This window comes from Cydia splendana, unplaced genomic scaffold (genome assembly GCF_910591565.1).
Source record: "Cydia splendana unplaced genomic scaffold, ilCydSple1.2 scaffold_71_ctg1, whole genome shotgun sequence".
In the NCBI taxonomy this organism is placed as follows: Eukaryota; Metazoa; Arthropoda; class Insecta; order Lepidoptera; family Tortricidae; genus Cydia; species Cydia splendana.
Genome location: NW_026946901.1, coordinates 591,942 through 664,030, shown reverse-complemented (window position 1 = coordinate 664,030; position 72,089 = coordinate 591,942). Strand labels below are relative to the sequence as shown.

The following is a 72,089-nucleotide window of genomic DNA, read 5'->3' as shown; positions in this document are numbered from 1 at the left end:
TTTAGAAAAGGCTTTTTGTCATTATTGGTTCCCTAATATGAACAAGTACGTAAGAAAATTTGTGGACAATTGCATAACGTGTAGGGTATCTAAATCACATTCCGGGAAAGTTCAAGCTGAACTCCATCCAATTCCTAAAGTAACCATTCCTTGGCATACTATTCACATGGACGCAACCGGGAAGTTGAGTGGTAAGAGAGACACAAAAGAGTATGTCTTCGTAACAATAGACGCATTTACAAAATATGTACTCTTGCACCATTCACTAAATATTGACGCTAAAAGCGCTATTAAAGCTTTGCAGGCAGGCCTTTCTTTGTTCGGTGCCCCCACACGCATTATAGCAGATCAAGGTAGATGTTTCGCTGGAAAGGAGTTTAAAGATTTTTGTACGACGCATAACGTAAACCTACACCTCATAGCAACGGGCAGCAGTCGTGCTAACGGGCAAGTAGAACGAGTGATGTCAACTTTAAAGAACATGCTTACAGCTGTTGAAACCGGAAACCATAAGTCGTGGCAAGCAGCATTGCCAGAAATACAACTAGCCATAAATTGCACATTTCATCGCACTACTAGGGCTAGTCCTCTCGAACTGCTGATAGGAAAGGTTGCCAGACCTTTGCAATTAATGACTTTAGATACGGATGACACTGAAATTGACTTGGACACTATTAGAGAGCAAGCGACCCGGGCCATAAACACGAATGCCTCCATAGAGAAAGATAGGTTTGATAAAGGGAAAGCTAAGGTAAAGAATTTTGAAGTAGGTGACTTTGTTTTGATCGAAAATCACGAACGTAATAAAACTAAGTTGGAACCTAAATTCAAGGGTCCGTTTCGAGTGGCTGAGTTGCTTGATGGTGATAGATATCTGCTAAAGGCATTGAACTCTAATCGGACGTATAAATACGCGCATGATCGTCTACGACGAATGCCCGATTGCTATGTTCCATTGGAGTTGAATACCGCGTTGGAAACAACCGAAAGTAGCTTAGCGTCAGGATGCCCTAACGGCGCTGGTGAGTAAATAAGTGGTGTTGCTATTTTTGTGTTGGTTTGTGTGTGTGTTATGGTAAAAGACTTGAGCAGTATGGTAGTCTTGGTGAAATTAGCAGCTTAGATGCCATAATTTTGCCTTAGTGGCATTTGTTGATCTCAGTGGCGTTATTTACCTTGGATATTAGTTGGCCTTGGTGGCAATAATTGGCCTTGGTGGCATTAGTAGGCCTTGGTGGCATTAGTTGGCCTTGGTGGCATTAGTTGGCCTTGGTGGCATTAGTTGGCCTTGGTGGCATTAGTTGGCCTTGGTGGCATTAGTTAGCCTTGGTGGCATTAATTGGCCTTGGTGGCATTAGTTTAGCCTTGGTGGCATTAGTCTGGCCTTAGTGGCGTTGCTTAGCATAGGTTGTATAAGTTGGTTTTGGTGGTACATACTACCTTTGCCAGTTGTTAAGCTGGAAATAAGAGATTTGAATTAGTATGTTCATTAGTTCATGTTGATAGCGGTCAGAATGACCGAGCAGGTTGCTGTGTGTATATTGGTGGATTTATTGTTCACAGGTGAGCCTGAGAGCAGAGACGATACACACGAGGACGTGTGATGATGCAGGACGGCCGTAACGGCGCGCGATTTATTTAGTTCGATTTGATGCGATCCGATTCTTTTAAATTGTTAAATTTATCGGGTAGTTGTGATTATGTTTGACATTGACAAGTTGATTTATTTTAAGAGCGGGTAATCCCGAATGGAGTTGTAAGTGTCATAGCGGCGCGGGACGTCATTCGTTGACAGCGCCCCGCACGGAATGGTCGCTTACAAACCCATTGGCTCTTAATCGTAATTTATTGTTCTAATCCGTTAATATTTTTGTTGTTGAACAATTCAAATAAGAAATACAGTGTTTTGATTGTACCGTGAGATTATTATTTCGTAAAATCCTGCACGTGCACGCCCACACGACATCAATATGTCGAACACGCCTTCAGACACGCCTGTTCGGCCTCCCGATATCCCGACATATATAATATAATAAATATAATAATTTCAGCCTATATACGTCACACTGCTGGGCACAGGCCTCCTCTCATGCGCGAGAGGGCTTGGGCTATAGTTCCCACGCTAGCCCAATGCGGATTGGGGACTTCACATACACCTTTGAATTTTTTCGCAGATGTATGCAGGTTTCCTCACGATGTTTTCCTTCATCGAAAAGTTAGTGGTAAATATCAAATGATATTTCGTACATAAGTTCCGAAAAACTCATTGGTACGAGCCAGGATTTGAACCCGCGACCTCCGGATCGAAAGTCGGACGTCATATCCACTCGGCCACCACCGCTTTGTTGATAAATAATATTGGGAGAATGTGACATTTGGCCTCATCAAAATTATTGAGCTTTTGTAATATCCGCGACGACCTAGCGGTAAATAGGTACAGAGGACCTACCGCAAACACCGAAGCTTGCAAATTGCGGGCATCTTTCTCTTTTACTCCCATTAAGGCGTAATTATATTGACAGAGAAATTCGGATTTCGGAAAAACGAAATAAACCATTAAAACAATAAACATACCTACATTCAAAATAAATTTAAGCTTTAACTAGTAGGCACCCATGCCGTAAGCATAAGCATGGAGGTTGTGGGTTAGAGGACTTTGATCTCAAAACCCAGCTCGAACCAATGGGTTTCTCAAAATGTTAGAGGAAGTTCATAAGGTAATATGTAGTATGCCTTTACCTATTAGGTGTGTTCAATTTGCTGTGAAACCTTAATCTAAACCAATATTATAATATATTATCTATATATTACATATGGTGCAAGTATTAAAATGTTTCATTCCTCTTACCCGTCAACAACTCTAAATTTTGTAAACATTGTCGTTTTTGAACTTGAATCCCCTAGTGCTGATTTTTTACTAGTGTAAAATTATTCGTCATGCGGAAAAGTAATTCCCGCACGCCGATTTTGTAAGGTTTCACCATGTTTTTCTCGTTCATCACAAAACACAATGAATATTTAAACGATTTTGACAAACACATACCATAGAGAATGACGTTTACTGATTGCTAAAAAACATTTGCAAATTCACTGTCAAATAATTGCGCTGCAAAGTTTCTGTGGTCGGACTCTAGTATGGATGTCGATAGAATAGTCGATATTTAATTAACCACTAGGAAAAATGCATTTTTTCTCCCGTCAATCCAGGCTTTGATCATCTTAATTAACTTTGCAATGACAAAGTGTCACTATGTCATCATTAATGTCACTTTTCTATGAAAATATGACGTTTATCTCACTCTTACACTCTAATACTTACACTTTCACTTTGTTAGCTTAGACGAACTCTACTACATTTTTAGCAGTTTTATATAATATGTATTTAAGTCTATGTATAGGAATGGAACTAGAAACAAAATCAAATCAAAATAATACTTCTAAAATGCTTCTAAAGGATGATGTTCCGCTCCCATACAAGTTTGGCCCAACACTCGCTAAACATGGGTGGTATATTATTAGGCTCCAAACATGAAATAAAAGTCCCGATATTTATTAGAAATTCGCGGACACTTCATAGAACATTATAAAAGCGGAATTTCTCTACGATTTTGAGGTTAGGAATTCTGCCTTGTATCAGGCCATGTTAAATATTATTATGCCTTATTACAAGGAAATAAGGTGCCGTAAATAATGTAAACATATCGATTATATTGGGCGTTTAAAGGCTGTCAAGGAACAAACATCGAATGAGTTGGTATTAGGTTATACATTTTTTTTTAAATATGATAATATATTTAATACGACTTCCATAAATTAATAAGACACAGCATGCGAACCAGAATAGACTATAACAGCTAGAGCTGTTTTATAGTAAAAATTGCGTCAAATGTAAAGACACAATCACTTAAGTAAACATATCGACGATGGAAAGGAGAAACCCCTTAAGCGACATTTTGCTAACTTTACAGGAGAGCGTTTAAAAGTATACATTTTCAAAAAAAATCGTAACTTTTTTTCTAGTTGTTTTAAAGACTTCAGTTCTATGAACGTATTTTATTAAATTGTAATACCTAATCATTAGTAGTAACGTTACTGAAAAAATCATAGAATCTTCTGATATAAATGTCGTTTAATTTAAAATGACCTTAAGATAAAACCAGAGAAACCCTTTAAGCGCCATTACAACTTTTAGGCAGTACTTGAAAAAAAAACAATGAAACGACCTTTTATATCATACGTATTACTGGAATATTACTTTAAGCAACTATAGTGAGGACAACGTTTTCTCATTATTATTAAAGAGATTTTGTGGTCCAGAGCTGTGTTATCTATGCAACTAATATAATTAATTATTATGTATATTTTAAATCCAATATAAACACAATTATTGATAATTATGTCATCTTAAACGGGTACCTTGTAACCTAAAACCGGAAAAAACAGGAATGTACAGGGTAAACATGAATAAGTAAAAAAAACAAAAAAAAACGATAGCTATTGTTTATTTAAATTGTAATCATAAAAAAAATATTTGTATTAGGTTTTAATATTTTTAGCAAACTTCAACAAATTCAAAACCAATTCCTACTTACGGTAATATAAATTGATAAGTCGACCGCATTAGGTTTTTGTAATAATAATTTAATGGGCCACTCATTCGTCAAAAAAGATTAAATTACACAATAAATCAGACTTGTTGTGAAGTGATTAAACTGATACTACTTAAGCCTACAAGTTATTCAATGTTTACGTACGATCAGGGCCGTGTTGCATAATATACTACAACGAATATTACAAGCGGAACTCCTTTTCTAATAAGTGAAGTTAGAAAAGGAGTTCCGCTTGTAATATTAGTTGTAGTTTATTATGCAACACGGCCCAGGTCCGACAATATTTAAGTTGTAATGTGTGATTATTACACATCTTAATGAATACCTACTACCTACACAAATGGGTATGTTACTTCTTAAATACATCATATTAACCCTTATCTTGGCATTGTAACACCCGTGATACACGGAACTTTAAAAAATCTAGCAGGTTCACATTATTACCTAACAAAATAATTCTGCCATCAATATGTCGATCTACCCTCCTTTGTTATAGAAAAAAATAATGGACACAAGTTTCATTGTAAATTAATTAGTAATAATCAACATGGTGCCACGGAAACAACAGATTTCGGTTCGCACTGGAAGGTTTGCATTTATTTCTTAGATTAGTAATTAGTATATATTTTTTCATAATGTACATTTTGATGCATTTACTATCTGTTAGTGCATACATATTTACAATGCGTTCGAATTTAAAAACATTTAATACACAGAATCTTACATGAAACTGTTATGTATTGTATTTGATACATTGCCAAGAACTCAGAAATGTACATATCGAAAGGATTGTATTACATTTAATACATTGCCAAGTTGTCGTCAAAATAGTTTTACCGGTTTATTTTTTATTTTTTTATATTTGTGGGGTCACAAAACATGTTTCAAGTATTTAATATTAGTTGTCATATTATTTAGTTACTGAACTTTGATTTTTTTTAAGTACTACATGTTATTTAATTGTATATTCGTACGCTGTAGCATTATTGCTACGCCGTAGCCCGTAGCACGGAAAAATATGTGTATGGCAAAAAATGCCCCCAAAGTAAAAATAAAATATATGTTTTATGACTTTTAATTATTTGTTTACGACATATTTTACTCAACGTTTTGTTGACGACTTTTTTGAAATTTTACGGGATCAAATTTTCAGCCCATGTGATCAGGTATTCGTAGATATAATTTATTTTTACAGGTGTAATAGTCATCTGATGCTTTAGATTGCGTTTAATTAACAATAAATGATAATTTTTGTTGCATTACATGTTTTATTTTTATTAAAATCCACTTTTTTCTTCTAAAAAGTAGGTAACTATTTTGTCGAGGGATTGGCATTGTACCAAATATGATACATATGATTTTCAGAAACTGGAAAATTCTGGATTTTTTTCCTTATTTTTTAATAGTCTAGTATGCTCAATAGGTGGCGAAAAACTAAAAAAATGTTTATATTTATGATATTTTGAGCCTTGCCAAGATAAGGGTTAATTATAATAAATAAACACTTATAAATTAAGAAAAAACTCACAAAATATAGTACCTACCTACTCTCTATAGTATATACCTAGCTCTCTGTGACGGCAAACAGCGAGACAACCGCCTCCCCGCGATGTTCGCTGCCGACTGAAGTGACCGACTGGTTAATTCGTGTTCATACAACCGCCATTTACAGGTAGGTATATTACACTAAAATTGGTACACTGATGCGACGATTGACAGGTAAAACCGATAATTTAAGCTCCAGGATACCTTTTAGACCTTTCACTTAAACGACTAAAGCAAGTTTTAACAAATACATTAAGCGACATAAATGCTAAAATTCAACGTGTCGCTTAAAGGAGCAAATTCTGTCATAAATTTTGTGACAACCAATTAACCGACCGCATTTGTTGTTCATAATACCAAAACACAGGATTAAGCGCCTAACTTTATATATTCAGTATTTGTAATAAACACTTTAATGCCATCACTACAAATTCAAGCAATATTTAAAATCACTTTAATCGATCAAGTATAAATTTGTGTGTTGTTTAAGTGACGTAGTTCAAATTTAAATCAAATTATGTGTCGCATAAAGGGGGGGTTTTTAAATGTGTCCACTATTAATAACCTAACTTAACCGACATCAAAGTCATCAGATCGCTACGTAACCCGGCTTAAAAGACGCAGAAAAAAAAGCTGATTCCAACGGTATATATAACTCAACTACATTCAAAATGTCGCTTAAGGGGTTTCTCCTTTCCACCGTCGAATTATTATTTACTTCAATTCCAGAGAGATAAGGAATACAGTAACAATCACAGGATTGTTAGGTATAATAAATTCGATAACTCATTCCAAAAAAGAATATTTCACAAACAAATGATTGCCTAAAAGGCAGTTAATAATAAACTTCAAATAATAAACTTAATTTATTTTAAAGAATTAGGATTCTTAAGTTGTAGGTTTATCATAGATAATTTATAAAAAAAAAGTTAGTTTCCCTTTACTTAAGATTTATTTCATATTTAATTTTAATGTATTTTCAAGTATACATAGCTTAAATATTTGTGTTTTAGTTTAGTTTCTTTAAAACCTATTTTTGTGTCATTCATACCCTGATATCAAATAAGGTTTTATTAAAATAGTTAATCAATTTTAAAGGAGAAAAAAAACGACTTCAGTGGGGAAAACTGGTTAAAGCTAATTGTAAATTGGTGCTCTTTCTAGATTTCATATATACAATACTATCAAATAATTATGTAATCTGCATTAGTATGAAAACACAATCCATAGTGACTCTATTCTTTCCATATTCGTTCGCTATTCACTTTTGAAGTAAGTCATTTGCGTATGTTACAATTAAAGTCATTGGATTAAAAGGTTTTTACTGTATCACAGTTCTTATTGCAATTTGGATACTTAGTGCTTAAAACGGTATGTTGTTAGTGGTATGAATGTTTTTCTTTGAAGTGAGCGTTATTAGCATCAAACAAACAAACAAAATTTACTTTATTCATGTAGGCCTAGCAACAAGCTCTTATGAATCGTAATTAATCTTAATCTAATTATCAGAGCAATTTATTGATGTTAGTATTATTCCATAATAAAATTGGATTATTATACATATCAAATTTAACACTAAAAATTTCACAATAGGATCGTCAAACATTAAAAAGATTGTATAAAAAATACTAGTCTAGAATTTCTAGAATAAAATCTAAATGTCAAAAAAAAAAAGCATAAGTAACAAAAGAAGTAGATAGTATTACATCGGAATATCCATTTCCTCATCAATAATCAAATATACTTACCTAATAAATAAATAATCATTTCGAATAACAATTAATCCCACGTTGTAATATCATTCATGTAGTCTTGTGTGGTATAATAAGCTTTAGAAATAAGTTTACGCTTTACATAATTCTTAAATTTATTAATAGATAATTCAGTAATATGGTTTGGAAGTTTATTATAAAATCTTACACAATTACCCATGAATGATTTTTTAATTTTATGGAGCCGAGTGAAGGGCACTGCGAGCTTATGTTTATTTCTAGTATTAATATTATGAATTTCACAATTTTTCCTAAAATTTACAATATTTTTATGTACATACAGAATATTCTCATAAATGTATTGACAGTGCACTATCATTATGTCAATTTCCTTAAATTTATCTCTAAGTGAGTCTCTATGGTTCATTTTGTATATTGCTCGAATAGCCCTCTTCTGCAGAACAAAAATGGTATTTATCTCTGAAGCACCGCCCCACAGTAAAATACCATCAACAGAAACATCGTAGAAAAGTATTTTGCTGCCATACTTTTTTGGTTGGCTCTAGACGTCCATTTATAAAATGTCATTGATTTTAAGATGTAATGGCGTGGGATGTGTTGATTTGGTTTAATTACTCTTTAACTTATTTTCGTTACTAAGAAGTGTCCGTTGGCATCTAATATATGTAAAATATGTATGAGATTGTAAGAAATATAATTAAATTTATCGTATATATAGCATGCTTATCGAATCGTAGGCCAAATTCGGCATGATCCTTTAATTCTAATTGAATCAGTATCGAATACCGAGCTATAATGGTGAACTGTAAAATAGGTACTAAGGACCTATCGAGTCTTTGAGCGCTCGGACGTAACCTATTATAATTGCTATAAATGATCTCCTAGATTGTTGTCGGATAACTACAATGGCTCGCTTTTCGTATATTACACTTGTGAATGATTATATCGACGATGAATGTGTCACTGAGTTTCATAGGATACTTTCACAATACACAAATTGTCAACTCACATTTATAGACGAGTCTAACGCGAATTATGAATGTGAGTTAATATGTGTTCAAAACGCGAAAGTTTAAAATATTATACACAAATTGTCGTTCCCGCGATGTATAGGCAAGTTTGATACAGGCTATGCATCTAATCAAGCCCGTTCCCGCCGAAGAAGATCACCTCTCTGACGACACCCCACAGCCCCACACCATAGGGTTGACGTTAAAAAAAACCATGCACACTTTACGAGTACATTTAATTTTATTTGTTTGTCGGATTGGTTGAATTATATATATCCATGCCAAAATTGCACCTTTCTAGCATTAACGAACGCAAAGCTACGCCTCGGATAGACCGACAGATGGACATGGCGAAACTATAAGGGTTCCTAGTTGACTACGGAACCCTAAAAACGGGCAAACAATCTCTGTAAAATATAAAGATTCGTGCTGGACACTAAATGCCACGAGCTATGACTAGGGCTTGGCCAATTTTTTTTATAAATGTAGGTATCATGAATATTTACTGTTTATTTATTGCAGTTTACTTATCGTTTATTATTTTCTTTTCATTCACGTCACATCCTCAGGCTTTGGCAGAATAAATAGCGTTGCAATTTTGCCTCGCTTGCAAATTGCGACAATAAGCCTTTTCCTTACTGCACACATTGCTGGACTCAGGTGTAATTTATTTTTCTGTCTGCGTGTATATAATTTCTGTCTGCTGTCTTTGCATTGTTGTTGTTATCCTTTTCTTTTTCTTTGTTTTTCATCGTTTTGCCCTGTGTTTGTGTGCTTTATTGAATAAATGACGTTCTATATTTAGTTACACGAACAGAGAGTGCGGACTGACACTGCGGGGTTGCGAACTGCATCGCATCCATAATGTGATTTTCTAGTGTTTAGTTTTAAAATATATTCTTATAATATGTATGCTAGTTTTTAAGGTAGGTATTTATGTATGGGCCACTAGTTGTCTGAAATAAAGATTTTCATTCATTTTCATTCATTAATTCATTAATAGACATAACGATACATCTTAAGTATACCTACTGAAGCAAGTGACAATTTTATTCATCTATTATTGGAATACCAGTGTCATAACAGGTCAGGGACTTTTTAAGAATAGTAGATTGTACAACAAGGGCATAAAGTGACCCATTTTTACCCGAGGCAATTTTTTGGTCTGAGCGAAGCGAAAACGAAAATAGTAGACGAGGGTAAAAATGGACATTTATGCCCTAGTTGTACACTCTGCTTTTCACTTCGATTGCGAGGAAAATAAAATTATATTTTTCACGGCAATTTACACCACGAAATTGTCGTAAAGCGAAAGAACATAATACATAACCAATTCCCGCCAACTAACTTTTTAATTATTTTTTTTTAATTTTCAACATGTGATCAGAGTTTCAGACGCTTGGTTTTCTGCCAAGTCAAACATTTCGGAGCATTTTTGAACGATAATCGACTCCTATTTTATGTGATTTACTAAACTTAATGACAGAAAATACGGATTTCTATTAAATTGTAGCAAAAATAAAATAATATAACAAGTTTTGTCATATATATACACAATTTTATTGCTCAGTAAAATTGTGCAATATGTTTTAACTGTTTGGCCGTTGAGACCGATTACCTTAGTCTTAGAAGAAAATTTTACTTTTATGCTCTAGAGCATAAAATGCGATTTTATGTCGTCTACGCACGACATAAAGGTGCACTTTTTGAGCATGAGAAGTGAAAACATCTTTTTATAACAGGTGTCACAGACAGTCCCCTATGCCGTGGATGCATGGAGAAAGAAGAAACAGCCTCTCACGTGGTGTTGGAATGCAGCGGAGTGGCCCCATACAGGGCAAAACATCTCGGATCTCCGAGAGACCTCCCCGAGGTCCTACTCAACATCAAAGATTTGATAGGATTCCTCGAGGAGCTGGGCTGGCAGGACTAGCCCATTGCACCCCCTATCACGCAAAATAGGCGCAAGTCGTCGTGTTGCGGAAAATCGCCCGAACTACAATACAATATAATATTGGAATACCAATTATATACCTTCCACTAAAATTTAATGCTGAAATTTATTTTAGGTTTGGAAATAAAGTGACGTATATGGTGGTAACTAGCTACATTTTATATACCTACTCGAACATCGTATACGTTCTGAAATTCTGAGGCAAGTACTTGTTTTTATCTAATTTTCATGGAATTTTGAAATATTGATTTAATATATACAATGTTATGTGATAATTCACAGAAAAGTAAAATAAAGGCAATATTACTTTCAGGGTACCTACACATATTCATGAAATTATGAAGGATATTTCAGTTTTAAAAATCGATCCGGCCACGGGAATTTTTCTGGCACGGAAATTAGTTTTCTAAGAATTATTTCTATGTTTTAACTATGTTTTATTATTAATCAAAAGTAAAATAAAAACTTATAGGATTATTAAAGACTTATTTCACATTTGAGTTCTATTGCAAGTTTTTAAAGCTACATACAAAATAAAATTGGTGATTCAAAAACCTAGCTATTAAAGTTAAGGATCTTTCTGAATCAAATAAAAATATTTTTTATTTGTTTGATTATTATTTGCGATTAATAGCCATCATTTGACTGTAAGAAACATCATCGTAGTAGTTTTTAATTTTAAGTACCTATATAATGGAATATCGTATGAACATTTTGGACAGCCTTTATGTAAGTTTGTTTGAAAGTGGTCTATTACTAATATTTATGAATAATATATATTGTTTTGGTTTGTTATTGAGTCTGAGTATAAGAATCGTGAGCTTTAAGAATATAATTTTGTTAGCATTCGTGGTTTCACAGCAAACTAATAAGAAAGTGATATTTACTATGTATTCATTAAAATTCATATAATTTATGACCCAGCTGTAATTGTTCTACGACCTATGACCTAAATAACGATGAAAGACATATAACGCCCGTATTAATAGCGTTTAATCAATAAAATAATTATGATTTCTAATTCGCATGCCTAGAAAACGAGGCATGGAAATTGGATTTCATAAGAAATAAAATCATCTAAAATCGAATCCGCATTTTACAAAAATTCTACTTTATCCACAATATAAAGAAAAGAGCCATATGAAACGAGTATTTGTTAACGAAAAAATATTGAAAATCAATAAATTATTGTGCCTATCTAAATTAGATAAAAACTGTCGCCCTACCGGTTTTTGGTTGTCTATTGTTTGTCCGAAAATTATAAAAAAGAATACTTGCCCGAATTTTATTTGCCCGAATCGTTTGTTTACCATAAAAATGATGTGACATACTCTTTGTTTACCCGATTATTAGATTCCAGAACGTATGAGTGCCATACGTGTTGTTGTCCACATTATTAATTGTAATAATACTATTTAATAGAATATTTAACCTCACCTAACCCACATTTCCAGTAGTATTTCTTTTCTGTAAGGGTCGCAGTTCAAACCTAACCTAACCCATTTTTCTAGTAGCATTTGGTTTCTGTAAGGGTCGCAATTCAAACCTAACCTAACCCACTTTTCTGATAGCATTTCTTTTCTGTAAGGGTCGCAGTTCAAACCTAATCTAACCTACTTTTCTAGTAGAATTTATTTTCTGTATGGGTCGCAGTTCAAACCTAACCTAACCCACTTTTCCAGTAGCATTTCTTTTCTGTAAGGGTCACAGTTCAAACCTAACCTAACCCACTTTTCCAGTAGCATTACTTTTCTGTAAGCGTCGCAGTTCAAACCTAACCTAACCCATTTTTCTAGTAGCATTTGGTTTCTGTAAAAAAAATATATTATGGGTAGTGATAATTATGGCTTACAATGATGATGACAAATGATATTATTGAAATTGATTTTATGGGAAACAAAGTTTCTGGCACGTGACTAATATAGTAAACAATGGCAGAAATATTTTTGACATATTTTTGAATTGCATAATGTTACTTGGCAGAAATGTCGTTTGGCAGAATTACCTTTCCCATATATCATTTAGCATACAATCATTTCGCAGAGTTTTAAAATCCAGAACCATATTTTGGCATACTGTTGATGACCATAATAGTCGTTTAAACGAGTATTAATTTCGCAGATAAATGTATTGCATAATATTTAGGTAGCAGAAAGTTATCAAGAGAACCTTGAGAAATTGTTTTTATGTAATTTGAGGACTTTCAATTTATTCTCTTTAGCGAAGTGGTAACAAACCAACGGACAGAGTTATGATGGAATTGCTGTTTACTAGTTTTAAAAGTGTTTATTGTGTATGTGTATATGGTAAAATAATCAGTATAAAGTCTGTCGGGTAACAAAATAATATTATAAAAAAATTGCTCCATTTATTTATAATAGCCAGTACGTATATCAATATTATGCTCTAACCTAATCAATTCTTCTGGCAGTTGTTCGTTTTTGTAGGAGGTCACAGCTCTAACCTAACCTAACCCACTTTTCTGGTGGCCGTTCGTTTTGTATGAGGTCGCAGTTATAACCTAACCTAACCCACTTTTCTGGTGGCCCTTCGTTTTGTATGAGGTCGCAGTTCTAACCTAACCTAATCCACTTTTCTGGTGGCCCTTCGTTTTGTATGAGGTCGCAGTTCTAACCTAACCTAATCCACTTTTCTGGGAGCCGTTCGTTTTATACAGGAGGCCGCAGTTACAACCTAACATAATCTTCTTATCTGGCACAAGTTCAATTTTGTTTGGGGGTCACACATATATACACATATATAGGAATTTAAAATGAACTGAAAAACCCATTTATATTCATTTATAAAACTAGTTTTATTTTATCATAGCATAACTTGTTAAAGTACATTTTCTATCACTAAAACATCTAAACACCGCAAAAAAATTACAAATTTAAAAGTGGAGTAAGTACTAAATTTTCTATATTTACTTTCTAAACAGTGCATTATTTACGCGGCGCTTTAAAATTTTAAATAAAATGTATATATATATTTACAGTAAAGCCGCATGCGCAATGAAATTGATCTTTTGTAAACATCAAATCAATATATGGGTAATGTCCTCCTTATTTTGTATTCACTTCAGAAACTACACTTTGTCACGAGTTCACAAATTAAAATGGAAGACAAATCATACACAAATAGCTGAATATATTTTCTGTAACAATGCACTTTTGAACCAAAAGCTTCATAACGTGTGACTAACTGAGTCATTCTATACAAAGCTGGATAACTTTGGTTTAAAAGCGGTATAGAAGCTTTTGACAGCCTCTATACAAGTGTTATTCAGCGATCCAATTTGTGGGCACACACTTATATAGCTATTACATTACTGTTATGCAGTAATAAGCGGCGTGAGCATGCCCACTTTGCGCCCAAACCTTCTGTATAACGTCTGTATTAGCGCTTATACAGAAGATATACAGCTACCTTATTCAGCATTCAGTACGGCATGCTCTATTATTCAAACAATATTCAGCTACTTTTGTGTTACTTGGGCAGTTACTAAATGCTCCAAGTAGGGAGATGATCAATTTACATAGGTAATTATGTATCACTGTTATTAACTTTAATTAATAATGTCAGCTGATATTTGGTATCAAGCTTGAGCATTTTGGCATAAGAGGAAAGCTTCTACAATGGATAGAATCGTTTCTAAGAGACAGAAAATTACCGACTTGCAAACCACCATTGAATCCAATTTCAGCTTTTTTGCAGATGACTCCAAGCTGTTTGTAAACCCTATGATAGACCATAGCAAACTACAGTCAGATCTGAACCGAATTAGGGACTGGAATCAAAATGCACAGTCCTCCACATGCACAAGAAAAACCCCAAGTTGCCCTACACTTTAAACAACGTACAATTTGCAGGAACCACGACCCAACAAGACCTAGGAGTCATTATGTCTGACGATCTCAAGTGGGAACCCCATATTTCACAAATGGTAAAAAAAGCTAACTCCATAATCTACATAATCAGAAGAGCTTTTCGTATTCTCACCACCGAAACAATGCTAAAGATATACAAGACCTACATAAGACCAATTCTGGAATATGGCTTTCAGATATGGAGTCCATACTTCAAAAAAAAGGGGATCCCTTTGTTTCCCATAAAGTTTTAAGTCATAATGTATTGTTTGTCATATTATCGTTAGTCATAAAACTGAAACCGTTAAGTTTTCAGGATTTTCGTAAGGTTATTCTATAGATAGGTTAGATTAGGTTAGGTTTGTTTTATGGCAATCCTGAAAAGTTACGCGTTTCTGAGAAAAAACAATTATGACTAACGCGAATTCGGACAAACAATACATTATGACTTAAAACTATTTGGGAAGCAATAGAGACCCTCAAAAAAGATATTGACATGATCGAGCGAGTACAGCGTAGATTTACTAAAATTCCCGCACAGCTAAAGTCACTTTCGTACGAGAAAAGATTAGTCAAGCTGGGCTTGACAACACTGCAAAAAAGGCGGGAACGTGGCGACTTGATCGAGACGTTCAAAATCATGCATGGATATTACGACTGTCCAGAGCTAAGCGACCTGTTCACTCGAAACCCAAACACGCGCACAAGAGGACACTACCTTAAACTAGTAACAACAAAGCATAAAACAAATATCGGGAAAAACTTTATTGCAAATCGTATAGTAAATGCTTGGAACAAATTACCCTCTGAACTCTACAAGTGTGAATCAATTTAAAAATAGACTCGACAAACTATCAAAACAGTGAAATCGTGCTAAGTGAACTATGATTTACATACTCACATCGGAATATTTATCCATAGCTGGTAATGTGTAAAACTTATACGTGTAAAATCACCCGCGTCCCTGAAAATCAGCACATAGTACACGTGGGTGCACAACTGCACAGTGCAATTGGCCGGCCAATACTGGCTTGAGTACAATGCAACCTATGTATTAACCCTGAAATCTAAAAGGGAAAACATCACAAACTGTGTTGTATCATTTTTATGGAGTTATTATATGGTTGTTTATAATGTTTATTGCACTCGTAGAAAAATCATGAAAAACATACCTATATTTATAATAGTTTAAAAAATACCGTTTTCAAAGTAAGGGTTCGCTGAAAAACTCAAAAATAAATGTAGGTAAAAAATAAATGAACTCAAAAACTATTTAGTAATAACACACTATTACATATTTGTCATATTCACGATGGACTGAATGGGGAAATAAAATAAATCCGCAACAACTAAAAGCTTTAAGACTAGTAATAATAATAAAAAACCGGACAAGTGCGAGTCGCACTCGCCCACCGAGGGTTCCGTCCTTTTCAGTATATTTTTTTTTATATACCACATCGGTGGCAAACAAGCATACGCCCCGCCTGATGGTAAGCAGTCACCGTAGCCTATGGACGCCTGCAACTCCAGAGTTTGTTGTTATAGCGGCAACAGAAATACATAATCTGTGAAAATTTCAACTGCCTAGCTATCACGGTTCATGAGATACAGCCTGGTGACAGACGGACGGAGGGACGGACAGCGGAGTCTTAGTAATAGGGTCCCGTTTTTACCCTTTGGGTACGGAACCCTAAAAAACGGCCAAGTACGTAATGTTTCAATCTAATTTGAATCTTAGTAATACGAAATACAGTAGCGTTTCTTTTGTTTCGTTGTTGTTGACGAAAGGGATAATGCAAAAAAAGCTTAAATTAAAAATAGGGAAATTTTGTATGGTGGGCCTTACGAGGCTATCACGGTTCAGACAAACGAACGGACGGACAGATTGACAGCGGAATCTTAGTAGTAGGGTCCCGTTTTTACCTTTTGGGTACGGAACCCTAAAAATAACATGTAGCCATATTTATTAATGTGGATCGATTAATTCAATGTTTATTCATTTAAAGACATGACAAGAGTGACATGTAGAAAAGTAATAAAAGAAATCATGTGGCCTAATTTACACTTCAGTCTTTTATTAAACGTTATAGGTTATTTTAATCCAATAATGCCACAGATTAATGCCATTCTCGGCTTAGAAACTGGTTTCGTCAGTATGTCCGCACATTGGTATTCAGTTGGAACATACTTTATATTTAGTTCATTCGAAGCAACTAGCTCTCTGACATAAAAATGTCTTATGACAATATGCTTCGTTCTTCTATGAAGTTCAGGATTCTGAGCCAGTTTTATTGCAGCGTCATTATCTACCTGCAATGTAGGAATTGCACTTAAAGTGGTGATTTCCTGGAATAGTCGTTGTAGCCAGACTATTTCTCGGGCTGCTTAACTTGCCGCGACTATTTCTGCTTCAGTGCTTGAGATCGCGACTGATGTCTGTCTGCGACTTGCTACGATATAGCGCCTCCTGCGTATAGGCAAAGTATGCCTGAAGTGGAGCGTCCAGAAGTGAAATCTCTTCTGTGATCAGAGTCACTGTAACATTCCAACACTCCGGGTTTGTGTCCTTTCTTATAGACAGTAACTGAATCCATAGTTCCTTTAAGTTAACGAAAAATGCGTTTTACTTTCAGGACATCTTCATGAGATGGATTCGCTAATGTTCTGGAAACAACACTTATGGCATATGATATGTCTGGTCTGGTTCCTGTCATTAGGTATGCCAGTGCACCGACTAGGGTTTGCACGACGGATCCGAAATGTATGGGAAGATCGGTCGGTTTTTGCAAACCCGGATTGCAAAAACCGACGACTTCTCTATAAGGGAATTTGACATCATTGTCTTTTTCCGTATCTGACTGTACTTCCTTTATGATTGGAGTGCTGACAGCCTTGCAATCACTCATGCCAAACTTTTCTAAAGGTTTGTTTACGTAGTGTTTCTGAGAAATCTTTATAAAACCATCCTTTTCATTTATGATCTCTAATCCAAGAAAGTAAGAAGCTGGTTTTGTTGTAATCTTGAATTTTCTCTTCAGTTCATTTAGAAACTTTTCAGATTCCTTCTGGTTAGTAGAGGCGATCAAGCCATCATCAACATAGAGTCCCATTATTATTTTGTTTCCGTTTCTGTTCCGAATAAACAAACATGGGTCCATGTCACACTGCTTAAATCCGATTGATTTCAAGTAGCCAACAATGCATTTGTTCCAGCATCTTGGTGCCTGTTTGAGACCGTATAAACTTTTCTTCAATTTACAAACTCGATTTGTGCCATCATTATAGCCTTCTGGTTGGTGCATGTAGATATCTTCACTTAAGGCGACGGTAGCGGTGGGTAAAATATCAGATTCTGTCAATTTACCCCATTTCACACACAAGCGCACTTCACGCACACTACCTCACTTCACTGGGACAGGTCAGTGACCCATCATGTTTTTTTAAGATTGGACTTTTAGTTTAGTATTGACCACTAGCCTCCTTTGAGGGTAAAAGCATTCCATTTAAAGATGAAAGAGAAACAATGCATTTAATCTTGCTTTCCTTGTCTGTTCATGTCACACGTGACGTACCTATTTAATTCATTTGATTGTTGACTGTTTTACTACCTACTATTGCTTTGTCGAGATACGCGTTTTGTACAATTAAAGCGAATAAAACAAGATGTCATTAAGTCAGATGTAAAATGTTATTTACTACTCTATACGGTTTTTCATAAGGTGCAAAATCCATTCAATAGGAATTTAAATAAATAAAGTTTCAGCAGGGTGGCAATTCCATTTTGGCGGATAAAGCGAAACAGAATAGTTCTATCGAACCTGCTTACAAATTTTCACGAGAATCAGTTGAGAAATGTGATCTGCAAAGGAGAACATACAAAAGCATTTTTGCCCAAGCTGAAACGGAGACCTTTGCTAACGCTCGGCCAATGATGGTTTAGGTACACCTATAAAAAATGATTGTCCCTGCTGTAATTTTAATATCTTTATATTTCAACCGGTATAGTTTTACCTTCAAAAATAATCGGTATCGCTAAACAATAGCGGTACCTTACTTATACGTTCACGAAATCGGTATCTGCATAACTTGATTGTTAGTAAACTAACCTGGAAAATAATCTCAAAATCACCGAAACATTTATGTACAGTCACCTGCAATAATATGTTACGTCATTAGCGCCAACTTTGCCTCCAGGGAAACTTTGCCCAAAACGACAATTTTAAACAAATTCGTTAATGTAGAAAAATTGATAATAGTTATGGCCACCCTGCTGTTTTTAGTAGAAAATTGGTTATATTTCTGACAAAGTATATGCCAAACTTGTGCATAACTTGACTTGGGAATTTTGAGTTTGAGCGAGTTGTCTAATATAGGGTATATTTCGTCGGGCAAAAAATTGATAAATAATGAATGCAAGTAGAAAAAATTGAGAACCCTTTGACAAATATTTCCGGGTTTCAGTTTTAACACATTAAGCATAGATTATGTCTATTGAGATTTAAACTAATAAGGCCTAAATACACAAAAGTTTTAGCGGTGGGCAAAGTAATCCGGTAATTTGGCATCCATACCAACAGTGCCCACCACCAAAAACGGATTAGGGTTGTCACTTTCATCTAATTTACCCAACTTCGCAAGTAAAAGAAGGTTATGTTTGTACACTAAAATAAGTTTATAAATATATACTGTATTTAATTTGTCTTATTATCCTTTATTTAGATGTTTTATCCCGTTAATGAATGAAAACACAACAAAAATCATATTTTTGGTCATTAAACTATTGTAACAGATTTTCTCAAAAGTGACAACCCTAGCCTTTGTAAAATGCTTAGGCGAGCCTTATTTGGAAATGGGCAAAAACGGGTAGGCAACATTGCCCAGCAAATTTATTTAAAAGTTTTTACACTTATCGCTAAGTTATTAACAGGGAATGGTAGGATTGCCCAAAACCTTTAAGTGATCCTTAGACATCATCATCATATATACGAGCTGTATTTGAATACCAAATTGACGTGGGCAATGTTGGCGAAATCCCCGGATATTTTTTTATTTGCCCGCCCTCTAAAACGCAAAAAAATGGGTAAAAACACGATAAAAAAATTTTTTCTTCACATAAACTGATGCGTTTGATCACAATGGACGTGCTGAGCAAAAAAAATCATATGATGTGATATTTTTTGAGAAATTCGTGTTTAAAAAAAAAAGCGGGCAAAGTTGATGATAATGAGTAATGACGGTACCTACTCTTCGAAGGTCGCAAAAATATGTGACATGCTCTTATGGTTCTACAAATAAGATCGTGTCAGATATTTTTGCGGCCTTCGTTGTGTAACATAAATTGCAGGTGACTGTACATTTGGAATAATTATTTTATTTAGTTTCAACGAAAGTTTCAAGTTTAGTACGAAAATACTTCAGATATGCAATATGCACAAAATGTAGACCTAATCGAAATAAAACATTGCTTTTTATAGTAAATTTATAAAACATTCGATACATAGGTATACATAACAATAACCAGGCCACAACGCTATTGGCCTGTAAGCTTCATCTCGGTCTCCAAAGCCGCAACAACTTGCTAGTACTTAGTGCTGGTCTAGCCTTTATTTTTTCTTGAAGATTTTCAGAGAACAGCACGTACACGCATTATTATAGACGGAACGAACGGCATAATCATAATAATTTATTCGTCGCAATCCATGGTATTACATATCTAGTTACAAGACTGTTAATAGGCAATATTTTAATATAAAAGTTCTATAATATAATACAAGATTACAGTTGTCATCAAAATTCATTGACATACAGAAGTCAAATACGTTTTTAAAATGACGCAAAATGATACCAGCATTAGCGCCGAGTATTTAGCTTTTTTAAGGGACGCCGCGTGCTCAGCAGCCGCTCCTGCCGACCGTATTGTGCGGCTAAGATGCGAGGCGGCGAAAGTACTGACGCACGTGGCGTCCCATAATAAGCACTTACCTCTTTCCCACGGCACCAGGGTCAAGCCGTCAGGCCTTTTGCCGTCCGATCGGCTGAGACCTGGCGGCTCAAGCATGCATGGGACATTAGCTAACACTAAGGCTCTTCTAATAATGTCATTAAGAGCATGGTGCCGTGGGAACCTCCCAGCGCAACGGCAGCAGCTCAAGGCATGGTGACCGTTGCTCTCCACAGTGGAACCGCAGATGCATTGGTGTGGTTGGCATACGTCACAACCTAAGCGGAGAGCAACGGCCACACGCATCGAGTCGCTGTCTAGTAAGGTGCCTAAGTTTGGGGAGGGAAGAGCGTGTAGCCAGGCTCCAGATTCAGGCCTGGAGGCAGCGATTAGCCTGGCTCTATCAGAACCAGCAGCGGTATGAATAAGACTGTCGAGTAGTCTCTTTACCACGACGTCATCCCATAAACGCTGGCGGTAAGGTTTGTCTGGTACTGGCGCATCAGAGTTCAGAGTCTTCCAAGCCGACAAAGCCTCGGCGGCATAGGGTATTGTGGCCTTGGCACCATCTAAAGGTAAAATTTTAGTGACAAGGTCCACAACCCCGGCCGCCGACGCAAGGAAGGCCGGAAGGCTTACATCTCGTGAGCGTCGTATACCCAGTCCGCCATTGCGAATAGGTAAAGAGGCCTGGTCCCACTGGTCATGGTTGAGGGATACATTTAAAAGACACTCAGCAGATTCTTTTAGTGCCAGGTCGAATGAGTCCATGTGTGTGGGGTGTAGCCAAGTAGGCACTGTGCGTAGGAAGTAGGTGATTCTGGGGACGGCGAAGCAGGATCTTAGCAAAGTCAGAGCTACATGTGCCGAGAGCTTTCTAAGCCTTTCTCTTGCTAATAAGAGAAGTTGTTCTCTTGTCTTAAAAGCTCCAGGAACAGCATCGGGAAATATAGGGGAACCCAAGAGGTGAAAGTTTTGACTGGACAGCTCTTTGAGACCAGGTAGTAGGGTGCTAAACGAAGGTAATGAAGAATGTGAATTGGCGCTGCAGGGGAAGAATTCACATTTGTTGGTGTTGACTTCGAGGCCCAGATTATGGAGGAAGTGGGAGGAGTGTGACCAAGTCTTGGTATACTTCTTCAGGCTTACCACCAAGAGTGCCATCATCTAAATACCAAACGTTTAGTGGAGATTGAGGACCGGATATTGCTTTTTGGATGGCGAGGCTAAAGATCAGGGGGCCAAGCGGATCCCCCTGCTGAGCCCCCACCTGAGACTGGATGAGGGACTCATTGAAAAAAAGTTTAGACGGAGATGAGTAAACTTGGTGAAGAAAGGGGTACAGTATTGGTATTTTCTCCCTAACTTCAGATAAGAGTACGTCCCGCTCTACGGAATTAAACGCATTTTTTAAATCTATCTTAATGATAACGGAGTCTGCGTTTTTAGGGTCAAGAACGAAGGCTCGAGTGGCGTGAATAGCAGCTTCACAGCCAAGTTTCGTGCCGAAACCTAATTGGTAAGGCTGCAAGTAAGACGCCATTTCGTCACGCACAGCTCGACAACCTAACTTGGCAGTCAGGCGGCGAAATACGCTGCCAATAGCGATAGGCCTTAAGCCACCATCTTTTTTTGACAGCGCGCACAGCGACGCTCCGTAAATATACGGGGAAACTGCTGGATTTAGCTGGCCACTGAGTAGGAAATTGCAGAGTTTGGTTAAATATTCAAGCAACCGAGGCCCATTCTCGCCAGCAGCACTGGAAGTGAGCTCTTTCAGGTGTGATGGACGGATGCCATCCAGGCCGGCAGCAGAGCTATTGTTGAACGAGCCTAGCGCCTGTGAGACTTCTTCCAGCTTGACAGAGAGAGCGGGACAGGAATTGTCTGGTTCAGGTGGGAAAGTCAACGGTCGAGATGGGGCTATGGGCGTTTCTCAGAGATGACCTTCGGTGCCTGACTTCGGTGCCAAATTTATTTTTTAACTTATTTGATATGCAACTTTATTTCTTAAAATCTAGCCTTAATATAAAAAATATTGGTAGTGGAGGCCTCCATTAGAACCTTATAGTTTTTAAGATATTTGAGATTTAAAAAACACCGAAATCATGTGCAGGCACTGAAATCAATTGGCGTCACCGAATTCAATAATGCATACACAAAAATCACATTTCAATTTTATATCTCCATCATATTACATTTTAATCATATTTTTCATTCTTATTTGATTATAAGCGATGTAACAAGGCTAATGATCTCGAAAGCTTACATAAATTTAATAGATATAGACCCAAGATTTTAAAATAACCTAATTACGGCTTGTAAAACAACATCTCTAGAAGATATCCCACACTATTTGACTATCCTCATATAATAGGGCGATGGGCGATGTATGGTCCTGGAACGAGTTTCAGACATGTCGACCACAAATTCGCACATAAGTGCCATAAAGGAGAAGATGTTTGTTTCACACAATCCGACCGCACACGCATCAAAAAGACACTTATGTTACCTACACCCGATAAACAAGAAACTTTTGAGTGGTTTTCAATGCTCAAAAAATATTTAATGCACTTATAAAGCAATGTGATGCAATACGGAAAACAAGTATTTTTGAATAACAGAGTTTTAAAGCGTGAACTCCATCAATTTAAAACTATTTGAAGTGGTCGACTAATACTTGAAGATCTAATTACCTGTTAATTATTTGAGGGTGCTGGAGATCTCCAGGACCCTCAAATACTTGAGCTAATTTGTAACTCCTATATTTAGACATAAAGACATAAGACATTGAGGATTGTTAAAACATTTACTATGTTCAATTTGTGTCTATGGCTATCCTTTAGAAATATCGATCAGTAAGGTAGGCTCAGTGCCTTTGAAGCGATCTCGACATTAGAAAGCCACTTTATTTTTAATCCCTTGTTCTGAACATCCTGTCCCTTGGGTGCACCTTGCATATAGTACTTACATACACAAGATATTGTAAAAGAAGTGGGATCTAATTGACTGCATTCATTTAACATGGCTGACACGTTTAAAGGTATCGAGGTGTAGGGCCTCAGGTGATACAGAGGACAATTAACATAATTTACTTCATTGGTTTGAAGAGAATATCAAGACAGAGAAAGAAACATTGGGTCTACAAGTTTCAACACACGTCTGGTTTAAAAAACTCCTCATAGTAAACTAGTGATTATTTGTACCTATTATGACTTAATTTACTTACAGCATTCTTGGCACTATGCCCCAGGGGCCCTCTCTAGATATAGATTTTTAGGTTTTTTTTTTAGGTTTAGTTTTAGTTTTGTAGGTAGTTCTATATATTTTTTAGGTATAAGTTTTAGTTTTGTAGGTAGTTTTAATTTTAGGTTACTTTTTATTCTAAGTTTGTTATTAATATTGTAAACAGATTTGTTATTACCCAAAAATAAATAATTTACTTACAAACATAATTTTACATTTATACAACGTATCTTGCACTTTTAGGTGTGATAAATTAGTACAACAAACTAGTTTACAAAGCAGGATTTTTTTTTTTTTTTTTTTTTTTTTTAAATATTATAGGACATTTTTTACACAAATCGACTAAGCCTCACGGTAAGCTCAAGAAGGCTTGTGTTGTGGGTACTCAGACAACGATATATATAATATATAAATACTTAAATACATAGAAAACAACCATGACTCAGGAACAAATATCTGTATCATCATACAAATAAATGCCCTTACCGGGATTCGAACCCGGGACCATCGGCTTCGTAGGCAGGGTCACTACCCACTAGGCCAGACCGGTCGTCAAACCGGATTTGAATTCAGTGATCACTTTTTTGATATCGGTGGTCAAAAAATCCACCGAATCCAAGGAAATCAACACCAGTGATGTCAAAATTAATCGCTTTTTAGTAATTACAGAAATAGCATGAGTGATACAGAGGAGATGTAATAATGATGGATTTACGTACTTTTGAGGATTTCTTAATCACTTGCATAATGATAAATGCACTAAAACTTTCGGAGTAAATTGCACCACCGATCTCAAAAAAACATAGAACCAAACCCACCGAAGGACGGTGAAACCTTTAAAAAATCACTTTATTATACTGTGACTGTACCTCTACTCTATTCAACGGTTAAGGCACAACTAAAGCATACTATGTTTGAGACACTGAGTTCCTGGCTTACAACTTTGAAGGAGTACCGACATGTTTTGCAAATTACACCGAAATCAGGCACTAGCCCGGGACACATCGTAAATTTGGTTTTATTCAATGAGTTGAGCAAACACATTATTGTGATATAAAGAATATGATAAGTTAACTAATACCTTATGCGTGAATACCCATAATAACTCCGATCTAATGCCCCATCTTGAGTAATAATTTTTTGTTTCATAAAATCTGGGTGCGGGACACTCCCACCGAACATCATTTTTGGCATTTGATTTTTTTTTTCTTGTATTATATAAATAATAAATAAATAATTTGATAGTGTCCCAGACAGAATATAGGCTGAAGATCATGTCTAAATTAATTCAGATTTATTGAACAGTAAATTCAATCATTTATTGCCCCGGACACGTAAAAATGGCCCTCCTGAGAAATGCCCTAAGGTTACTAAATTAACCAATCTAAATCTTAACCAAAAACTCAAGCAGGTGCTTACACTTATTTCCATCAACTATTCAGGGGTTTCTAAAGGATGTCAAAATGAAATGTTAGTCTTGTGACACATAATTTATTTCTATTCTCACACTGAGGAAGTTGTTCTACAAGTAAATCATTTATTAAGCTAGCATTAAGCACCTTATTCTATAATGTCAGACGATAGAGCTGGGTCGTGCCAGAAATGGTTCTAAAATGATTTACAAGCAGACCTATCTAAATTTGTTAGTCCCTAAATTATCATTTGCCATCACATACGATCTAATAAATTCTCTAACTTTAAATTTGGAAAATGCTTCTAGGATGGAAGGAAAGCGTACACCAACCTCATAACAATATTGCACCGCGGAGCACCACAGAAAGCCTAAGGCCTCAGCTTGAAGGTGTCGTCTCCTCCACCCAGCAGAAAAAGCGAAATTCTCATGGCGAACAGCTCACCAGACACACTTGAAGTTTTAGGAATATGGACAGACTTCCATACTCTGATATGCGAACTGATTTCACATACGTAGTAACATAAAAACGAAAAACCCAATCAGCTGAAAGAAACAATTCAAGATTAATAACTAGAAGCATGTGCTCTGCTAACCTAAGAGACATTATATGATCTAAGTTTCTCACCAGCTGGAAATTCCTACAGTGGACTCATCTCACAGCTCTGATACCCATCCCACCACATTGTTTCGCCAGCAGACTGGAAACAAAACGAATGGACAAATAAGCAGGGACAAAGATTCAACAAGGAGTCAAACCTGAAGACAATTATATATTATCATATTCTACTTACCGTCTGTGGCAAAATAACTTCTGCATGAGCTTCCTAGCTCATGGATGCAGCGGCTGCTGCCTAACCAAGACTCGGATCGATGCTACCAGAGCATGATGTATTTAGCTTCACTTTCTAAATTAAAAGATGCCCATCCAGGGCAAAAGCCAACCAGGAAATGATCTCAACCTAACTGTCCCTGGGATAACACAATCAAAATATCAGTAACTAATGAAATTCTTGGAATAATTTTTGTATGTAAGTCCAACATATAGAAATAAATCATATTTAATTATCTAAACATATTTCCACCTTTTTTGTATTTAAAAATTAAGTTTTGATTTAAATATTTAATAAATACTATTCCATCAATTTAGGATTTAATTTGAAGTAGCAACACCATCAGATTTAATTAGTTTCTAATTGGCCAAATGGTTGTCATTTGTTTTGTTGCTACATCAATGACTTCCTTGCCATAAAACAAAACTATACTATATTCGAGACAATCCTAAAAACGTTAAACTGAATTATACATGCAAAGTGCCGTGTCACACTATGGCCATTATAAAAATCAATGCCAAGCAAGTAATCAGCAAACGGAGCAAATAAAGAAAACACACGCTTTTTCCGCAGTATTTATGAGCGGGAATTACGGCAAAACGGACTTTTATATCGATTCGGGCGCAAGCGGTCACTTTGTGCGTGATGTAAACATGATCCAGAATAAGTACATCATTTACACCCAGCGTAAAGGAGATTATAGCAGCTAATCGTAGTGCTATGCCAGTATTGTGCTCGGGAGATGTGGATATTGTGACAGTGACTCCAAGATGTAAATACGAAGTGACATTGAAAAACGTTTAATGCGTACCTAACCTTAGCACGAATCTTATATCAGTGAGCCAGTTAGTTAAGAACGGCAATAAAGTGGAGTTTGAGGAGAAAAACTGCCTTGTTTATAACAAAAACAAAGAACTTGTAGCCGTGGCGGATTTAATCGATGGCGTATACAAATTGATTATGGATGAAAGTAAGCTTTGTTTATTTACGTCCAGCTCGCCGGCAAGTAGTGAAGTGTGGCACCGTAGAACGGGACATTTAAATATGAAGTCATTAAACCTGATGAGAGATGGGGCAGTTACGGGTATATCATATAGTGATAAGTCAGATATCAGCAAGAATACGTGCGCCGTGTGTTGTGAGGGGAAGCAGTCTCGCTTACCATTTAATCACACAGGAACACGGAGCAGCCAGCTACTGGAGTTAGTGCATGGAGACGTATGTGGACCAATGGAGACTACTTCAATTGGCGGATCAAGGTATTTCCTGATTCTTGTTGACGATTATAGTCGTATGGTATTTGTTTACTTTCTCAAAGCAAAAAGTGAGTCATTTGAATGTTTTAAAGAATTTAGAGCCATGGTTGAAAACCAGAAAGGTAGGAAAATCCAGTGTTTTAGGACAGATAATGGACTTGAGTTCTGTGGTCATGAGTTTGAGACTTATTTGAAGGAAGCAGGCATAGTGCATCAAAAGTCTAATCCCTACACGGCAGAACAAAATGGATTGGCAGAACGGAGTATACGTACAGTCGTTGAACGAGCTCGCTGTTTGTTGTTTGATGCAAATTTAGATAAAAGATTTTGGGCAGAGGCTACTAATACTGCAGTTTATCTTAAAAATAGATCAGTTGCATCAGGATTAAATGACAAAACACCGTTTGAGCTCTGGACTAATACAAAGCCAGATTTAAGTCATGTCCGGATTTTTGGCAGCCCGGTTATGGTTCATGTACCCAAGGAAAAGCGGCTTAAGTGGGACACTAAGTCAAAGAAAAACATCCTAGTTGGTTTTCCAGAAAATGTCAAGGGATATAGGATTTATGATCCTGTTAAAAAGTGTATAAGTACAAGTAGAGATGTGTATATACATGAGGATATTGAACAGAAGTGTTCAAATGACCAAGTATCAGTTTTAGTTGGTGATACTTGTCAGAGTTGTTCAGATGACAGAGTATCAGTTTCAGTTGGGGATACTTGTCAGGAACAGGAAACTGCCTGTGAAGAAGAGCAGGAGACAGTCATGAGTAGGAGTGAACCTGATCACTCAGATCTGAACATTTCTGTAGAGTCTGATTATGACAATGCAATATCTGATTTGGACAATACATTACAGCAGGAGGAGTCAGAAGAGGAGCTTGCACCAGTGGAAGTAGTAACTAAACGAGTCCGGAGGCAACCAGAGCGCTATGGATTTACTAACATGTGCACCTCGTCGAGTCCTGACTACATCAGTGATCCTGTGTCTGTTCAGGATGCCCTGTCTAGGCCAGATAAGGATAAATGGATTGAGGCTATGCAGGATGAGTTGCAAGCATTTGAAGAAAATCAAGCTTGGGCGCCGGTGGAACAGTTACCTTCAGGTAAAACCTTAGTGCAGTGTAAGTGGGTATTTAAAATCAAAGTTAACAGTGATAAAAGTGTGCGTTACAGAGCGCGTTTAGTGGCTAAAGGTTTCACGCAGAAGCCAGGAATAGACTATGAGGACACTTTCTCACCTGTGGTCAGACATTCTAATTTAAGACTGTTATTTGCCTTGTCTGTGCAATTGAACTTTGATGTTACACATCTAGATGTTAAAACTGCATTTTTAAATGGTTACCTCAAAGAGGACATTTATATGTATCAACCAGATATTTCTTGTGATGTTAACAAGAAAAAGGTGATTGTTAAACTTAACAAAGCTATATATGGCTTGAAACAGTCATCTCGGTCTTGGTATGAAAGAGTTGAAAAATGTTTGTGTGAATTAGGCCTTAAAAATGTAAGTTAGAACCTTGTGTGTTTACAAAAATGAATGATAATGTGAAAATAATTATCGCATTGTATGTCGATGATTTCTTTGTTTATTCAAACAGTAAAGAAGAGACAGACAATTTAGTTTCTGTTTTGAGTTCTAATTTTAATATTAAAAACTTAGGACAAGTTCAGCAGTGCCTGGGTATGCGTGTAAAAATGGATAAAAATGCAAATGTTGTTACATTAGACCAGGAAGAATATATAAACAATTTGTTAGAAAAATTTAATATGTCTAAATGTAAAGAGGCTAATACTCCAATGGAATGTAAATTGAGTATAGAGAAATCAGAAATTTGTGATAAAGAAATTCCATATCAGAACCTTATTGGAGGGCTTATGTATTTATCAGTGATGACTAGGCCTGATATATCTTTCAGTGTTAGTTTTCTTAGTCAATTTAACAAATGTTATACTAAAGTTCATTGGAATTATGCCAAGAGAATACTTAGGTATTTAAGCAAAACTAAAAACTTTTGTTTGATGTACGTAAAAGAAAAGGCTCACAATCAGCTAGAAGGATATGTAGATGCCGATTGGGCTAGTAATATTGTGGACCGGAGGTCTTATACCGGCTTTTGTTTTAAATTATCAGGGTCAGCTGTTTCCTGGCTTAGTAAGAAACAGAGGACAGTTGCTTTGTCTAGTATGGAATCAGAACTGATGTCAATAGCGGAAGCTTGCAAAGAAGCTATGTAGGTATCTCAGAGCTTTGCAAAATGAAATTACTGGTGATTGTTATACTGTACCTTTGTTCAATGATAGTCAGAGTGCACAGAAGTTGGTGGCAAATTATGGTTGTCATAGAAAGAGTAAACATATTGATATTCGTTATCATTTTGTAAAGGACGCAGTAAATGATAAAATAATTAATTTAAATTATTTGCCAACTACTGCTATGCCTGCTGACGTATTAACAAAAGCATTATGTGCAATTAAACATTATAAATGTATAGAGTCTATGGGAGTTAGTCAATGTTCATAAAAGTTTTTTTACTCCTATATATGTACATATGAAAGTTTGGTTTATTTGCTGTAGTTGGGGTGTTAGGATAAGTATATTTCTGTATGGTAACATCAAATAAACCGTGTATGTTGGTATTACATATGGTTATCTATGACAAGTATGTATGTCACTTCCGTCTTACCGTTACTGGAATAAAAAGTGTGTTCGATCATAGCTCTCCGTTTGTTTCATTTATAATAGTTATGTTGTGTATGGTATGTTGTGGATACTCTTTACATGCTAGTTTGGTAACATTTTGCTCATGCTGCTGTTTTGTGTATGGGCTAAAAATGTTACACATATCGGCTAAATTATATTTGGTATGCTGATAATTAAACAAGGCATTTATATATCAGGAGAATACTGTTAGGAAATTTTATTAACTTGCACATTAGGCTATTCAAGACTTGTCATTTTAGAAATGTGAAAATACTTTTCTAAAATTATACCTACACTGCGTCTAGTGCTCCATATGAATGCTGACTACATTATTTTCTTTTATTGAACAAACAGGTATGTAAAGCGACTTAAAACTTCTAAGCGGGCCAGGTATTTTAAAATTACCTTGACACACTCTTATTCTCTTAATAATAAAGTCGCGCCAAGATCATTTTGAACACCTGGCCCGCTTAGTAACTTTTGCTGCTGACTGTACCTGTTTCAGCAAGTATAAACTAGGATTTCCCTTAGGTATATATGTACAGTAGCTGAGAGCATGAAACAAATTAGCCTAAATAATATATTTTCTTGATGACTAACATTAGGACAACTTATACAAGAATAATCTATTCCATCAATATTTAAGCTCTCAATATTTTTGTTACATTTTTCAATAATAAATTTATTTTTCGTCTTGGTTGCGCTGTACACGTATATAAACCGCCGTAGGTAAGTATTGTCTGACTGAACTTCTGAAGAGAAACTACCTACTACGAACGCCTCATATTGAGCCAGATTTAATCCTGCAACAAACATATGTAAGGATTAGGTAATGTTGTGAAAGAACGGCGATATAATTACATGATCAAACGAACTTACCTTAAGTGAAGTTCGATCATGATTATACTCCGTCCTTGTCCGAGACGGATTTACAAGTAGTAACGCTGTCGTACAGCGCCTAAGTCACAATTTCAAAGCTTAAAAAAAAAAAAACATTTCGTTTTGACAGATCTGTGGTAAGTCATTTAGTTTAAAGCTATTCATGAACAACCAATTCTATGTGGGAATAAAGTCGCTAGGCTTATGGGAGGGTACGGGACTGCCGTCTCGGACAAGGAGCTTCGTATAATCATGATCGAACTTCACTTAAGGTAAGTTCGTTTGATCATGTAATTATACTCCGTCCTTGTCCGAGACGGATTTACAAGTAGATGTTTAAAGTTTGGTTGTGAATGAATAAACGGTATTAAATCGAGTAGGTAACATATACCGGGTGTGGCCTGTAACATGAGCAAATAATTAAAACATAGATTGTACTCCTCAAAAGGTGACACTTTTGTTCAACAACTTTTAAAAATTATGAAGTATTTAGACTTCCTATTTTTCATACAAAATAAATATTATCTTCAATGGACGCCATCGCCATGCCATATCATTTGTGGTTGACGTTGCTTGTCATGCCTTAAACATAACAAAATTCGCAATACATTGCGTCTTAGAATAAACTTTAAAGTGTATTAAAAATCAAACCACAAGTTATTTTTAAAAGTTGTTGAACAAATGTTGGTCAGTATGAGGAGTACAGCTTACAGTTTAATTTTTTGCTCGTATTAGAGGCCACACCCGGTATAAACATTTATTCTCCTTGATGTATAATTAGTACAACAACAATAAACTTAAGAAAACATTAACTTCTTCATATTATTAATGAGTCTGTTTCTATTATCTTGCTATTATAACTTAGTAAATAACATGGCACAATGGCCTTACGCCTCTTCGCAATGGAATCGCCCTCGTGCTCTGCTCCTGTACTCGGACCGACATGGTGGCGTTACTATACAAACACTTCAACACTTCGATGTACCGATAGTCAATATGGCATCGCTGAAGAGACTCAAGCACCGCCCATGTTTCCACCGAATCGAAGGCTTTCTCATAGTCCACAAACGCTAAGCATAATGGCAAGTTATACTCTTCGGTCTTCTGTATAACTTGCCGCAGCGTATGGATGTGGTCTATGGTACTATAGCCTTTTCGGAAACCGGCTTGTTCGGGAGGCTGGAAGTCATCAAGTCTGTGTTCGAGACGGTTCGTGATGACCCTTGAAAACAGCTTATAGACATGGCTCAGAAGCGTGATGGGTCCGTAGTTCTTCAGTAGCTAGATTCATTATCTGCTTCAAAATTATCTTCGGTATTGATGTAATATGTATAGACCCAGATTTTTCTCTTCACAGGATTGACAAATTTATTTGGTTGTACTGTTAAGATGTGGAATTTGAATGCCTCCAAATTAGTTAATATAATCTGCAACTGTAGTATTGTAAATTTTTTACATTATTTCACAGTTAGTTTTATTCTTTGTAAAACATTTAAGACCTAATAAGGTTGCTCTTAACTCAAAAAATTAAGATATAATAATATATGGTTTTCTTTTTTCCATGTTAGAATGTTCCTTTTTTCTAAATGTAACCAGGAGCCTGTCGCCTAAATGCACTAGCACACCAGCTCGTAGTCTAGGCAGCTGTATGCATCTCTAGACTAAAAATGTGTTGTTTAATTAAGTCAGAGTTGTTAATATTTCTGCACCACCAATTTGAGTTCTGGGAATTTGTGTTCTTAGGAATTACCCTAACTGCGTCATAAACTTCATTGTTTTTGAGTAGCTCTAGATATTTTTCCCTTTCCAATAACTTGGTGTAAACCCAGCCGGACGGTATTGTTGGAGCAATAAAGTTAAGTGGCCCAAACTTTTCTAACATTGAAAGCTGTTTCTGCTCAGGCACTGCAATTGACATATTTGTTGAATTTTATTGAAAACTGGCCGTTCCCTGAGCCAGAAATGTAAAAATACCCCAATAATTATCCTATTTTTCTAAGAAACGGTGATATTTGTAGACGTGGGAAAAATAAATATAATTCTTGATTATATTATCTTTAATAACACAGCTTTCGATACACGATTCATAACACTTCGCTCGATACAATTTATTCCCAAAGTAACCTCCAATTCGAATTTTTACTCCAACTTTACTCGTTTCTTTACTATGTGACAGTATGAAACAAAAAAAGGAGAAAAATCAATCATAACTATAACAGTAATTTGACAGCTTTAGAAAAACGATAATTAGAGGCAATATTTTTAAAATAAATAAACATCAACTAATTCTATCGTAACAAAATATCGACTCCGGCCTGCATGCTCTATCTCCGTCCGTCTTTCGAAATGAGACAGTGATGGCTGAGCGCTCCTGCCAGACGGACCTGTACTAGGTGTCCCCAAAACAAATATAAGATTTACTTATAAAAACTGTGCTGTGTTGTGTGTCCTAGTGATATACCGTGTGCACCAAAACCTTTAAGTTATAATGGGTAACAAGCAATTGAATAAAAAGAAGACATCTCGAAAAAGACAACTCGGAAGATTCCAACAAACAATGGAACTAACGTAAGTAAAAATGTATATTTATTACACAGTGAAATACGTAATTATTACTTAATTGAATATATACTTGATCGTACTAATTACTCTAATTAGTAATCCATATAACTTAAAACATTCTAGAATTTAATAATCGCTCCATCTACCGGTTAAACATTGTCATCAATTCATCATCTAAATAGCTTAAAAGGATATTGCGATTCGCGACGTTTACACCACGCGGCACTAGCGCCGCTGACTTGCACGGCAAAGACAGAAAACATTGCCGTCTATGTGTGCGTCTCCGTGAGTCGTAGTTACGCGGTTGCGGTGTAGTGGGCCTTCCTATAAATACGAGCACACAGTGATACATGTAACGCACACAATTAGACGCATAAAGCGTTCTTTTAGCAATCCATCCACCTATCGAGGGTTCGAACCTCAGCTCGTGATTTGTCATGCGTCTAAACTTTTTACTTTTTTGTCTTTCTAGGAAAAGAAGAAAATTGGATAATTTCACAGCCGAACATGATACTATATCTTTAGACTACATCGAGTGAGTATAATTATTTGACTTGTGCTTTTTAGCCCTACCTACGTAACACAATACACTACTACAATTTATCTTTATTTACAGACTGCAAAATATGGAAATGGAATCTCCGATTTCATCAACCACTGACATTCAAAGTAACGAGTAAGTTCTAATTCTAATTGTGGCATTATCTATGAAAAGGGACCTTATTGTCTATGGCGCTTACGACGCACTGCGTCGCACGGCGTGGTATTTATATCAGAGCATCGTTAATAATGGCGGAAGCGCCATCGACAATAAGGTCCCTTTTCATAGATAACGTCACATATGTAGGTACCTATGTCGCGCGTAACTTCGTGCGTTGCGATAAATACCTACCTACTCAAGTACTCACAGCGGCGGCGTACGAAAAGACCTTAGTTAGATTTAGATACCTACTGTTTTCCTATCAGTGCAGATGCTTATATCTTTTTATGAATTGAATTGATATTCTCAATTATTTGGACATATTTTGTACTTATTTTCCTAGATGGCTATTAGTACTACCTACTTAGCAAATGTTCGCCGAAAACTAAATAAAATGTCGCCAATCAATAATATCGTACGAGATACATTGCCCTCATCAGTTATTTGATATTCTCCAAGAGGTACTTAATTTAAAAAAACCGGCCAAGTGCAAGTTGGATTCGCACACGCAGGGTTCCGTACCATTATGCAAAAAACGGCAAAAATCACGTTTGTTGCATAACTATTTAATTCTGTTTTTAGTATTTGTTGTTATAGCGGCGATAGAAATTCAATCATCTGTGAAATTTTAAACTGTCTAGCTACCACGGTTCATGAGATACAGCCTGATGACAGACGGACAGACGGACGGACGGACAGCGAAGTCTTAGTAATAGGGTCCCGTTTTTACCCTTTGGGTACGGAACCCTAAAAATGTACACTGATAGAATGTAATAGGGTTGCCTGAGTAAGTCCCGGAAATTAAAATCCCGGGGTTTACCGATTGTCCGTACTTTCGTTATTCTTTTACGTATTTTTTAATGAACTGGTAGTTATTTTATATTATACCTACCCTACACAATAGTAAATGATTTCCTTTTCTTGAGCGTGTTGACCCATTTTTTATTTTAATAAAACTAATAATCTTGGGCAATTATTTCCATTTTCAATTTCTCATTTACCTGTGATAGAGCATTTTTAGGGTTCTGTAGCCAAATGGCAAAAAACGGAACCCTTAAGGATTCGTCATGTCTGTCTGTCTGTCCGTCCGTATATACAGCCACTTTTTTCTGAAACTATAAGAACTATAGGTACTGTTGAAACTTGGATTTTCCAACAAAAATAGAAAAAAACAATACATTTTGGGGGTTCCCCATACTTAGAACTAGGGCTTGCAATTCGAATATTCGAATATTCGAATTTGTCGAATATTCGGCCTGTTTTGATATTCGAATATTCGGCCGCTCAGGTTTCGAATATTCGAATATTTTTTATTACTATAAAAAATCTATTTAATCCGCTGCAGTTACAGTTTCTGTGTGTTTTCCGGGTATTTACAGTGAATGAGTAATGGTAGGTACCCAAATACGAAGGAAATAATATTTTTACTGTATTCCTCTCGATAGACTTCGTGAATACAGTGAAACCTAACTCAATTTGAAAGAAAACGAAATCAAAAAGTATGTTATTTTTACGGTGCATAAGTTTTAAGTTAAAGGGTCATTCTGTTTATTAAGAATAAACCTTGCCCGCACTTATCGCAATTCTGAAATTTGATCATACCAAATCTGCCCAAGTGCCCAACTATTACGATGCATAAGTTTTAAGTTAAAGGGTCATTCTGTTTATTAAGACTAAACCTTGCCCGCACTTATCGCAATTCTCAAATTTGATCATACCAAACCTGCCCAAGTGCCCAACTAGGTAATCTAACTATGCACCTTTAGCTGACAAATAATCCAGTAGTCAACTAACTTTTTCCCTTAAATATTCCAATATTATATAATTAAGCCGACCATTAATTAAGGCCTCTGAGTGACTACAAGTTAATTTAAATCAGAAAATAATTACCTACTAAAAAAAAATTCTTACATACCTAGGTTTGGTTTAGATGATTAAAGTTATATTATTGCACTCAACGGCGCATTTATAATAAAAGTTTTATCTAGAAATATTGAATACGTCTTATTTTGGCGTTTTACTTGTTTTTATAAATGTGGGCATCTCATTGTAGGATGATAAAATCTAGTCAATTAAGTGGATTTCTGCAAAATATCATTAGTTTTAGCAATATGTGAAATAAGCTTTTGAATAAAACGATAATAAACCGATTTCTCGTTCTTTTTCTTATTTTTTATAATATTCGAATAATTATTCGAATATTCGAATATGTCGTCAGAAAAAGTCGAATATTCGAATACCTGAAAGTTTCGAATATTTGCAAGCCCTACTTAGAACTGAAACTCAAATTTTTTTTTTGCATCAATCCCATACGTATGGGGTATTTATGGATAGGTCTTCAAAAATTTTTTTAAGGTAAAAAATATATTGAGGTTTTTGATATCATTTTTTTCTAAACTCAATAGTTTGCGCGAGAGACCACCTCCAAAGTGGTAAAATGTGTGTCCTTTAACTTCTAAAATAAGAGAATGATAAAACAAAAAAATATATATATGATGTACATTACCATGCAAACTTCCACTGAAAATTGGTTTGAACGAGATCTAGTAAGCAGTTTTTTTAATACTTACGTCATAAACCGCAATTTTATTATGTTACTTGCTAGATGTTACTATTTGGCTACTTTGTTGCTACAAAGTATTTGACGCCGACTGTACCTGTAACCAGCACAATGGTTTATTTACTTTCAAGTAGTTTTCTCCATTTTCATCACTTGTTATAATATAGGTACCTACATAAAAATTTTGAAATTAGTCTGTCTCACTTTTCGAAATAACTGCATTTCTGGAATGCTGCGTTTCGCGGGTCCATGATCAATTTATGAAATAGTAATGGACTAATTTATAAATTGAGTGATGTTGTAAAGAAATGACTGGCTGCTACAATTCTTCGACCGACAGATTTGTCCGGATGCTTAATGAGAGGCAAAATGTGGCTGTTATTGTTCATCATCACTTGATGATAAAAAATAGTGCGAAAAATAGTTGACATGAGTTGCGTATTACCTATTCTCACATGTATCGTACAACGTTTTACAGTACATATAGCCCTATAGGTTAACTGGAAGAGATCCCTCAAAGGGATAAGTTCGCCTTTGTACTTCTTGCTAATTGTATGTTATTTTTAATATGTCTTTTTGTACAATAAAGAGTTTACTACTACTAATAGCCCTTTAAATATTTGACATAGTTACGTAATGTGTGTGTGCATTATCGCACTAGTGCGGTAAAGCCCATATGTGCTGTAAAACATCATACATTTATTTAATTTTGGTTTTGACAGTGAGGCGACCGGCTCAAACATTTTGAACCCACGCATTGCACAGGTGGATGACACTTATCGGGTTCCTAGTATATTAGAGGAAGAAGATACCCATGAGGTAGGTGATTCATGCTAATTATGCTTATTGATTGTAGAGCAGAGAACAATTTTACCTTTTGTACTAACTACCTAGCTAGAATAACATTGTTTCAACTTCGTGTGCCAGAATTCCATCGTAAATTGATTTATCACACGATTCGTAGTCATTATACAGGGTCTTACTTCTATTTCTCTCGTTGGTTCTTTACCACCGGTGCTTTATATGTACAGTCGACGTCAAATATATGTATACATTTTTCACCTTATTACAAAGGAGTATGCTGCAATAGGTACATATCTTTGACGTCGACTGTACATGATGTGACAAATTGTAAATGCTAACACGTACAATATATTTTATTTTCAGTTACAAATATCGTTCAATGTGGAAGAAGAGCTTCCTGACAAAACCGTCGGTCGAAGAATTGTCGCAGTTAGTTACCATTCGATTCGATTCCTCACATTTTATCCAATAAAAGATTGTATGGAAACTATATACATAAACGCAATATTTCACCGACAAAATCGCAATTTTCTTGTTTTGTTCATACTTCAAGATGGACTCTTTGTGACCTTGACGTCACGGTCACATATCGTTTTGTTCGGGGCGTTTCGCGAGTGAAGTACGGCTGTCGGACTTTGACTATCATTTCTGACTTTTGTATTCCTTTAATGCAATGGATCCCATATAGACTTTTGATCCTAAAGACAAACCTGATCGATTGATACCATAAATGAAAATTAGTCATCTAGCCTATTATCGATAAGTATATATGTTTTTCTTCATCAAATTATCAATAATTTTCATTTTTTAGATTGTTCCCTCTATAAACTCCTAATAGTCTACCTTGGTGCCAAATTTCAAGTTTCTAGGTCAGCTCGAAGTGGGTTAGGTTTTTGATCTATTATTCAGTCAGTCACAAAAATGCCGGTTTTAAAACGTTAATTTATGAATAACTGCTAGAGCTACGTTTACGAAATTTTGTATTCTAGACAAGATAAGGGGCTTGAATAAATGTGCAAAATTGCATGTGAGTAGGTAAAAGTGGTAATAAAATTATCAATAGGAAGGATCAAGAAGTTGTTGCAGCCAGAATTAAGAATTTACCAAGGAGAGGACATGACACTATAATATTTTAATTCATTTTAAAATGTCATTCATATTATCAATAAGAGTTTCTTATACCGTATTCGAATTAAAAGAAATATTTTATTAATTACACAATTCTCTCTAGTTTTTGCTCGTATTTAGTATACAACTAACTAATTATTCGTATAAAATTATTTATCGTAGAAACACTCGTATAGTTTCAAAATAAGCTATTTTATTTTGTTGGCATTGTCAAACCCATTGACTATTTTTGTTTTGCTTTAATATATGGTCAGTCGTAAAAGTATTAGCGTCAGCAATGGATTTATATAATGTATTTCTTTAAAAACATGATATTTCATGCTAAGTAACAGAAAACAGTCAAATATTGTACCGGAAATATTAGTCCCGAAAATCCCGAAAGTACCGGGAATTTAATTTTGAAATCCCGGTTCTTTGCTTGGCTCTAAATCCCGGGAATTCCCGGTACTTTCGGTACCGGTATTTCCCGGGAGCAAACCCTAGTATGTAGGACTGTAGGTACTGTAAAACGTTGTACGATACATGTGCCAATAGGTAATTCGCAACTCGTGTCGATTCAAAACACTCCCTTCGGTCGTGTTCGAATTTATCGCCACTCGTTTCGAATTTCCTATTTGCCGCACTTGTAAACGTAATGTAGGTAAGTACTATTACAATATGGTGCTACTTTACCGCATTAGTGCGATAATTAGCACATTACGTAACTATGTCGAAAATTTAAAGGGCCATATTATGTACTGTAAAACGTTGTATGATACATGTGCGAATTACCTATTTTTCGCACTTGTATCGGTATGCCCTAATTTTTTAATAAATATCGATGATATACCTGCACGGTATACCTAATAAATAATGATATTATAGAAAACTTGCAGTCATTAATTTGTTTAAATATAAACTGTATTTACCCTTATAATTAAATATTATTGAAATAAGAGTTGACTTCATTAAAATGAATATTTAATTTGCACTATGTTTCATTTATTTTTCCAATTTAACTTTAACGCCATCTATGAGATGCAGCATGCTTTTTTTCAGTATTTAGTAATACGTTTTACAAATCAGTGTCCTGTTAGTTCATTTAAGTCGCTACTTCTTGCGTGGCGCTGTTGTATCGTCATTGTATCTAGGGGCGGGATGGGTGGCGTGAGGGGAGGCTCGATTGTAGATTTCATTTGGGTACGGAAACGGCCTTAAGTTCTTGCACACCACACACACAGACACACACACTTTGTGTGGTGATAGTATGCTCTTTTTAAGGTTGATCACAAACCCCAAATCTTGTAGTAATACACAAGTGAGTGAAACATTGTTTTTACATATTGTTTCTGATTCACCAAAAACTAGAATGTTATCTAAGTAACAGGTTAGTATTACACTGAGGTAACTACTTAAGGGTCTCAGTAACTTGGTGAAGACATATGGGCCGCTACAGAGACTTGGTAATGCATTAAATTGGTACAATTGTCCATTAAATTGAAATCTCAAAATTTCTTAACTTTTTCTGAGATAGGTACCGAAACATATGCTTCTTGCAGATCTAAGTTTTACATGTGACAATCCTTTCTGTAGTTATATTCTGAATTTAAAATAAATCTGTTTGTACCATTACTTTTTGGAACTAAATTTATTGGAGATGTAAATTGATTCTCATTATAGGTAAGAACATACTGAAATAGCACCAAGAGCTTTAAGTTTATAATTTTTTATTTATTAACAAAATCTCTTTTTAGACCAAACTCGCTGGACCGACTGGAATTGCGGTGGTGTGTGGCTAAACGGGATTTCTTAACCCTAGTCCTGATGTTTACTTGGTCTTTGGTGAGGTCATGCCAAATATTTAAAAAATTGTTCCAGCCTACCCGCATGTACTTGTTGTTCTAACGGCGATAGGCGTGACGAGACCGATGACCCCTCCTTGGATTCCACTGGTATTGATGGTACTTCCGTGTTGCAGGTGGGCGATACCCGTTGGTGGTATTGCTGTGGCGGGTCCCGCCAGTTGCCCTGATCTTTGCTAGTAGGCTGTTGATTTGGAGGCGTTGTAATTGTAGCACTATGATGTGCTGTGGTTAGGGTTTGCACGACGGATCCGAAATGTATGGGAAGATCCGCGGATCCGGATCCAGATCCGGATAATTTCATACATTTCGGATCCGGATTGCAAACCCTAGCTGTGGTATAGGCAGCCTTTATCAATAGGTTGTGCAGCTGTAATGCTCTCTGCACAATTCATTCCAAAAAAGGAATTTATCCAGTTTAGAGTCACGAACAGCATCTTCGATGGTTTGGTCGGCTCCTGCTCTATAATGATCTTAGATTTGATATCCCCCTTAAGAACGCTTGTAAGGGTTTTGCCTAAAGCATACATTACTTTTGTAGTCAAAACCTGCCAATGTACTATTCTTTTATCTCTTTTGACTGCACCCAATCTCAGAAAGAAATACCAAAATTTCTGGGATAATCTTCAGGGCTTCTGCATTATCAAAATTCGATGGAGTTGGGGATTTTTTGAAAATGGCTTCTTGTGCCTCTTTTTCCAGTCAATTATTCATTAACTTTTATCTAACAAGTTTGTCTATCCGTTGAGTGATAGCATATAATTAATATTGTTGAGGTATGAATTTATCCATCTAATGATAGTACTTCATATAATAAATATACTCCGGTTGGTCTATCCGCTAAGTGATAGTGCTATATAAATAATACAATTGTTAAACATTTTTTCAAATTCTACCTGCAATTTTGGAGCGCTAACTTGCAGTGTAAGTTACCTGCCTGGCATTTTAATTCTTAATATACCAAGTAAAAATACTTCTGTTGGTCTATCCACTAGGTGATAGTGCTATATAAATAATACTAACATTAAACATTTCTGCAAAGTCTCCCCACAATGTGGGAGCGCTAACTTGCAGTGTAAACCAGCTGTCTGGCATTTTATGTCTTAATATACCAAATTAGTATGCTTCTGTTGGTCTATCTGCTAATTTGATAGCGCTATATAAATAATACAAATATAAGAAATTTTGGCAAGGTCTACCCGCTATGTGGTAGCGCAAACTTGCAGTGTAAGCTGGTTATCTGGCATTTTATGTCTTCATATAATAAATATACTTCTGTTGGTCTATCCGCTAAGTGATAGCGCTATATAAATAATACCAGTATTAAAATTTTTTGCAAGGTCTACCCGCTATGTGGCAGCGCTAACTTGCAGTGTAAGCTGGCTATGTGGCATTTAGGAGCTTATGTGAGCCACACCATAACCCAAACGTTCAAAGTATGATGAGGGAATTTACACTTGTATACTTGCAACTATTTCTTTTTCGGCAACATATGGTTGTTTATTAACGGCATCTTTCCTAGAGAGCTCCTCCAATTTCTTCTTATACGTCTTAATCATGCGTTTTAAATAATCTTCTTCACTTTCGTCGGTACTTCGTTTCGGCATTTTGAGTAATAACACAAACACAGTCAAAGTTTTCGCAAGAATAGATTAAACACGAATTGAATGTCGTCAAAGTCGATAGATTGGCGGCCGAAGTGAGAAGAAAAAGAACGATGTATACACATAACGGAAATACTGGAGAACAGCATAAAACGTAAGTAACGTCACTAGAGGTTAGTTTCTGACCGGTGATTTTACTTATCTGTGTCTAAACACAAACAATACTAGGAACTTGTTCTTCATATAAATGAACTTGTGTACAACCAAAAATACGTAAAATTCTTTACCGCGAAGTACACTCCTTGGTTATAATCCAATTATAAGCTTTTCTTACATACCTTTATTGTCTCCTAGTCGTTTTTACCAAGAAAACAAACCTTGAATAACCAATCTTGAATATCACTTTAACACATACAAAAATATGAGAAACAACACCAATTTATCATAAGAAAAATAATATTTATCGAAAACACAGAACATAGCACACAAATAATTGATAAATCGCGAAGTTTTTACGAAAAACACAGTGACCGGCGCATGCACAAGAACGTAAATGACTTACCACAGATCTGTCAAAACGAAGGTGTTTTGTTTTTTTTTAAGCTTTGAAATTGTGACTTAGGTTACTACTTGTAAATCCGTCTCGGACAAGGACGGAGTATAATCAAGGTTCTTAATACTGTTTTAAAAGTTTACCTTTGTAAATTATGTAGTCGAATCAGTCGCTGAAAATATTAAGATATGTGGGCCTATGGACGGTTTCCAGGACACAATGTGTTACGTACGTACGTTTTAATTTTATTTATGCCTTTTAACCCAAAAACAAAAAAACTGCACATAATCTTAAAAGTTCCCAAGTTCTTCCGATGTTCTTCCAGTACTTGTCATAACCTACAATTTTAGTAATGTTTACTAGCAACGAGTATGATTATACATTGCAGGCTTAGCTTTGCTTAAGGTAATGCACAATCTTATTAAATATCAGAAAATATCACAGGTCACAGCAGAAATATCTCTTGAAATAAAAACGATTCAGAATGTCAACAAACAAGTTGGCCACAGATAAAACACAGATGACACGCGATTTTGGAATTATTCGAACAGTGTTGCTAGCCCGCGATTTTTCAAATTCGCCGCCTTTTTCTACTAACAAGATTTGCTTGACGCAGTATAGACGTGACGGAGCCCAACGATGACATTAATGATGTGTTAACCACTCAAGATTCTCAAGATCCCCAAGAAAAACCATGGACGCGGGTGCAATAAAAAAGGCGCCCTTTCAAAACAACCGTCATAAAAGGCACCGCCACAAACACTTCCTTGATCGGAGTTGAAATCTTATAATAGAGTACATTGTGCAACGTGGGGGGTAAGCGAGAATTTGTAAACGAGGTCTATAACTCCCGACAGCCGCAGGCTGGAGGGAGTTAAAGACTCGAGTTTACAATATGCTTACCCCCGGAGTTACACACAATGTTTTTCATCGCACTTGCGGAGAAAAAACTAAATTTTAGGCGAAATAATTCTTAATACGGTGACATTTCAAACATTCGTCCGCCATATTGTCTTGTTTTGGCAGGTTAGGATTCGAAGGCACAGACCCACCCGGATTCAGCCATAATCGAAAATTGTGTAAAAAATAATTTAAACGGCTATTAAATTAATCAAATTAAATATTTTTAAACATACACTATATAAAAAATAATTTATAAACGTCAGTATTTTCAATGTAAAACTCATTTAAAACTACTTTTTTCGTATAAATTAGTGACATAATTTAAAAAAAAAGCCATAACTCACTCGTGAGTTATAGCTTTTTTTTTCAGAATCTATAACTCCCGCGGGAACAATATAGGCCTTTGTCCTTCAGTACACCTACATGAAATAAGATCTTTTTCGAGCAAGTGTGATGAAAAAATATTTGCACGGATGCCACTTTAGCATCGATTCAACACCTGACAGCAGGGACTCCCTCTGGTCGCATAACAACTTTTGTCATATTTTAAATTGACATAACACTTTATGCATAAAATTGTAAGTCATAAAAATCTTCAGTCAGAATTATTCCTGAGCATTACTGGGTTTTTGTCATAAATAAACCGAGGCTTTAAATGTGGAGGGGTATTCTGTGATCTAACAAAGGCTTTTGACTGCGTTGATCACAGAATACTACTCGATAAACTAAAGTATTACGGAATACGAAACGGCACTTGAACTTTTTAAATCATATCTATCCGAACGATCCCAGTTTGTTGAAATAAAAGAACCGTTGAAGGACATTGTGATCCGATCTGATGAGAAACAAATAAAATATGGAGTTCCTCAAGGATCCGTTCTAGGACCACTCCTCTTTATAATATTTATAAACGACCTGCCGAACTGCATTAACTGTGGGACTACTTATCTGTACGCGGACGACACCAGCATAGTCTTGAATGCCGATTCTGAAGTTACGTTTAACGATCTAGTACAAACCTGCTGGAATGAGCTGACAACCTGGTTCGCAGCAAATGGTCTACGAATTAACTGCAGTAAGTGCTTCTACATATATGATCTTCCGTCGCTGCAGTAATAGTCCTGACTTTGAGTGCAACATTCCTATATCTAAATCTAACTGTGTATGTTTTCTGGGCGTAAATCTTGACCCGTATCTAAGGTGGAATATCCATATTGACAAAGTTAATAAGAAATTGGCGAGCGCATGCTATGCGTTACAAAGTTTAGCTAGTAGCTCGGATAAATATATATTAAAAAGTGTCTATTACTCTTATTTTGAAAGCATAATCAGCTATTGTATTAAGGCTTGGGGTAACGGTGTCAATATGAACTCTATCCTGTTAAAACAAAAAAAAGCCCGTAGAATTATAGAAGGCTGTGCTAGAGTACCTGTCACACATAGAAATATGTTCATAGACAATAAAATTTTGACCGTAGTATCGCTGTATCTGTATCGTATATGTTTGCTTATCCACCGTAATAAAGAATCATATCGTACGGTTGGCCAAAGTCAGAATTATAACTTAAGAAACAGTGACAAACTAGCACTACCTGACTCTAATTATGCACACTTCAACAAAAGTTTAAGTAATAATGCAATTAAAGTATATAATAAGTTGACCAAAGATCTAAGAGAATGTGACGATATGAAATTATTTGACATGAAAGTGAAAGAATATTTTATAAATAGGCCATATTATTCTATCGACGAATATTTTGCTAATGTATTAAACTAACCTGACATTATCCATACCTACTGTTATTATTATTATTTTCTTCTGTTTGTTTGTTTTACGTGTGTTATTTATATCTAGTTTTATTCTTTGTATATCTATATTTGTGACTTATTATTATAAGTGAAATGAACTGTATTTGCATGCATGCAACTGTGCTTACTTAGCAAATAAAATTTGATTGATTGATTGATTGATTGATTGATTGAAATGAGTTGTCATAATTTTTATAGTCATTAATTTAATTCGCATAAAATTTTAAGTCATATGCTTGATATCCATAATTGTTTTTCGTTCGAAGTATTGCAGTGCATAGTATTAAGGCGATATGATTCGACTCATCAACGAATCTGAGGGGGTGAGGTGCGCGGCAAACCGTGAAGCCCCGCCCGCGCGTCCCGCGACCCGCTCGCCGAGATCGTGAGCGCGCGCCGCGCACGGTAAACATAGCAGACGGGTCACAGTATAATGATCTTATGATGGCAGTATTTTAACTAGACCGGGAAATGGTCACGTTTTAAAGTTTTTATTGTACATGTACGTATGTATTTTTTGCATTACGTATTTCTGATCATTTCATGTAGAATTATTATTTTTATATAGACATGTGTACTTATTATTGATCAGTAAAGAACGTTTTAATTTCATGGCAGCGTGTTCGAGTTAAAGTACCTAAAGGAAAGTAACAATTTTAAAGGAGACGGTCAATTAAGGGTTCTATTTATAAAGGTTATTAACCTTAATCAATAATTTTACTTTACAGATTCCTTTAACTCAATAACGCTGCCGTGAAATTAAAACGTTGTTACTGATCAGTAGTACTTATTTATAAGCTCTAAAAACAAAAAAAAACAGTTTAAAAGTAAATTTCTGATAACTTTTTGTCAGTGCAAGCCTTATGGTTTCTTCTTGGCAACATTTTACATTAAAATGTTTTTGGTGGGTCTCATTATCACAATTTCCAATACTTTTGTTGCCTAACTTAATAAATTATTGTTTACAATACCTATCGACTTTATACCTACTTTAATGATCACACAATTTTAACGAAACAATGTTTTCAAGAAAATAATTCAATTAAGTGCGAGTCAAACTCGCGCACCGATGGTACCTATATTTTATTAAGTACATTATATATATATATTTTTTTAATTAAGTTGTAACTGACTCATCATCATCATCTCAGCCATAAGACGTCCACTGCTGAACATAGGCCTTCCCCTTGGAGCTCCATTCCGGTCGGAAGCGACCCGCATCCAGCGTCTTCCGACGGCCTTAACAAGGTGGTCCGTCCATCTTGTGGGTGGACGTCCTACGCTGCGCTTGCTAGTCCGTGGTCTCCACTCGAGCACTTTTCGACACCATCGGCCATCTTCTCTGCGCGCAATGTGGCCTGCCCATATATATATATATATATATATATATATATATATATATATATATATAACATTTTCAAGAAGTCTGGTCGCTTGTGGTGAAAAAAAAATGTATGGAGAACAGAGTGGCCAACTTTCTTAAAAATAGTTTATCTAATACTGATTCTAAAATGGTATCACACATGCTATTTACATTTCTACAAATAAAGATATGGCCTAGATGGTGTTTAAAGTGAAGTATGGTGCTAACTAGTAAAAAAGACAAAAGTGCGATTATCTCGAAAACCACGAAACTTTTACTAGACCTATAAGTGCATTTTCTGGACCAGCCTAAGCTGCCCTGTCGATGGTTAGAAGGTTGTCCATTAATTACTGGACATCCTGTATAGAGATGTAACTAATCCAAATCGATAGTCACAGCAAGCGATTACGATTGGATGGCACGTAGACTGAGGTATCGAATTGTGACGTATAATGAATTTTTATTTGCGATTTAAATAAAGCTAGAATTATATGGTTTTCGCGCAAGGCATTGAATACACCGACCGAGTAGGTCGCACCCATCGTCAAAATCTAAACTAACTGGGGATCTATTTTAAAGTTTATTTATGTTATTTCTGTGTCAATTTCGTTGTCTGTTAGGTGACGATAAATATATCCATATTTACAGTTGATTATCCACCTTTTCCTTATTTTTATTAAAAGAAAAATGAAAAATTCATATCGATTTACTTAGACGACTACCGATTCATAAAGGTGGTGTCCGGCTAGCCCTAAAATTAAAAAAAAGACGTAGAACGTAAACGTTCGTAGTGCAATTGTTTTCCTTTGTGATTTCGATGTGCGAGACATTTTACGTTGTATTGCTGTTGTGAGTGACAGATGTCAAATAACGCAAATAAATATGCACACAGTATATGTCGGTGACTTTAGTTCCTTTACGGATCTCCTCATTTCTGATTTGATCACGCAGAGAAACTCCGAGCATAGCCCTCTCCATAGCTCGTTGAGCGACTTTGAATTCTCAGATGAGGCCGATAGTGAAAGACCACGTAACTGACTGAATAACACAAAATATTAAAAAAAATTGTATTATACCCGCCTTATTTTGAACTCCCTGTAATCACACCCCGTATTCCGCACCCTTCACAAATAATCTGATTTAGTAAAGTTTACTAAATGTTTTTTTTAATGATCTTGATCGCGTAATAATGTGTAAAACCCAAAATAGCGTCTTAAAACGTATTAAATTTTTTATAATATGATCTTATTAAGCATTTATATGAGAAGAGCGACAAAATTTTACGATAGTTATTTATAAATTTTTTTTCGTTTTCAATAAAGAAGGAAGTTTGAGAAAATTTTGTTAATTAACAATTGCCTAAATAACTTTAAGATAAATTTCTACAAGTAGTACATTTGTTGACATGTTTTAAATACACCATATTTTTTTTTTAATTTTCAATGAATATTTAATACCTTTAAAATTATATTGAATGTTATGTAATCGCTTTTTCACGCCGAAAATGAGGCGTGGAGGACTGTGTTCAGCGTTGAATAAAAAGTATAAATAATGGAGATACAGTCCTGCAAGTATATAATGTTGTATTGGAAATATCCTCCTCTTTAATAATATTAACTAGATTTTGCCCTGTGCGCGGGGCCCGAGGGCCCCGCGGTACGCGTGTTGTTTGCTGTTGGTGCTGTTGTTGACGTGTTGTTGTTGCTGTTGTTTGTGCTGTTGTAACTATTAACCTAACCCACTTTTCTGGTAGCAGTCCGTTTCTGTAGGGTTCGCATTTCTAACCTAACCTAACCCACTTTTCTGGTAGCAGTCCGTTCCTGTGAGGGTCGCAGTTCTAACCTAACCTAACCCACTTTTCTGGTAGCAGTCCGTTTCTGTGAGGGTCGCATTTCTAACCTAACCTAACCCACTTTTCTGGTAGCAGTCTGTTCCTGTGAGGGTCGCAGTTCTAACCTAACCTAACCCACATTGTTGGTAGCAGTCCATTCCTGCTGTTGTTATTGTTGTGTAGTAGTTTGTTTTCCAAAGGGAGAAATAAATAAAGTTGTACTTTTGATAGAAAAAAAAGATCCGCATGCGAGAACTTCATTCCCGCAGCTCGGCCTTCGGCCTCGCGTGCTTGGGAAATCGTTACTTTTCCTATTGGGTCGTGTTTCAGCTCCAACTTCCTCCTCACGTGTGACGCTTTGGGCCTTCGGCCCAACGCGGAGCTCGGCCTTCGGCCTTCGCGAGCCTTGACGCTTCGCCGTCGGGCCTTCGGCCCGCCGGCTCCGCTTATCAAGAAAGTTGACTTTGTAGGACGTTTGGAGGAACTGCATTCACGCAGCTCGGCCTTCGGCCTCGCGTTTTGGGAGTCGGGGTGGAGGCTCCGGGCCTTCGGTCATCCACTGGGGTCGGCCTTTGGCCTCCCTGCCTGAAGCTCGCCCTTCGGGCTCGCTTAACACACTTTTTGTATAGGATTTTGCTTTGTTCGTCATTCCCGCAGCTCGGCCTTCGGCCTCGCCCAAAATTACTGGGGGGGAGGATGCTTGGACATTCGAGATAAAGCTCCGGGCCTGACGGCCCTCCGCGGGGTCGGCCTTCGGCCTCCCAGCCTGAAGCTCGCCCTTCGGGCTCGCCTAACCTACTTGGAAATTTGAATTTGGCCCGTGTCCGCCGCCATTTTGGATTTTTCCAAAAATTTTTTTTCACAAGGTTATTTTGGGCCCCCAAGCTCACCGCATGTCAAATCTCAGCGCGCTCGGACCAACTTGAAAAAAAAAAAAAAAAAAGTCGGCCTGTTTGAAAATTTTTAAATGCAGTTTGTTTTGTCTTGGAGCCCTCTATGACATTTGGTCGAGCACCTCCCACCCATCTTGCACCGTTTAAAAGTTGCCATACAAAATTAAAATGACCATTATTTCCGCCATCTTAGATTTTTTCCAAAAATTTTTTTTTTCATAGGAATCTAGAGGCCTCTATCTTTTGCCATGCCAAATCTCAACGCGCTCGGACCAACTTGAAAAAAATAAAAAATAAAGTCGGCCATTTTGAAAAATTTTAAATGCAGTTTGTTTTGTCTTGGGGCCCTCTATGACATTTGGTCGAGCACCCCCCACCCATCTCGCACCGTAATATGAATACTTTTTGAGATATTGGGGAAATTAAAGATCTCTACTTTTTCCCCCTTTTTTTGCTTATAACTTTTGATATTTTGTGTGTGCTACTACACGCTTCGAATGCATTTTTCTAGGCATTATGACGAATCTAATGAGGTATCACACGTATTTTTAGGAGTATTTTCTCTATTTTTCACCGTGTTCAGTTTCTCGAACAAGACTAATACAACCAAGCGCAAGATGAACTGCCTGTAGGCACCTTGAACTCTCAATTATATTTAATTCATGTCGACCGTGGTCAAATATTAAAATTAGTGATATGTATTTAGTTCTTAAATAATTGTATTGCGATATGCCTATTAGGGTAATTTTTTCAATTATTTCAATTTGACATTTTATATTTATTTAAATTTATGATTATGATGATGAATTTGCACGCTTGACGGGCGTGGCGCGTTGCATGCGATCCAAAGCCGGGCGCCTTCGGCACCCTCATACTAAAAGCGTAACACTATACATATATTGTAACATCCCCATACTGTATCAATCCAAATAAATAATTTCTGATTTTCAAAGGAGTCAAAGAGCACGAAGGAATATAATCATTTTGCAGATCGGACGTAGGTATATCAGTAAAGGTGAAATACTGTAAATATATCATACTTACATATACTCACAATTATATTATCTAGGAATATAATATTATTTACCTACATTGAAATTGGTTGCTGACCTAGTGAAAATACTGAAATATTTTAACTGTTGATGTAGGAAAGCTAGGCGCTTTCAAGCACCTCGTAAAGTATTAGATGCTTCTGTTATCAGAAAGTGTGTTTTTATAGCACTTAGTGACTTTTTCTTACGTTTCATATGCTTTGTTTCCCATTGTTTGTAAATGATAAAATCACGTGACCGCGCGGAACATACTGACGCAGGTCCGTCCTCTACAAGCGCTGCCGCGCGACTGAAGAGGGCGTAAGTGCGTTCGCGAGTGATGGCGGTTGCGGATTTAGTAGGTATTGAAACATAGAAATTATTTTAATGATGTTACTGAGACAAAGTGATCCAAATCATCTAGATTATCTTATTACCTATACATTTATGTAAAAAACAAGTCAAAAAAGTTTGTATTGTAGCTCTGAGATTGATTTATTGTTAAAAAAAGGCGTAACTTTGGATTTTTTTTGTATCGAGCAAAGTTTATCTAATCATGTTTTTGAGATCCAAAACATATCTGCCAGATCCTTAAGTATAAGATATATTTTTTTCACAATTTTAAAACATTGTTTCTTATATTTCCGATGGATTCAAAAAACTGGTTCGCTTAGCTCGTACGAGAAAAGCACGCCTTAATAAGTATAGACATAAAAAGTTAAGTCATATTTATAGTGGTCATAATATGTTTTTTTCATAAAGTTTCAAAATTTTTGTAACCAAAGCATGAATAATAAATATGTATGGTTGTGAGCAACCTATGAAGCAAATATTACTTTAGTCATAAATGTCATAATAGTAACCACACAAAGACCGTATAAAAGAGGAGATCGAAGGAGAGGAGCCCCCTCCAGTAGGAGAAACGGTTTTATAAAAGAAACTAATCATAATAGGTAGGTTAGGTTCGTTAGGTTTCTTTAGATGCCCGAAGGGCAAACTACGCAGAAATAGTCTACGTCGAATTATGTGTTTGGACGGATATTAGGGAAAAGGTTTTTTTCGAAGAGTTGTTGAGAGGCTAAAATTATGTAAACCATTATGGTTGAAAATTATTATGCTACAAAACGTTATACGTAGAAACATTATAAGTATCGATAACTATGCTTTTAGCTGGTATGACATTTGATTCATTATAATCAAAACCTATATGCACAATAAATATATGACAACTGCTGAGTATGTCATCAAATATTATGGCTAAAAATGTATGACACATAATTGTTCACGTTTTAAATATAAGCATTTTTTTAACTTTCGCGCCATCAATATATTCACGATGCTTTCCGATTGGATAGCGTAGATCGTTGATCTACGTCTGCGGTCGCTTAGAAAGAGATGCAAGATCTACGCGCAACCTATGCGCGAGCGAGACAACTCACGCCGAAGTTTTAGTCTTCTCGCTGACTCCATTTTGAATTCTCAACGTGTTCGCATCGAAATCGTGTATCTCTTACCCACAATTCTAAATGGAATGTCCAAAATTGAACTATTCAGTGTTACATTGTGTTTATTTCGCCGGCCGGCATACAAAACTCTCAAAAACCGTGTGAAGAACGTGAAAGAAGACGCTGCAGTTCCCCAAGATCACGTGGACTCCAAAGACTCCGACTCCATCATCAGCTCTCAGGTTAGTGGCTGCAGTGTATATCCTTTTCGGTTTAAGCATCGTATCTAACGTGTACCTATGTCGCGCTTCATTCATTGTTTTCATTTTTCAAATTACCCAATTGTAGCAAATTAACCAACAAAACTCGAAAAAGCTACATATTTTTTGGTGCCGAAACCCAGGGATCTTTAGATTCCATCATTAGTAAAGTATAACTTCAAGCAATTTAATACTATTCCCCACCTATTTACGATATTTTGAGTAAAATTGCAACATCCCAAGGCGTAAAATACCTACCCGCCGTTATTATTACTCGCAATTTAATTATTGAGTTTTTGTTGAAATTCTGTAAATCAGGTGTTAAATCAGGCGTATATGTGTATGAACAACTTATTACTTCTAAGATTATATTATTGGTAATTGTTAGCGAAATATTGCAATAATTATTGCAAATCATTCTGGTATTGTAACGTTAAAGGGAGTGCGTCCTATGTTGGTAGGGGAAGTAAATAAGTACTACCAACTCGTTAGCAAAAATAAATTATTTATTAAAAAAAAACTAAAATTTAAGAAAGGTCGTGGGTGGTCAAGGTCCGTCTAGATTCACGCCCGAGTTCCGGTACTGCCCTGGCTGGTCGAGGGTCCGCAGCAGGTGGGTGACACTCGTCAGCACTGAAAAGGAACAGGGGCGACGGCGGGCGAACGGCTATGGCTCCAACCCTGCCGTCGAGATGGTGGTGAAGGTGCGCTGTAGCTAGGTCGGCCGACGGCGATTTTTAAAATAGAACGACGCACCCTGTGGATTTCCAGAACGTCTTAGTAAGGTGTTCCTGCTCGCTCTGCTTTTGTGAACACCCTGTGATGATGATGGGACCATGGGAAAGCCGGTGCACCAAGCAGAAAGCGTGTTTGTGTTCACAAGCAGAGCGGAGTTACAAAAGCGAAGGAAAAGCACAGAGCAAAGAAGGAAAGAAGAACAAAGAAGTGAATTTAAATGAGTAGGAGGGTACGCACACATACTTACTCGTACCCGCCACTACGAAAACAAAGGAAATTGCAGTATCATTCTACATGGCATTTAGCAACAAGTGAAATGTATGATTTAAAAATGAATTACGCTAATTACGGAGCAAATAACAAAGGAGCTACTTTAACACTAAAACTTAAACTACTTTTCCTAATAAAATAACGTTCAACACTTTGCACTTACCAATAAGTGGGTGCGGGGAATCTTTAAAGTACGAATACGTCGAGAATCATTAATTCAATTACAAAGAAAGGTGTCCGCGCACACCTTAATAAAATATATTAGTACCGCGCGCTAGACGACACGGGTTCCCCCGTGTGCGCAACGGCACAACCGTATACGACGGCGAGGTGGCGCGGACTGGCTGGCCAGTGGTCAACGGGAGGGGACAAGCGCGCGCGCAGCCGCTTCTCGATCCTTCCATGACGTCAATCAATGGACCGGTCGCGAGTACAGTCCGTACGAATAAAGTGATACATACAATACTTACCTATTATAATTATTTGATTATTTATACCTGTCCTTCAAAAACCTTATGAGGGAAGTATACTACGTAATCGTCCATACAAAAAGAGAAAATGTTTTTCCACTTCTAAATATTTTCCATTCTCCATGATTTTAGTACGGTATTGACACAATGAAAAACTAGGTTTATGGGTTTTCGTTTTTTCGCTACTCTGGAGAGATTTAGAACAATTACAATAACTGACAGCGTGCCCAGCTTTTGCAAATATTCTCCCATAAAGGAGTTTTCCCATAAAGTAATAAAGGATTCTCCTTACCTCTAACCTCCATTTACTTAGTTCAGATTTCGATAGGTAATTTACCGTTTACTCGTACTAATTAAATAATAATTCTTGCTCTTTTTTTTAGTATACTTAGAAAGGGACAGTATCGTTTGGAGTGGAGTGAAGTTAGGCACATGGGCGTTTTTAGAATTAGGGTCCGTCACGTAATGGAATTCCACCCACTAAAAAAAATTTTTTTTTAACTAAAAATGGGTTTAATTATATCTACTATATCGATATTTTATGAAAATGTCGCTTTTTTTCGATATACGTTATTGATATTCTTAATAAGTCACTTTAAACGTAATGACAACCAATGTGAACATCCATTACGTCACAAAATTTAGGTAGGTTTTAAAGAAAGATCGGAGTGTTTTAATTGAACCAGTCTTTATTTATCAAAATACAAAAGAAAAATAATCTTCTAAAAACGAATAACAACTGCAATACTATGTATTTTAATAAAGTTATTTTAAAAAGTCTTTCCAATACGCTACATTTTTGGTTTTTATCGTTGCTTTACAAACATCTTAGCATAAAATACGTAAGGAAAAGGTACTATAAAAAGTTGTTTTTATTAAATATCACTTATTATTCTTGCAAATGAGATCGAAATCAGTTCAATTATCCTTATAATTATTGTTAATTCTTATAAAATAAATCACAGGTACAGTAGGACAAAGTGACGTTATGGATCATAATGTCACGTTTAGGAATCACATGATAGGTTTACATGTCGTCGGCCTAAGTCGACTTTAGTATTGTTGTCCAAGGTAGCAATTAATAATTTCCTTGAAATGGCGTTACGAGGTTTGCGACTTAGGCTGACGATGGGCGGAAAATAGCTAGCTTAATTTAGTACTGAATGTAATTTTTGTCTCTAAAAATCTTATAATTATGACTTTAATGAATCTTTAATATATAATCTTCTTTAACAATCACACGCTTATATAAATTAAAACTATACCTACTAAACCTATCTTAACCTATGGGGTCAAAATTATGACTTTTAACTTTAAGGTGGCCACTGACGAGCCTTCCAACAGTCCAAATAGCGTGGCTGCAATCCAAAATCGGGCCGTAAATATTAAAAATGTACAATGTTTAATATTAGGATGCCGTCCATTTGGATGAATCCATTGTAACGACATCCATTTGGAAGGCTCGTCAGTGGCCTGCTTTAGTAAACCCATCCGAGTTTCCAAATATTTCAAACAACTGCTAACTTACTGCTCACTCAATCATTACAAAAGAAAGTATGGTGGATTTTTTAAACAAAATTAATAAAAATCTTATTTGTTAAAAACAAACAATAACCGTAGTAACAAATCATTAGACCCCTTTAGCATATGTCTAGAAATACAGGCAGTCAAATTACACAGATGACGTTGTAAAATAATATATTATAACTACTCTACTATACTATACACACGTCTTACGCTTACACTTATATTCTATTCTACATTTATATATATATATATATATATATATATATATATATATATATATATTATTATATATCTGTTTTTATTATATATCTCACTCAACGTCTAAACAAATCGAACAAATGTAGTCAAACATAGTTGTTCCGCTACAGGTACAACAAACCCAGTTCGAACAAACCATACATTTAACCATGTCTCTCATGTTAAACTGTCGACGAGACTTACACTGATGGCAAGGAAATGTTTCCTCTTCTGACTTAATGTTTTTGGAATTATTGTTACGCCTAGATGGTTTAAGAACCTTGACTTTTTTAACAGGTCTTACTTTAGATGATGATACTGATGATTGTGGTTGAATTGTCAGTGGTGAAATATTTTCTTGTAGACTTTCTGTGCCTTCAATGTCAAGCAATAAACATTCAGGTGAGTTGTGTTCTTCAAACAGGTCATGTACATTATTATCCAGGATTTCAATGGGAATATTAAGTATATCTGATAATATATCATCGCAAATGGGATTATCGTCACAAGTTATGAATGAAACAGGTGGCAAAGGGGGTGTTTTAGGGGTGTGCATTTCAGCAGCTGTGTGTAACTCCGATGTCATGCAAGTCTTTGAAACTGTTTGGGGTTCTCTTAGAGTGACTGACAGTTTTTGGATACCTGATGGACCTGGTGGACCTGGAATCGAGGATTTGGTGCTATTTCTGGATATTCTTGTATTTATGGATGGAGTTCCAAAGCTGTGCGTTTTAGGCAAATAACATTTACATATGCCTCGCATTTCGCCACAGAAGCAACTTAGCTCACGGTATTGGATCTGTTGTGATCCTTGTTCCGAAATAATTTGATGCAGTTGCATTGTTTGTGGTACTGGGCGTAATTTGTCGGGGACCAATTTCTTCATGTGAGAAATATCTTCATCAGAGACGTAAAAAGGCTTTACAGACCTCATTCTGTCCTGCAGAACTTGATAAACTTCTGTGCCACATGTAATATCTTGACCATATGACACCCTTTTATCTAACTGTCGTTTTACAGATCCTCCGATACCGTCAGCCATGCTTTTTCCATGTCCTGCCTCTGAGAATGACCAAGTCGCATGTGTCAGATTAAGTTCTTGGGTCAACAGGTTTAATAAGTAGAAATTTTTCTTTTGCCGATACTGAGATGTTGGACCGTCAGAGAAAAAGTGGATGACTTTTAAATTAGGGTTCATTTCCTTCGCATGCTTTATTACAGGGATGAGATGTGCCCATATTGCGTGAGGCTCATGGCAAAGGTTGTCAGATACAGTAACAAATGACTGAGCACGGCGTTTTTCAAATATTACACCACAATGTAGAGTAATCGAACTTTTAGAAGCACCGAAATGGGTGGCTTGAACTTCTTCTCCGTATTTGCCACTATAGTTTTCAGAGAAGTCACAAAGGATAGCTATCTCTTCCTCTTTCATCTGTGTGACGCAATCACGGTATTGTTTTTGTTGTTCCTTCCAGTTAAAGTAGTGTTTCTGAAAGTCTTTTATTTCACTGGCAAATATTTCCAAAAGTTGAGCAACAGTACCTGTTACACATTGTTTTGTTGTTTTTTTGGTTGTGCAGTCTTGTCCAGATTTTTCATATGTGTGGTTTATTCTGACCCATTTCCACCATTGGACACTATTTTGTAACGTGTCTTCGTTATATTTAACAGTGTTCTGTTTGCACTGTTCGCATTTTCCGTACATGCAATCGTACGATGTAACATTACAAGCCAAGTCTTGCAACAATTCAGTCGTGTCCTTGTATTGTATGACGTCATTACGTTTTAAGGCATTGAACATAAAATCAATGTTACTATGTCGGATACACAAGCATGTCTCTCTCGTCTTGGCACTTGGTGATAGTATGTAGAACGGCTTGTACACAAAGAATGTAGTGAAACTGCACTTTCCGCCCTCGTCTTTATAAATTTGGTAAAGATTTTGCAAAGTGTCGACAAGGTATCTGATTTGCATCTTCTTTTTCTTCATAGTCCTAGTTTCACGCTTGCCGGCCGTGCTTCTGCTGATATCATCTCTGTGGTAAAATTTTTCTAATTCCAATTGAATTTTCTTATTGCGCAATTTTTTTTTGCGGATTGTTTTTACACTTTTCAGACCGAGTAACCCGTGGTCGGGTTTCTGGTTTGTGTGATTACCGACTTTTGTAACGATTTGTTTGAGAACCTGTTTGTGATCTTTTTTTTTACAATCGCCGTATACTTCACGCAGAGATAATTCCATCACTTCCTGGCGAGCTTTCAACTTAGCAGTTTGAGACCGTAATTCAAGCAATGATTTTCTTTCTTCTGTAAGTTTATTTTGCATACGGTAAAGTTTCTTCCTCAATGTGCTTGCCGTTGTTTTATACGTTTCCACCTGGTTTTGAGCTTTTTTGTAGAGTGAAAGCAAATGTCGATACTTCTTTATAAGTAGATTCGAATTCTTCGAAGTAGATTTTGGGCCTACCGCTTGGTGGGATGTGTTATTAACTGTTTTTGGTAGTATACTTTTCTGTTTTTTCTCTTTTTGTTTCCTCTTTTGTTCCCGCCACTTTTTTCTGGTTTCTGATTTTTCTTTATCCGTGAGGTCTTTAATTCGTTTTTGGTGTTTACGTAGCCGGTTCTGTTCTGTTTTCTTATATCGCTCATACTTTTCAGCATCTTGCTTAATTTTTTCTCTATAACGCTTCGACCGCTCGGCTGCCGTCAATGCCATGTGGGTTGCTACAAAATAATATTCACAATAGGTAAATTTAATAAACAAACGATTATCATGGTATTGTGACCTTGGGATTTTATGCAAGAATTAAATGTCATCATCATGAACTTTTCTACGCAAATGCAAAACAATGGGGTGACATTTTCATATTCGTTTTTTGGTGACAAGTGAGACTATACAACAATTGAAATTTAAAGGCAACGGAATACTTATAAATCAATGATAAATACACCTAAAATAGTAACAGCCAATTACACGTTTGTATCGGGATGACCCCATCCCTCTTAAGAATGAAAAATAATTATAAGCGATATAACCAGACATTTGATTATAGGAACATGTAGTTGGCAAATAAGTTTACAGGTTACTTTTCGTGCAAGTCATCCCGGATAGTCATATGACGACCAGTCTGGCCTAGTGGGTAGTGACCCTGCCTGCGATGCCGATGGTCCTGGGTTCGAATCCCAGTAAGGGCATTTATTTGTATGATGATACAGTTATTTGTTCCTGAGTCATGGGTTTTTTCTATGTATTTAAGTATTTGTATATTATATATATCGTTGTCTGAGTACCCACAACACAAGCCTTCTTGAGCTTACTGTGGGACTTAGTCAATCTGTGTAAGAATGTCCTATAATATTTATTTATTTTATTTATTTATAGACATCTCCATTCATTCGTTTCAATCGAAAGTAGTTCAAAAGTGTACGACAAAAACAAAAACATACCCAAAAACGTGTTTCAATCTGTCTAATACAGTGAAACCTGGATATTTTTTAAGTCTGTTTAAATATTTATTTGAATTTAATTTGAATGATTCTCCAAAGGATAGATACTTCAAAATAAAATTAAATTTGATACGGACTTCATTGCGTATTAGAAATTTAATAAATTAAAATTTATTTTTTCGTGTTACTTATCAATATTTCAGCTTTCGTTTCGATAGTTTTAACTACTTTCATAAATTAACTAAATCAAACTTGAGGTTGTTTACACACAATTAGGCAAATGCAGAATTTGTGGATAGACTAAGAGTTAGTAAGAATACGGAAATTGTTCAATGAAGTCCAAGTTAGAGAGGTCATAGATTGACGTTATCTCAAATACAGAAGTCAATTCCCTATAAAATTCTAAAAAACAATTAGGAAAATGTAATCTAATAATAAATATAGTAAAGTAGTAATAATAAATATAGTAAGTATATAATAAATATAGTCTCAGTAAAAGAGGTAAAATACACTCTCTGTCTCAATTATAGAGGCATGTGACTATAAAATCACAACAACGAATCCCAGTTATAGAGGTTCGTTTTTTCTCAGTAACAGAGGTAATTCAGTGCTAAAGTGTCGGGACCGCACCGTGAGTCCCAGCTATTATAGAGGTTTCTCACTTATCCAGGTCCCACTTAACCAGGTTTCACTGTATTACTATGTAAGAATACCATGATTGGCATGATTACATGTCGTCGTGATTTTAGTGATATTTTCAAAAGTCACTCAAGTTATTTGATTATTTTGTTTATTGTGTCTCAGAGATGGGCAAAATTTATTCGAATGACGAATCAGAAATGATGAATATTTTCGATTATTTTTCTCATTTGAATAAATTAGTCGTGGAATAATTTATTCGTCAAATGAATTGCCACGAAAAATTATTTATTGGAATGCCATATTAACTTTTCTCGGTTTAGAAAGATTTTGAATATGTATGTGCACTGCAACTACTGCATGTAAATAGTTACTTTTAAATTTAAATAATGCGTTGTGAGATTCGCTCTGAAGCAAACAACTGATAAGAAAATTTGGTTTTTTCATGACCTCAATCATTAATATCTTTAAGCTAATACGAATATGCTGCGGGAATCCCAGGAATCGTGTTGTATTACTACAATATTTTAAAAAGTTAATAAAATAAATTTATATTACCGTATAATAATGAACAGGTGTAAAGGTTTTACAATAAACAATGATCAAATAAACTTTAAATCACAACGTGCGAACTTAATGGTCCGAGGAATATAACTTAACATATTTTATTTTCTACTAGAAATGGGTTCTCAACCAATTCCTTATCATTAAACTATTATAGAAACGGATTGCATTTACTTATATTAATAAATGGACACTGTTTGCCGTCTCTTTCACGCTAGATTCAACTATGCACTCGTTGCACGACGCAAACAATAGAGAATCCAACAGTGACCTTGGACAAGCCAGGTAGTCAGGTAAAGGGTTATTTATCACTTTAGATAAGTTTATTTTAAACAACATTATATTTGTCACGGGTGCAAAAATAAGAGGTAGGTACCTACTGGAAATTGAAACAATACCTACTCGTTTAAAGTGTATCAATGTTTTTAATGAATAATGATACAATATATGCGTTTATTTATAGTTTCAAAGTCTATTTATAAATAAATAACACTCAATATTCTAAGTATTAGAATATTTTTCGAACAAGATCGCGGCATTTGAGTCATGTCCACAATAAGATTTCTACTTGGAATCTCGCGGTGTGGCGCCGACTTTACCGATCACTGGTTATTACGTGTTACAAAGAACTGAAATCACGACAACACAACAACGGTGTTCTTACATAGTAGTATTAGACAGATTTAAACATGATTTTTCTTTTGTCATTCACTTTTGGGATAGTTCAAGGCCGTTTGATGTCTAACTGAACTTAAATCCAATTTGTTACGAATTTTCACACTGTTTTATGAACAGCTATATAAAGATATTTATCAATTTCTAACACTTCACAACAACCAATGTGCAATCACTGTGTAAGTTCGTATATAACTAGGTACATACCTACTTATTTTCCCTACTCTTTTGACTAACCTTTTTACGAAACTAACCTAATAACTTTATTGTTAACTACCATGATTTCTCTTAAAATAATTATACAAATCTACTTACAATACTATACGTGACATAATTAGGTGCCAATTTGTAATAATATAACCAGAAGTTTTGTAAATAATAACACGTAGGTATAAAAAAGGCATAGGTACTTACTTGAGTAAAGGCAGATGAAATAATCCAATAGGTAGTGACAACTCACGGAGTCCAAAACGATAAGCTGATCAGCAAAGTCCAATAAACAATTAAGCCAAGTCACAAGTAGAAGAAAGATATCAAGTTCCGTAAACGTCAGCCGGGTCAAACAGTTAAATCGAAATAATGATAAGGAATAAATAAACGCTTCCTGCCACTTGCCAGTGCCGAACGAAAAGTGACAAAATAATGCAGCGAGGCGCGCCCGGGCCTACGCGTCTGTGTGCGTCCATTACACACACAAGTACAGTATCTCGCTTCGCTGTATAAGAGTGACAACGTTGCGCGCGTGATAGCAGAGCGGTTGATCAAACCGGCAACGGCGCGTTTTAAAGCGTTCAGGTTTCGCTCCTTTTCGCACGTGCGAGACTTTGGCGAAATTCTTCTTTCCCACTTATTGAATTTTCTATTTATCTATGTATGTACCTACTAAATTGTATTTCATAGGAGCGCAATTACCAGCTCTCCGCTTTACGTGTTAGGTATATAGATAATAGATAGTTTAATATCTATACTACCTAAAAACTATCTATAAAGTTATAATGTATAATAAAATTAAAAAGGTTAACATCACTTGTTGGTAAGGTACTTTTAGTCTTTTTTACAATAAATCTTAAATAGTACCTTATAGGAATAAAAATGAGTAAAATGACATATGTAAGTAATTATTTATGGGAGTGCATCACACCAGTTAAGTGTGTAATTACCTAATAGTTAAGTTGACATGAATATATGAAGCTAGAATAAAATTATTTGTACTATATTTTGGCAGGTTAATTAATACTAAAATGACGGCATGTAAGCCGTGCATTTTCATTCCATACGTCACGTTTTTTTGTTCCACTAATACATCACGTAACGTTTTGGATGTGACGTAGGCATGCCGGTTGGTAAATAAAGCGAAATAGCGGTTTGATCCTTAGAATTTTCTTAATTCTAATTATTTGATATCATACAACACATAATAATCTATTAAAATTCATATAAATTTAGTCAATAACTGTTTCCTTACCTTCAGCTTAATCCCGTTCGTTGTGGAAAATAAATTTCTGCACAGCGTGACGCACAAACTAAACCTTGCATTTTCGAGCCCAACTGCCTTATAAATTCCAAACACCGGGTAATACAGGATGATAATATTACAATAATGTAAAAATGCGTTAGATATTAGTAGATTTTTGCAACTAAGTTGGCAAAAACTCCGTGACGTGAGTGGAAATTTCCACTCCATCGATTTTAAAGGACAACTATAAATTAAACATTTGTGCAAATTTTTGCTTTAGGTGCTATGAAATGAGATTTTAAATAGATTTTGGCTAATACGATCTTATCACATTACAACCAGGTTCGGGCCTAGAAGGCGGCAGGTATATAATATTTGGATCCAAAGTATGCAAAGTGTGCATGGGACACTCAAAAATCATCTCCTTTTCTTCAGTTTTTGTACATTTTTTTTACTTTTAAGTACCATTTAATCAGTTGTTTTACTATAAATACTCAGATAATAAATCACTTTACAATTTTTGTATACATGTAGTACACTTTAAAACAGTATTTGACGGTAAAAAAGTATACCAAAGTCGTGGGACAGTGATATTTGACCCAAATATTTTTTTCCGAAAACGCCCACATAAGACTGTAAAGAAACGTAAAACGTGACATACGGCACGTTTACTCACTGAAAGTAAGTGAAAAATACTCTGCCAACTGATGGTACAGGCTTAGGTGTGATATGTAAAATATACGTAATACTATAATTAAATATAATAACAGTATATGCATTAAAATTTCGCGTAATAGAATTGAAAAAATAAACAAATAGGGCGTTTTTAGAATTAGAGTCCGTAACGTAATGGAATTCCACACACCAAAAAAAATTTTTTTTTTGACTAAAAATGGGTTGAATTAAATCTACTATTTACATATTTTATGAAAATGTTACTTTCTTTCTATATACATTATTAATATTCTTAATAAATCACTTTAAACTGAATGACAGCCAATGTGACGATCCATTACGTTACAAGTTTTAGGCAGGTTTTAAGTGAAGATCGGAGAGTTTTAAGTGAACCAGTTTTTATTTATTGAAATACAAAACAATAATAATCTTCTAAAAACGAATAACAACTGCAATACTAAGTATTACAATAAAGTTATTTAAAGAAGTCTTTCCAATACGTTACATTTTTCGTTTTAATCGTTGCTTTGCAATCATTTTGTTTTAAAAAACGTGAGGTAAAGGTATTATAAAAAGTTGTTTTTAATAATTATCATATATTATTCTTGCAAATGAGATCGAAATCAGTATCAATTATCCTAATAATTAATATAAATTCTAATAAAATCAATCACAGCCACAGTAGGACAAAGTGACGTTATGGACCATAATATCAAGTTTAGGAACTACATGAAGGGTTTACATGTGCGGATTTTAGCTACTTAATTTAGTACCTACTTAATTTTGTACTACATTAAATAATTTAGTAATTAATACCTATTGTTATAGTTTAACAAGATTTTGAAATTTCCTGCTGTAATTATGTTTTCGACTGCAGCAGTATTGCAGCACGACAATACTGCCGACTGCATTACTGCTACAAAATCAAAATAGATGTTGCTGCCCAGATTTTTGGCATTTGCAGTCAGCAGTATTGTCGTGGTGCAATACTGCTGCAGTCGAAAGCATAACCTGCGCCTGCCAGCGCTTCTTAGGTCGAGCCGCCACTGGTGCTAAGTAGTTACTAGTAGGTCGAGTAGTTAGAAGAATATAGCTAGAATAAAATTATTTTTGTCTTTTTAATATCACTCTACCTACTATAATTATTTTGGCAACTTAAAATGACGGCATGTAAACCGTGCATTTTCATTCCATACGTCACGTTTTTTTGTTCCACTAATACATCACGTAACGTTTTGGATGTGACGTAGGCATGCCGGTTGGTTAATAAAGCGAAAGAGTGGTCTGATCGTTTGAATTTTCTTAATTATAATTATTTGATATCATACAACACATAATAATCTAACGAAATTCATAAATATTTAGTGAATAATTGGCTCCTTACCTTCAGTTTAATTCAGTTCGTTGTGGAAAACAAATTTCTGCACAGCGTGGCGCACAACCTACACCTTGCTTTTTTCGAGCCCAATTGCATTGTAAAACCTAAACACCGGGTAATTATAGGATCATAATATTACGATCATGTAAAAATGCGTATAATATTAGTAGATTTTTGCTACTAAGTTGGTAAAAACTCCGTGACGTTGGTGGAAATTTCCACTACGTCGATATTGAAGGACAACAATCAATTAAACTTTTGTGCATATTTTTACTTTAGGTGCTAAAAAATAAGATTTTAAATAGATTTTGGCTGATACGATCTTATCACACAACAACCACGTTCGGGCCTAGAAGGAGGCAGATAATTATATAATATTTGGATCCAAAGTGTGCATGGGACACTCAAAAATCATCTCCCTTTCTTCAGTTTTTTTACCACAAAATCACTTTACAATTTTTGTACACATGTAGTACACTTTAAAACAGTATTTGACGGTTAAAGTCGTGGGACAGTGATATTTGTCCCAACTATTTTTTTTCCGAAAACGTCACGTACGTGCGCACTGTATGCGTTGCGCTAAGCGACTGACAACTGATGACGGCGCGACCTTGGCGTGGCGGCGGGTAAGGGCCTCTGTCTAAAAACCACACGTTGCGTACGCAACGCATGTTTACTTCGCCTGCGCGCCAAATTAACGCAACTTATGCAAAGTTATACTACTACAAAGAGAACTTATAGATATTGTACAATATCACCATTTAGCAAAAGAACTGTAAGTAAGTACATCTTATTGCGAGAATTAAGGTCTGTTTATATCTATACACATTGAGAATGTGAAATTCCTCTTTGACGTTCGTTACGTAATGTTGATTATCAAATATGTAAAGGCCCCAGTACACAATGGGCCATCGCCGGCCACTCCAAGGGACGCAGCCTTGCGGTAGAATGAGATAGCAATATCACTTGCTCCCTCTAACGCATAAATGCGTCCCTTGGAGTGGCCGGCGATGGCCCATTGTGTACTGGGGCCTTAACAGATCCATCCTGAGGGCCTACCGCGAACATCGCAATTCGCAAATTGCGGACATCTTTCTCTGTCACTTTTATTACGTCTAATTGGAGTAAAAGAGAAAGAGTCCGCAATTTGCAAACTTCAGTGTTCACAGTCACGCATCATATATTTGTGACAGTGACAGGGAAAAGGTAACACTTGAGTAAAATTCGGTATTAATACCGTGACTTGAGGTTACTTTCATTCTTTGATAAAAATATTACTTCTTGAACTTAATTTATATTAATGTTATTAATATTTTGATTTATATATCTAATATCTAATCAAGTCTAACTTCAATATATCTTAATTATATGGACTAATAAATATTAATATAAATATATGTCGGAGACCGATGGTCCTAAAGGCGGTGGGCGCGTGGGGGTAGTACCTAGATGTATTACTTCACAGCTAAACTAGTATGCTACCATGCTACCAGTGCATGAAATAAACCTTAGGACTCGTTAACCATACTAGTGCCTACTATATTTCAGAACTAAATGATGAAAAGAACTAATTGCTATTAGAATGTTGACTGGTTAAATTGAGAATGAAAAGATCACATGAAACCGTTCAAATCTTTATTCAACTCAAGCTAGGCTGGCTCCAACCCTACGCCTCTGACATGAGAAGCTTTAGCCCTATATGGGACCGGCAACAAACTCAAATTGACAAATCTTTTCAAAACAACACATAAAACATCCTTTCTTTATTTCACAAAAGTAAGCTTCTAATGAAACATAAGAAATCAAAATAACACTTGAAATAAAACACTTATCTAAATGGTTAAAGAACGCGGGATTCTATAAGCTATCAGAATAATTCTTCAGGTATAAGCCTTCAGGAACGTGGCGAGTTAGGCACGAGGTTGGCTAACGATAACGTTCGATCTCTAGCGCGGTCCGATCAAGAAGAACTACCAGCGGCGGAGCCACACTGCTCCCGCCTCCAAGTCAAGTTGGCAAACCTGCTCGTCCAGTCTACCAACATAACAAAAATGCCAACTCGTGCCTACGCTCACTCGAGAGAAACCTCTTGACGTTCCAAAGCCTTCTACCTGTTATTTTAGTTCAACAACACGCCAATAGGTGGCGTTACTCTCTACGCAACTTTATTTCAACAATGCGCCAATAGACGGCGTTACTCTCTACGCAACTTTATTTATTTCGTTACAACCAAATAATACGTAGCTCAACATTGGTAATCGATATTATACAGGCGTCTAAAATAATGAACTATAACGCTGTAATACGTCTTTCTGGTGTCAGGCTCCGACACATACAATTATTTTTTTTTCATTTTAAATAGCTTAAACCAGCCTTTCCATACTTAACGTAAATTATGCACATTATTTATTTAATGTATTTTTTTTTGTTCTTAGCTTTTTTTATAATAGGTATTATTAATTACACGTCATCATCATCTCAGCCATAAGACGTCCACTGCTGAACATAGGCCTCCCCCTTCATACGACCACGCCCCCCCCCGATCCCCCATGACCATGACCATGTAAAATCTTCGCTGGTCTCAGGTGTTTTAAAGGTGGTGAAATAATAACTGGACTGAGTTTAAAGCTGGTTTACTTCCAAAATTACAAGAATACAAAAAGTGGCAAAATGGATTGTCGTTGGGAATCGAGAGATGGCAAATGATCCCCCTTCATAATTACACGTATTGAGGTTATTAATTGCCTGTTTATTCTGATGTTTTGAATAAATTTACCCTAAATAATAATTACCAACACTTTTGATAGTTCAAGCTTCTTGGATAATAATTACCTTTGGGTTCAATTGGCGTAAAGGACATTTTAGAGAAAATGAGTTATATCCACTACCGTAGGCTCAAAGGGCGATTTAACTGATTTAACTGACAAAATGCGATTTTTCAGGAGAGCCAAAGAAAAGTTTAGTTTTGAGAAAAAAATCAGTCCTTTTTTGTTTGTTTGAATTAACTGATGCCTGTATGTGGCTTATTCCTAACTTTTTTAGGTCTTTTAAACTGATTTCTGAACTTATAATACAATGCTTATTTACGAAAATAGCATGTCCGTTACGCCAAAAAACACGACTGTTTTTAAGAAGGGCGTCCCTTACGCCTCTTCTTTATTGTTTATAATATTAGAAAAAGGGCGTACTAAAAATTAAACTGTTTTAGTACCATTTGGCGTAAATCCAACAATTACGTTGCAATATTGGCAACTTGCATTTAGGGAACACTATACTTCTAAGTACTATAATTTACATTTTTTTTCCGAAAAATTATAGAGATGTATTCACTGTTAAGTTTTTCCCCATTTTTGTTATTTTGGATACTTAAACGTGGAAAAGGTCATTTTCTTAGCCACAAAAACAATGCATTATTTTATTGGTTTATGTTACTTCAACAGAATCACTGCTGTCCTACCATTTATGTATATTGATATACAACAATTTGTAACAAATTAATTTTACTATAGAAAGTATTATGCGTTATTTCTGTTTGTAATGTTAATTGGATTATAAATTTTACTTTTACATACTAAAATACTATTAGGTACAATAGTAGTTTTGAAATTTCGTATGTCTATTCAGTTAAAACTTATTGAATATGATCGCATATTTATGACATTACATTAGAGTAGAAAAAGGCATACAGCCAGACTTACGTACTTCTATGGATTTAAATGCAAACGTTTACCTAGACAGTAACTTTCATAAGGTTAATCCTGTAAATTAGGGTTTAAACAAAAAAGTATTAATATTACGTCTTACTTAATATTACCAATGACCCAGTCACAAAGAAAACTAATAGTTATGAGTCTAACCTTAATTAAACGCCATAATTATCATATGAATATAGTCATGTTTTATTATTTTCATAAAACTGATGAAAAAGCACCCACTAGTTCAGTTTAAATTGTCAAAATTTAGTAACCCTATAAATAAAGCAATGAGCACATGAGCAGGTAATGCAAGTACCTACTTAATAAAAAAATTGACAAGGAAAGTATAACTAGGTTATCCCACTTAAACACAAAAAAGCAACAATTATAAACCCGAAATTATACATAGTACGGAGGCGTATCTCTTACATTGAATTATCTAACACTCGTATAACTGCATTTTTGCAACTAATATCCATTACTTGGGGGCGTAACGTACATTTAGCACTCAAAAAGCTACTGTAAAGAGGCGTAACGGACTAAAAATTACCACATATTTAATAAAATTCCGATGCAAAAGGGCGTATCGTACACAATGTTGGGAGTTACGCCAAAATATCTCACAACATTTTTTTGAATTGGCAGATACGGCCAAATGCGTTGGAAAATTGTGTTCAAGCATTGATTTTTCATAGGGCTTAACGGACATTTTTTTCAAGTTATCGAGACGTTAAATATACTATTCGATAGAGAAAAAATACTGAGTATAACTGCATTTTCGCAATTTTGTCCCTTACGCCCTTTCAGCCTACGGTAGTCGTTATATACAGTTTTGTTCAGAATTCCAAGCGCTTTCGTTCTGTATAGTGAAAATTTCGATATCTCTTAAAAAGTTGCCTTTACGACCCAATTTTTACATTATGAGCTTGCAAAAACAGCTTATCTCAAGGGGCGTAAATGACCAGTTATATATTAGAAATTCATAGATTATCGTAAAGGTTACCGCTAAATATAAATATTGTTGTAAATGACTTACATGTCTTTTGTCGTCCTTTAAGCCCTTCATTTGTCTTGACGATTTTTCATATCGTGTCTCGTATGGTCAATATGGTCATAAAGGACATATTTTACTATTGATATTGTTTTACTTGCCCTTTATGACCCGCCCTAAAATGATTTTTACCATAAGTATATGAAGCGAACAAGGTTTTAAAGGACTTTTCTAATATTTGTATCGTTTACTACCACGAATTAGTTTCTAAACTCTAAATTTAAAACAAATAACATAGACGTAGCGGTGTATAATAACAAATAAATAGTTTTCTGGGACCTATATTACTACATTGTAATGTTTGCCCTTAAATTAGAAAGCATTTACGCTAAGAGTTTTTTCGGCAGTTAGCTTTGTTCATGGGCGTAAAGGTCTAGAATGCCTAATAAATAAATAGTTTTATGGGTCCTTTATTACTAAAATGTAATGTTTGCTCTTCAAATTAAATATTAATTATAACTCTAATCGGGATATACCTGGCATAATCAACTACCGTTTGATACATTTTTAAGCTTCGTAACAGTAAATTATGCTGAGAAAATGTTAACATGTGGACCGTGACTGGTAACTAATACACCCCGAATTTGGTATAAAATAGTCTGATAACGTCACTTACGACCCCGTAATAAACAAGATTCACTAAATTATCAAAAATTTCATGGGCGTAAAGGACATTCATAGTGTTTTTGACCAATTTTAAAGGACATTAACTTCTTTGGTATTTAATTTATAGATATGATTGCTAATTCAGGTTAAAGACACTAACATATTGAGTACTTTTCCAATACACATCAAAAACATAGCTCGATAAACAGCAAAAATATATTATAAACATTTAAAAAAAATGCAGTTTTTTGCGTCTCCTGAAAAGTAGCATTTTGTCCTTTACGCCAATTGAACCAAAAGGTATCGTAATACGCCGTATTCCTTGAAAGGGGTTATTCTATGGGTCATTTGCAATGATTTAAGTCCAATAAACCAGGGGTCAAAACTCATTGGTTTTCAAGTTATTTGAGTTTTTAGTTTTTTGTTTAAAAAACCCGCCTTTCGACTAAAAAGTGGTGATAGTGAAAAAACTACTCAAATTTGGAATTAAAAAAAGCATCCATCTAATAGCCAATAAACTACTGATTACGTAAAATAAAAAAAAATGCCAAAACTTTCGAAAATTTTCCAAAAAAAGGATTTGAAGTCACAATTTTTTTGTAATTTTCCCAAGACTTTGTAACATTTTAAGGCATTACTTAAAAAAAAAGTATGACACTGCGTACAAAATACAGAAATGAGTTCCTCAGTTCCTCAGCTTTCCAAAAATTCCATGGAAAGCACCCATGAAAATAAGATAAGATAAGGTACCGAAGATACAAAATGCTTACGTAGAAACTAATTACCGTAATGACCCTTAATTAGTTAGTTTGTGTCACCGAAGGCAAGGATGTGACCCCTACCCCAAGAAAATAAGATAATATAAGGTAAAGAAGACAAATAAAGCCCAAGAAGATACTAAAATGACATAAACGAACCGATTAAGGGCCAAATAAAGCCCATGGATATAATAAAGTGACATAAACAACCGATTAATGGTCACGTACGCTAGGTCAAATCTTCCGCCTGCTCTGCTATTATTATTATTATTTTAAAAAGTTTAAGAGAAAATGTCGACATTCGTACTTTTTTGGAAAGCTGGGGAACTAAGGAACTCATTTCTGTATTTTGTACGCTGTGTCATACTTTTTTTTTAAGTAATGTCTTAAAATGTTACAAAGTCTTGGGAAAATTACAAAAAAATTGTGACTTCAAATCCTTTATTTTGGAAAATTTTGGCATTTTTTTATATTTCTCGTAATCAGTAGTTTATTGGCTATTAGATGAATGCTTTTTTTAATTCAAAAGGAGAATGGGCAATTTGTCCCATGGATGTATACTGTTGAGACATATCTCGTTTGAAAGGGCTTACACATAGCATTATGTTATTGTATGACACCAACTTTTGATAACGTGCAGGGACTGAGCTATTAAAAAAAAAGAGTGACGCATACAAACCGGTTTTTTACAATATACTTGTTATGTAGCTAATTGTTAGGTGTTTTATATGAAAGAACATGAAAAATGCTACACTTCTGTATACCAATACCTACGTTTAAGTACGTAAAGGGCTGGAATTAATTGATAAAACATATGCTTGAATTAAAAAAACTGTAATTAAACACTTAAGCTTGCTTGTATACACAAGCCATATATAACAATTAAAAGCCATTTTTATAAGGTATTTTTAGAAAAGTAGACTTGCACTTGTAGACTTGCAGGGGCGGAGATAAAACTAGTTTATTAATTAATTCATTGTGGTAAATGCCGCTTTGATTGTTCTACCTGACACTAGATGGAGCTTTTGTAGCAGAATGGGCATTTTTACTATTGTTATACATAAATGAGACATATCTTATTTGGAAGGTGTTCACTTTAGCATTAATTTCTTATATGAAACCAAAGGCCGAAAGTATCCAGGGAAGATACTATTAATTATTTTAATCATGCACTGCGGCGTAAGCTGGAACTAGAAAATGTCACTCATCTAGGGTTACTTTTCAAACTATTTACATCACTTCGCGTGCCTGAAATATAAAGTTATTGCATTTCGTAAATAATTACTGATATTATTCTTATATTTTCGTATATAATCAAGTCGCACTAAACAACTTAAGTATGTATTTTGAAATCCTCTCTAGTACTGACATCTTGCGTGCAATAGAAGAACCAAATAAGCGGCAAATGCTGGATCCACATAGTGTAGTTTTTTCACAATTACCACTTTTTAGTCGAATGGCGGGTTTTTTAAACAAAAAACTAAAAACTGAAATAACATGAAAACCAATGAGTTTTGACCCCTGGTTGACTGGACTTAAATCATTGCAAATGACCCATAAAATAACCCCTTTCAAGGAATACAGCGAATTTCCAATCACCCTGTATATTACTAAAATTAATA

At 35.6% G+C, this 72,089-nt stretch overlaps 1 protein-coding gene across 1 annotated transcript; it reads left to right on the top strand.

Annotated features, from left to right (window-relative positions):
• The first annotated feature begins 33,396 nt into the window (after positions 1-33,396).
• Positions 33,397-38,477, top strand: LOC134805868 (uncharacterized). Its single transcript, XM_063779068.1, has 5 exons — positions 33,397-33,559; positions 34,026-34,088; positions 34,170-34,229; positions 37,536-37,632; positions 37,981-38,477. Exons 1-5 carry the CDS (start codon positions 33,480-33,482, stop codon positions 38,233-38,235), a joined length of 555 nt encoding a protein of 184 aa, XP_063635138.1. The 5' UTR covers positions 33,397-33,479; the 3' UTR covers positions 38,236-38,477.
• Positions 38,478-72,089: the final 33,612 nt, after the last annotated feature.

Excerpts from the sequence above, each read along its gene's own strand:
- LOC134805868 (XM_063779068.1), top strand. The coding sequence starts at position 33,480 with ATGGGTAACAAGCAATTGAATAAAAAGAAGACATCTCGAAAAAGACAA. Across the intron at positions 33,560-34,025 it reads CAACAAACAATGGAACTAAC|GAAAAGAAGAAAATTGGATA; the intron begins GTAAGTAAAAAT and ends TTGTCTTTCTAG. Across the intron at positions 34,089-34,169 it reads ATATCTTTAGACTACATCGA|ACTGCAAAATATGGAAATGG; the intron begins GTGAGTATAATT and ends CTTTATTTACAG.